The following is a 72,089-nucleotide window of genomic DNA, read 5'->3' on the forward strand; positions in this document are numbered from 1 at the left end:
ACACAACCTCTCTGCTCCCAAAGCCCAGAGGTGCTGCCGAAACCCCCATCCTGAAGGGGGCTGGGCTCGTGCTGCCAGATGTTGAGCGGTGCTGCCATGTGGGGCCCAGCAAAGGTCACAGCACTGGGCATGCAGGTGGCAGCTGCAAAGCCAGAGGCAGTGGCTGTGCCAGAGGGGAATACAGCGGGGGTGGCAGCAAAGGCTGGCCAGGTGCTGGCGTGGGTGCTCAGGGTGGAAGCTGTGGGCAATAAGCCCCCAAAAGCTGCCTGTGTGGTGCTGCCCAAGGCTGGCTGGCCTGGAGCCAAGGTTGGGGCTGTCTTGACATGAGTACAGCCATGTTTGGCTGCTCCATTGACCTACAGCCACCAGCACAAAAAGAAATATAAAAGCTGCTTTCTGCATGGTGGGAACTGGCCCTTCTCCCATGGAGATAGTTGCAATGTGTAAAAATTTCAAGGCCCTTTGGGCGCCACAGCCTGGGACAGACTGGCCACCTGTGCCGGGCCGGAACGATAACCAGGGTAAACAATGCACGTACACAACTGCTGGCCTGGGACGATAGCCAGGGGGCTCAGTGCACGTACGCCACTGATAACCATTTGTGCGTGGGAACACTAGATGCTTGCTCTGTAAACTCTGTAACTGCTTATATAAACTGCTGGAGACTGAGACCTGGTGAGAGTTCTGCCTGTGGAAGGGACGCCTTGCCCAGGACGTGTGATCCTTGCCCAGCCGTGTCGATTGACAGGACTCTCCCGGCAGTGGGGCGTGGATGTTGTGAGTAACTGATTTATTGTGAAGTAATTGATCTGATGTGTTCTCTTTTCGGTCAACCTGGTGTTTCTCTTTCCGGTTGATTTTGTCATTTCCTTTCAGTCGATCTGGTGTTTCCCTTTCCGATCGATCTGATGTTTTTCCCTCTTATTATATGACCTATTCGGATCTGCTGCTATCTCAGCCGATGTGGATGTTTTCCCTTTCCAGTCGAGCTGGTGTTTTTTCCCTCTTATTATTTGACCTATTCGGATCTGTTTGTGGACTATTGCCTTTACTATCCTCTATATAATAAAATATACCTTCAGTCCATTTGTTTGGAGTGGAAAGTTTCTTTTACGTCTCCGATCGAATCCCCAAACCTCTCATAACAGGGCCCAGGCTGGGGCTGGAGCAGCCAGTTTTCCATACCGGGGAGAGCTGTCAAACATGGTGGCTCCTTGCTGCTCACCATTGGGGGTCCCTAATATGGCCTGGACAGTGGCTCCAGGGTTAACGGGAAGTTTCAAAGTTGGGGTGGGGCCGCAGAACCTCAGCTCAGGCAGGCTGGTGGTGACTGTCACTGAGGCCATGCTGTCACTGAGGCGTGCCTGGAGGGCCTGGCTAAATGGGAAGAAGCTCCCGCTGGAGCCACGGGGAACTCCAGGAGGAGAGGCTGGGAAGGTGGAGTGGTGTCCATGGGGGTGACCGCAGTGTCAGAAGCTGGCTGGGGAGCCAGACCTGCAGATGTGCTGGATGAAGGGCTGGAACTGGCTGCAGAAGTGGTTTGCAGGCGGGTGGAGGGAGGGGCACTGGGATCAGTGATGGGAGGGGGCTCTGTGAGGGGGAGACAGAAGAGTCTATGCACATGGGTGGGGGTCTCCATTCTAGGGTGCGGGGAGCTGCAGGGAAGGCAGCGCTGGCATGTGCTGCAGCTGGGACTGAGGCCTTGGGTTGCAGATGGCCTCCTCCCCCTGTACTCAGAGGGGGCCCCCACGTGGGCTTCCACATGGAGGGGGGAGGGACGCTGCAGCAGCTGCAGGGGCGGGCCAGTCAGGAGTTGGGCTTCTGACTGCACAGTCCATGCCTGGTGCAGGGGAGGGAGCAGGGGTGGAGGGGTTTGGGGGCCTAGCAGACAGGTCAGCCCTGCCTGATCCTGGGGAGGAAGCGGGGCTCAGCAAGGTGGTGGGGCTGAGGGCAGTGAGTGTGACGAGGTGCCTGGAAGGGGCTCTGACAGCGAGAAGGGGGGCCTGGTGAACTGTGCTTCCTCCCAGACAAAGGATGCCCAGAGGTGGCCCCTCCAGCAGAGTCCAGGACGGCCCCTGGGCTGGGGAGTCTTGGATCTTCCTGCGTTTCTCCAGGTGTGCGTTCATGCTGGGGGCTGGAGGGACAGCTGGTGGAGGGGCAGTCGCTCATCAGGCAGGGGACAGAACAGGAAGGCTGGGTGGTGCCGCTGTCCCAGATGGCCACAGCCACCCCGCAGTGCACTGTGGATGCGCTGGAGTGCTGCTTCCTTCTCGGAGTCTAGGTCTTCAGCAGTGACTCCAAAACCCAAGTCTGGGGGTGGTGGCAGCCTCAGAGGGTCCCCTCACCTGTGTGGCAATAGGGGAATGCTGTGTTTTCGGGGCCTGGAACTGTCAGATGTGGGTGAGCGGTTCCTCCGGGTATGTGTCTGGCCTGTTGTTGCCTCTGCAGCCTTTCCATGCTGGGTCCTCCTCTGGGGAAGCACTGAAGCTGCAGAGGGAGGTCCGGGGCCCTCCTGGCTGTCTTTCTTTGAGGATCTCTGGGGCAGGTGGAAGTGGGATGCGGCCCGACCCCTCCTCCTGTGCGCTGGCGGGAGCCCTCAGGGGAGCTCTATGCCTCGTGACGGCATTTCGTTTGGGGCAGGAGCTCATACGCGAGGTCTGGGATTTCTTGTCGGGTCCATCTTCTGAGCTCATGGTGTGGACATTTCTCTGCAGAGGCTCAGGCCTGGGCAAGAAGGAAGAGAGGCCTCCATGGACCCCCAGGGGCCTGAAAGTGGGCTGTGCACCCCCAGTGCCATCGGGGCCCATTCCCTGATGGTCCTGCCTCCCTATGACTGCAGGGTCTTCCTCCTGCCTGGCCATCCCTTTCCTGCTCTATCCCAGTGTCCTCAGCATGATCTTCTCTGTGCAGTGTTCTTGGGCACCCCTGGGTGTTGTGGGTGGCATCAGAGTGACTTCCTGCTCCTTGACCACACAGAGAGTGACTTTGCCCACTGTGGATGCTGAGCTGCGGGACATCTTGGAGGTGTGAGCAGACAGCACTGCCTTCCTGTGCTGGCCAGGCCTGCAGATGGAGGTGAGGACCCCCAGAAAGGAGCGCAGGGTCTGCTGGACCATGGCATGTGGTCTGGGAGTTGCTATGACAAGGCGAGGATGACATACTTGTAGGATGGCCTGTGAGTTGACCCAGGGGCATGGACAGCTGGGTGATCCCGACCCCGCCACTCCCCGCCAGCCAAGGGCCGTTGGCGGGGGCTTGGTGAGCGGGTGGCAGTTGGTGGAGCCCTCTTAGCAAGTGCTGCCCCCAGTGGCCAGGGAGGGGGTGAGGGGCAGAGCAGGCCCAGGTAACCGCCCATGGAGCACGCGGGTGAGGTCTGTCCCTCGATAGCGAGCTGGGCTCAGAGCCTCTTCAGCTGCCTACTGGGCCAAAGGCGAAGTGGGCACCGTTTGGCCTGTTGCTAGGATGCAGCTTTGCAATGTATGAGCGAAGAATGGGTGCGTGTGCACGGGGCCCTCGAGGGAGGGGCGCGCAAAAAGATTCTGGACAGAAGGGCGCTTGCGCAGAGGATGCGCGAGGTCCTGGGGAGGGCAAAGGTGCAGGTCCTCGGGGACCCTCAGGTGCTTCCCGATCTCCTGGGATCCAGGAGTTGGAGGTGTTTGCCTTGAGGTTGAAGATCTTATTGGCGGGGCAGCGGCCCCTTTTCCCCCGGCCGGACCCCGAGCTGTCAGGGAACTAACTGTCCAGGACGGGGTTCCTGCCCAGCGGAGGGGGAGCTGCTGGGCAGCACGTTCCTAGGTCAGCAGCCCCTGCACGAGGTGGCAGCTTTGGGGTCAGCACCTGTGTGTCCTCCTGCCATTTCCCCTGGGAACACTGGAGGGGAGAGCCGCTAAGAGCAGAAGTGCCCACGCCACCCACATGCTGCAAGGGTGACCCCTGACATGACGGCCAGGGCAGACTGGGAGGGACATACAATGACCCAACCATCCCACTGCTGAGAAATTAACCAACAGAAACAAAACTAGTATTCTCAAAACACCTGTATGTGAATGTTTTCGCTGCCTTATTCGTATTTCCTAAATACTGTATAGGACTATTGAGATTTTCCCATTTTTCAAGTGTGAGTTTTAATTATTATTTAGTTGAGTTCTGGGAGTAACACTGTGTATATTAATCATTTCACGGTCAAATTAGAGTTAATATTTTACCAGTTAAATAAAATGTAGAAGCCTTACAGCCGTGTAGATTCTTCTACCTTCACTCTGTCATAGTCATCAAGTGGGTCACCTTTGTAGAACTTGAACACCACCCTCTGAGACTGTGGTGTCCTTTTTCACTCAAAAGCCATCCATGTATTAAATCATTTAAGAGGAGAACAATAGGCCACCACATTTACCCAGCGACGGCCACTCCTGCTCTCTTCCTCTGTTCCTGAGGTTCCAGGCTTCTCTCTCGTGTCATTTCTCCTCGGCCCCAAGAACGTCCTCTCACAGAGTATTTTGTAGCCAGTTGTCTGGTGATGAATTCTCCTAGTTCCCTCATCTCCATCAGCCTTTGTTTTGGTTTGGTTTGATTTGGCTTTCCATCCTGAAGGGTGATCTTTGCTCCCTGTCATGTCCTGGGTTGATCTTTTCTTTCAGGACTTTAAAGGTGATAATCCATTCTCTTCTGGCCTCTATGCTTTCTGGGAAGTAATCACAGCCCTTCCAACTGTTGTTCTCTTGTAAATGACATGTCTTTTTCCCTGACTGCTTTCAGGACTTGCCTTCATCGTGGCTTTTTTATGAGACTGATTGTGTGTCAGGCTGAGGCTTTCTGAGCTTAGATCTGTGTTTCATGAATTTGTGAAGTTTTCAACCTTTCTTTTCCTCATATATTTTCTTCTCCACCGACCCCTTCCACCTTCCTTCAGACACTGCTATGGCTCACAAGTTAGAACTTTTGATATTGTTTCACCATCTCTGAGGGTCTCTCAGTTTTTGTTCAACCTTTTTCTCTCTTTCTTCTTCAGATTTGCCGTTTCTATTGATCAGTAAGTTTTCTGATTCTTTCCTCGGTTTCTCCATTCTGTTATTGAGCCTATCCAGTGAATTTTTGATTTTGGATATTGTATGTTTAAGTTCTAAAATTTGCACTTGATTCTTTTTCATAGTTTTTTTTTCTCTTCTGAGAACATGTTTCTTTCCATTAGTCTCAAGAGTTTTTCCGTTCTCCTCACTGAGCATGGTTAAGATAGCTGCCTTGTCTGATCATTCCTTCATCTGGGCTGTTTCAGGGCTGGATCTGTTGATTGTCTTCTCCCTTGAGAAGTGATCAGATTTTCCTAGTTCTTTGTACGTTTTGTTGTGTGATTTTGGGATGGTGTCCTGGACAGTTTGCTTCTTATGCTGTGAGACTCTGGTTCCCGTTAAAATCCTCTGGAGATGGTTCATTGTTCTCTTCCTGTTGGTTGATGAAGTATCAATACAGTGAAGGTCGGGCTGCACGTTGTACTTGCCTTCCGTGGGCAGTTGTTCCAGGCTCAGGGCAGTGTTCATAGCATCGCTGTGCTGTCTGTGCCCACACGGTGACATCCCACTCAGGGGTTAATCTGGGAGGTGAGTGGGGGTTTGTAGGGTAGCTCAGTTCCTCAAGCCTCTGCTCTGCCTCTTTGGGTCTGTTCTGTGCATGTGGCTCAAGGTGAGCCCAGGATTGTGTTGGTTCATCCACAGACTGAAATAGTCCCCTTCTCTAGCTCCCTCCTCGTCAGGATTCTCCCACATTCTCAGGCTTCACGGGCTCCTCTGACGTGTTCCTCAGAGTGTTTTAGCCCCGTGATATCATGCAGTTACACAGGACTCTGTCGACCTGTCATGTGAAACAGCAAGAAGAAAGACAGAAGAAAACAAGGCATTTCCCCCATGCTCTTCAGACACCAGGAGGCTCTTTACCTGCTGCCTTGTCCAGAGACACAGGGAATTTCTCAGGGCTTACTGTGCTTCTGCCATCGCGGAGCCTGTAGGGGGGACTCTGCAACTGAGGAGAAAAAAACAATACAAATGGGGACGACCACGTTCTTCCTTACAGAGTTGAGTATTAGTTTGTAGAGTATTGAGGTCGTTTCAGATTGTCTGTTTCTTTTGATTCAGCCTTGACTGTTTGTATGTTTCCAGGTATTAATTCATTTCTTCTAGGTTATCCAATTTGTTAGCATATAATTGTTCACAGTCCTCTCATATGATCCCATGTATTTCTGGACTATCATTTGTAATGTCTCATCTTTCATTTCTGATTTTATTTCTCTAGTCTTCTCTCTTTTTTCTTGTTTAGTCTAGCTAAAGGATTTTCAATTTTGTTTATCTTTTTGAAAAACCTGCTCTTAGTTTCATGATCTTTTCTATTGTTTTTCTGGTCTCTATTTCATTTATTTCTGCTCTGATCTTTGTCATTTCCTTCCTTCTGCTAACTTTGGGCTTAGTTTGTTCCTTTTCTAGTTTTTTGAGATATAAAGTTAGGCTGTTGATTTGAGATCTTTCTATTTTCCTAATATATACATTTATTGCCATAAATTTCCCTCTCTGAACTATTTTTACGGCATCCCATAGGTTTTGGTATGTTGTGTGGGTTTTTGGTTTTTTTTAGTTATCTTCTTTTATTATTACTGAGATATAATTGACATATAACATTGTATAAGTTTAAGGTGTACAACATGTTGGTTTGATACATTTATATATTGCAATATGATTACCACTATAGCATTAGCTAACATCTCCATCACATCCCATAATTATCATGTCTTCTTTGAGTTGAGAATAATTAAGAACTAGTCTCTTGGGAACTTTGAAGTTTATAATACAGTATGGTCGACTGTAATCACTGCGCTGTGCATCAGCTCTCCAAAATTTATATCTACTAGTTACAAGTTTGTACCCTAAACAACCTCTTCTAATAACGTCTGACTGAGCAATATTTTGACCGTGTGCTGAATAATTACATAATAAGAAAAAATATATCAATGGGTAATGTGAAGGAACAGTCAACTTAAAAAGCAGATTGATCATCTTCCAACTTCTGAAAAGCTTTCACGAGAAGAAGGCATTAAAACTGTTGTGTCTGGAAGAGGTAAAACTAAGGCCAATGTGTGGAAGATAAAGAGAGAGAGAATCCAGATCCAAAAGAAAACTAACAGCTGGAACTGTCCACAGATGGAGGCTCATACAGCCGGTGACCAATGGAGGGAATGCAGTAGAGGAGACTGCAGCATCCAGTGGGGATTGGAACAGATGCTGATAGACTCTTTCCAAATCTGAGAGTCTATGTGTCTCTTATCTTCACAGAGATTTCCAAATATAAATAGAATTTATTTGAATCAGAAACACTAGCTCATGTCTCAGCTCCAAAAAAATACAGGAGAGGAACATAGATGCCCAAGGAGAATCAGCCAGGTACAAGATTTCTCAAAAAGAAGCTCTATAAATTGGCCCAGAAATATAAACCTAACTTCTACCATAGAGAGAAAGAATTTGTCCTTCAATTCTGGGATTTTTTTTTTAACTTCATTCTCATCCTCAGATCAATAGTCCACAATGAATCTATGTCCAAGAATAATCTCACCACAGTAACAGAGTTCATTCTCATGGGCTTTACTGACTACCCCAAATTGGAGATTCCCCTGTTCCTGGTGTTTCTGAGTTTCCATCTAGTCACCCTTCTGGGGAATGTGGGGGTGATCATTCTGATCCAAGTGGATGTCCAACTCCACGCCCCAATGTACTTCTTCCTGAGCCACCACTCCCTGCTAGCTGCCTGCTACCCCTCAGTCATCACCCTCAGAGCCTGGCCACACTGCCAACAGGTAAGACAATCATCTCCTATGGCCAATGTGCTGCCCAGTTCTTTTCCTTCACTATCTGTGCAGGTACTGAATGTTTCAGCTGGCAGTGACTGCCTGTGACTGCTGTGTCACTGTTAGCAACCCACTGCTCCACCCAGTGGCCATGAACCCAGATCTGCTGGAGTTTGGTGGTGGGAGCCCTTGTCTATGGGACATCAGGAGCCACATGCACCTCACTCTCTCCTTCTGTGACGACAGTCAGATCAACAACTTCTTTTCTTAAAATTATTTTATTGAGGTCTTATTGGTTTATAACATTGTGTAAATTTCAGGTGTACATTATTATATTTCAGTTTCTGTATAGACTGCATCGTGTTCACCATCAATAGTCTGGATTTTAATCTATCACCATACATATGTGCCCCTTTACCCCTTTTACCATCCCCCCACTCCCTTCCCCTCTGGTAACCACCAATCTGTTCTCCTTATCTATGTTTATCTTCCACATATGAGTGAAATCATATGGTATTTGTCTTTCTCTGTCTGATTTATTTCGCTTAGCATAATATACTCAAGGTCCATCCATGTTGTTGCAAATGGTACAATTCCATCTTTTTTTATGGCTGAGTAGTATTCCACTGTATACATATACCGCATCTTCTTTATCCATTCATCAGTTGATGGGTACTTGGGTTGCTTCTGCGTCTTGGCTAATGTGGATAATGCTGCAGTGAACATAGGGGTGCATAAATCTTTTTGAATTGTTGATTTCATGTTCTTTGGACAAATACCCAGTATTGGAATAGCTGGATCATATGGTATTTCTATTTTTAATTTTTTGAGAAATCTCTATACTGTTTTCCATAGTGGCTGCACCAGTTTGCATTCCCACCAGCAGTGTATGAGGGTTCTCTTTTCTCCATGTCCTCTCCAACACTTGTTATTTCTTGTCTTGTTAATTATAGCCGTTCAGACAGGTGTGAGGTGATATCTCATTGTAGTTTTGCTTTGCATTTCCTTGATGATTAGTGATGTTGAACATCTTTTCAGGTGCCTGTTGGTCATCGTATATCTTCTTTGGAAAAACGTCTGTTCATATCCTCTGCCCATTTTTTATTGGGTTGTTCTTTTTGCTGTTGTTGAGTTGTATGAGTTCTTTATGTATTTTGGAAATTAACCGCTTATTGGATATATGATCTGCAAATATTTTCTCCCAGTTGGTGGGTTGTCTTTTCATTTTGTTGGTGGTTTCCTTTGCCATACAGAAGCCTTTTAGTCTGATGTAGTCCCATTTGTTTATTTTTTCTTTTGTTTCCCTTACCTGAGTAGACAAGGTATTCAAAAGATACTGCTAAAACTGATGTCAAAGAGTGTACTGCCTATGTTTTCTTCTAGGTGTGTTATGGTTTCGGGTCTTACATTCAAGTCTTTAATTCATTTTGAGTTAATTTTTATGTATGGTGTAAAGGTAATGGTCTACTTTCATTCTTTTGCATGTGGCTGTCCAGTTTTCCCAACACCATTTATTGAAGAGACTTTCTTTTCTCCATTGTGTGTTCTTGGCTCCATTGTCAAAGATTAGCTGTCCATAGATGTGTGGTTTTATTTGTGGGCTCTCAGTTCTGTTCCATTGATCTGTGTGTCTGTTTTTCCTCCAATACCATGCTGTTTTGATTACTATAGCTTTGTAGTATATTTTGAAAGTGTGATACCTCCAGCTGTGTTCTTTTTTCTCAGGGTTGCTTTGGCTATTTGGGATATTTTGTTGTTCCATATAAATTTTAGGATTCTTTATTATGTTTCCATGAAGAATATCATTGGGATTCTGATTGGGATTGCATTGAATCTGTAGATTTCATTGGGTAATATGGACATTTTAACTATGTTTATTCTTCCAATCCATGAGCATGGACTATCTTTCCTTTTCTTTATGTCATCTTTGATTTCTTTCAATAATGTCTTATAGTTTTCAGTGTATAGGTCATTCATCTCCTTGGTTAAATTTATTCCTAGGTACTTTATTCTTTTTGTTGCAATTGTGAATCAGATTGTATTCTTGATTTCTCTTTCTGCTAATTCGTTGTTAGTGTATAGAAATGCAGCTGATTTTTCTATGTTGATTTTGTACTCTGAAACTTTACTGTATTTGTTGATTATTTCTAATAGTTTTTTGGTGTATTCTTTAGAATTTTCTATATATAGAATCATGTCATCCACAAATAGTGACAGTTTTGCTTCTTCCTTTCCAATTTCGTTCCCTTTTATTTCTTTTTCTTGCCTAATTGCTCTGGCTAAAACTTCTAGTATATGTTGAATAAGAGTGGTGAGAGTGGGCATCCTTGTCTTGTTCCTGTTCTCGGAGGAATAGCTTTCAGTTTTTCACCATTGAGTATGATATTGGCTGTGGGTTTGTCATATATCGCCTATATTATGTTGAGGTACTTTCCTTCTATACACATTTTATTGAGAATTTTTATCATAAATGGATGTTGGATTTTTTAAATGCTTTTTCTATATCTATTGAGATGATCTGTGATTTTTATTCTTCATTTTGTTAATGTGGTGTGTATTACGTTGATTGATTTGTGGATGGTGAACCATCCCTGCATCCCTGGAATAAATCCCACTTGATGATGGTGTATGATCATTTTAAAGTATTGTTGTATTCAATTTGCTAATATTTTGTTGAGGATTTTTGCATCTATTTTCATCAGTGATATTGGCCTGTAATTTTCCTTTTTTGTGTTGTCCTTGTCTGGTTTTGTTATCAGGGTAATGTTGACCTTGTAAAATGAATTATGAAATGTCTCATCCTCTTCAATTTTTCAGAAGAGTTTGGGAAGGATAGGTGTTAAATCTTCTTTGACTATTTGGTAGAATTCACCAGAGAAGATGTCTGGTCCTGGACTTTTGTTTTTTGGGAGGTTTTAATTACTGTTTCAATCTCTTTACTTGTGATTGATCTATTCAGATTTTCTATTTCTTCTTGATTCAGTTTTGGGAGGTTGTATGAGTCTAAGAATTTATCTATCTTTTCTAGGTTATCCAATTTGTTAGCACATAGCTTTTCAAAGTATTCTTTTATAATCTTTTGTTTGTCTGTAGTATCCATTGTAATTTCTCCTCTTTCATTTATTTTTTTTTAATAATTTTATTTATTTATTTTTTCCCCCAAAGCCCCAGTAGATAGTTGTATGTCATAGTTGCACATCCTTCTAGTTGCTGTATGTGGGACACGGCCTCAGCATGGCCAGAGAAGCAGTGCGTTGGTGCGCGCCTGGGATCCAAACCCAGGCCGCCAGCAGCAGAGCGTGCGCACTCAACCGCTAAGCCACGGGGCCGGCCCTCCTCTTTCGTTTCTGATTTTGTTTATTTGAGTCTTCTCTCTTTTTTTCTCAGTCTGGCTAAGGGTTTGTCAATTTTATTTATCTTCTCAAAGAACCTGCTCTTAGTTTCATTGATCCTTTCTATTGTTTTTTAGTCTCTATTTCACTTATTTCTACTCTGATTTTAATTACTTCCTTCATTCTACTGACCTTTGGCTTTGTTTGTTCTTCTTTTTCTAGTTCTTTTAGGTGTAGAGTAAGATTGTTTGAGATTTTTCTTGTTTTTTGAGGTAGGCCTGTGTTGCTGTAAACTTCCCTCTTAGTACCACTTTTGCTGCATCCCATAAGTTTTGATATGCTGTGTTTCATTTTCATTTGTTTCAAGATATTTTTTTATTTGACTTTTAATTTCTTCTTTAATCCATTGGTTGTTTAAGAGTATGTTGTTTAACTTCTACATATTCGCAAATTTTCCAGCTTTCCTCTTGTTAGGGATTTCTAGTTTCATACCATTGTGGTCAGAAAAGATATGTAGATATGTGGTATGATTTCAGTCTTCTTAAATTTGCTAAGACTTGTCTTGTTGTCTATCATATAGTCTATCCTGGAGAATATTCCGTGTGTACCTGAGAGGAATATGTATTCTATTCCTTTGAATGAAATGTTCTAGAAATTTCTGTTAGGTCCACTTGGTCTAATGTATGGTTCAAGTGCAGTGTTTCCTTATTGAATTTCTGTCTGGATGATCTATCATTTGCTGAAAGTGGGGTATTGAAGTCCCCTACTATTATTTTATTGTCTATTTCTCACTTCAGATCTGCTAGTATTTGCTAAAGGTATTTAGGTTCTCCAATGTTGAGTGTGTATATATTTACAGTTGTTGTATATTCTTGATAAATTGACCCCTTCATCATTATATAATGACAATCTTTGTCTCTTGTTAGCATTTTTAGCTTATAGTTTATTTTGTCTATCGCTTCTCAGCCTTTTGGCTAAGGTCAAGTGTAGTACGTATTCTTATCGGATTAAAGTCTATTTCATCTGATATAAGCACAGCTACCCCTACTTTCGTTTGGTTTCCAATTACATGGAATATCTTTCTCCATCCCTTCGGTTTGAGCCTGTGTGTGTCCTTAAAGCTGAAGTGAGTGTCTTGTAGGCAGCATATGGTTGTGCCCTGGTTTTTTTACCCGCCATCCACTCTGTACCTTTGCATTGGTAAATTCAATCCTTTTACATTTAGAGTTACTGTGATATGTGAGGACTTACTAATGCCTACTTATTGCAGGCACACTTTGTTTTATTGCACTTCACTTTATTGTGCTTCACTGATATTGTGTTTTTTACAAGACCCTCCACCAGGAAAAAGATTCCAACTCACTAAAGGCTCAGATGATGGTTAGCATTTTTCAGTAATAAAGTATTTTTTAATTAAGGTATGTATATATTTTTTTAGACATAATGCTATTGTACACTTACTAGACTACAGTATAGTGTAAATATAACTTTTATATGCACTGAGAAACCAAAAAATTTGGGTGACTCACTTTATTGTGATATTCGTTTTATTGCGGTGGTATGGAACCAAACCTAGAATATTTCCAAGGTATGCCTGTAATTGTTTTCTGGTTGTTTTGTATTTCCATTCTTTCTTTTTCCCTCTGTTTCTGCCTACCTCTGTAAATTGGTGATTTTCTGTGGTGGTATGGGCTATTTCCTTTTGCTGTTTTGTGTATCTATTCTAGGTTTTTGCTTTGTGGTTACCATGAGGCTTACAGAAGACATCTCCTGGATGGGCAGAATGAATAAAACACAAGATCCAACTCCATGCTGTCTACAAGAGACTCACTTGAGATCCAAATACACAAACAGGTGAAAATGAAAGGATGGAAAGAGATATTCCATGCAAATAGTAACCAAAAGAGAGCAGGAGTAGCTATATAATATCAGGCAAAATAGACTTTAAATCAAAAATAGATCAATGACTTAAATATGAGGTAAACTATACAAATCTCTGAAGAAAAAAGGGGATAAATCTTCATGATCTGCCTTTGACTATGAATTCATAAATATGATACCAAAGCACAAGCAACAAAAGGAAAAGTAAGTAGGACTTTATCAAAATTAAAATCAAAGAGCACCATCAAGAAAGGTATAATACAACCTACAGAATGGAAGAGACTATTTGTAAATCATAGCTCTGATAAGGTCCATTATCCATAATATATAAAGAGCATTGGCCACTCAACAATAAAATGTCAAATAACCAAATTTTAAAAATGAAAAAAGGATTTGCATAGATACTGCTCCAAAGAAGAGACACAAATTGCCAATAAGCACATGAAAACATGTTCAAAATCATTTGTCATTAGGGAAATGCAAATCAGAACCACAGTAAGATATCACATCACACCACCTTGTATGGATATAAGGTTTTTTTAAAAAAGAAAATAGGTGTTGGCAATGATGTGGAGAAATTGAAATCTTCGTACATTTGCTGGTACAAATATAACAAGAGGATAATTTGGCAGTTCCTCAAAAAGTTAAACACAGAGTTACCGTATGGCCCTGAAATTCTACTTCTAGGTATATGCACAGGAGAAATTAAAAAACATATGTTCACACAAAAACTTGTACATGACTATTTATAGCAGCACTTTTCATAATAGCCCAGAAGTGGAAACAACCCAACTGTCCATCAATGGATGAATGGAAAAACAAAATGTGTTATATCCATACAACGGATGTGATTTAGCCATAAAAAGGGGGAAGTACCAATGCATGTTACAACATGGAGGAACCTTGAATACATTTCTTACTGAGAAAAAAGCAGACAGAAAAGGCAACACATCATCTGGTTCTATGTGTATGAAATGTCCAAAACCGGTAAATCCAGAGAGACAGAAAGAGCCAGAGCTCGGGGAGAGGGGTGGAGAGAATGAGATTGACTGAAAATAGGAATGGGGTTTCTTTTTGGGTGATGAAAATGTACTGGAATTAGATAGAGATGATGATTGGAAACCTGAAGTTACTAATAACCACGATTACACACAGTGAGCTCAAAATTAGAGGGGCGGCACCCTTGGAAGGTGGTGCATTGAGCCAGAGAGCTGGGAGGATCCAAGGAGGCCCTTTGGGATTTGCTGTGGAAGTGCGGGGCCAGGGCAAAGAGCTGAGAGAAGCTTCTCAGAACCATTTGGACTTTCACAGTGAAAACCACTGCTCCCCAGAGTGTAGCGCCCAAAGTAATTCACTGAGTGCTGCCTTTGTTTAGGGGGCTTGTGTATATTTGTGTTTCATTTTACATAAAAATGTTTTCAAAATAAATCTAACGGGAGATAAATCTTCTTTAATGTAAACCCTCCAGCTTTCAGTATAAAACCCATCTCTAAACGCAGGCTGACTCTCCACAATCCCCCCACATGGTCGCTGCACTAATGCGCTGACATGGGAGAGGAGGAGCAGGGAGGTGGCCCTTGCTCCTTGGCTTCGTGTCTCCTTTAAGCTCCCAGACACGGTGAAGTCCAGGTCCTCTGAGGCCCAGGCTGACACCTGCACGTCACGGTCTTCACTGTGTCAAACCAGAATGTGCAACACACACACAGGTGCTGGAATCCCTGGGGAGGGGCAGAGATGGAGGGAGGAGGGCTCCCTGGGGGGATGTGTGGGACCCAGAAGGCTCCTTGGCCTTGGAAGTGACCTTGGGGCCTGAGATCCCAGGGGTCAGATCTACAGGGCACCGGGGCCTGTTCATTGTTCTTGCTGAGAGTGTTGTCCGTTAGCAGAGAGTGTCTGTAAATGTCCCACAGGAGCGATGGCACCTGGGCATTTGGCCGGGCAGCCTTCAAGTGAGTGGTCCCCTGGACAGTGAGGGTGATGCAGAGGAGAGGGGCGGCTCTGGGCTTCCAGGAGGAAAAGGCCGAGTCCCACTCCCTGGACCCTGTGAGGAGCAGGAGGTCTGAGGGCCAGGGTGGGCATGGGGACCCTGCCCCTCCACCCACACCCACTATGACCCATCATGAGACCTGCACAGTGAACATGGACAGACCTGGAGCTCCTCCCTTTTCCTCTAAGAATCCCTTTTCTTTCTAACACCCCAGCCAAACTTGCCTGTGATTTTCAACTTGAAAAAAATCATCACGCTGTTATAATAAAAGTATAAATTTTATAGCTTTATTATATTCCAACATGAGAAGCTTACAGAAGACGCTTCTTTTCAGAGTGTAATAAAACCAGATATATGTTCATTATTTAATTATCATATTGGAATAATAAGGACATAGTAACTTGTAACCTTGCCCCTTTAACTCACGCTAAGTTAGCATTGCATTGAATTTCCTTCTGTTTTTGTGTTGTGTTCGATTTTTACATGTATATGAAAAGTCTCTAGAAGCTCAGCCTGAGAGATGGTGCCCTGAGGGGACCCAGGCCCTCCACAGGCTTCACAGAGGCTGAGGGGCCCACAGGGGTTGGGCAGCTCCCAGCTGAGTTAGGATCCTGCAGGGTCCCCTGCTTGAGGCTGTGACTACTAAGGGCGCGCAGGGATGCAGAGCTGGCCCGGGTGAGCTGTCCTGCCACGTGGGCACTTGAGGTGCCTGTGTCATCTTCACTCTTTTCCCAGGAGGCGTGAGGTGGGGGAGGTCAGGCCCACCCCCAGTGTCTCAGCACACCTAGTGGTTAACTGGTGGTGCTCCCTGTCGACTTCAGGAGGTTGGGGGGCAGGGCTGGGGCCTGCAGAGTGAGATGAGGACAACTCCAGCACGCTCTTCACACAGGACACAGTGGGAACAGCGCCCCCTGGAGTGGTGCACGCGGTGGCCCTGCGGCCCTCCCCTGCAAACTAGAGCAGCTGCTGGAGGACGTAGCCCAGCAACCTGGGGGCTCCTGTGGATTGGGTACCGGTCCCTGGGAAGATGTGCTCAGGGCATCCTTCACTTGCCTGCCCGGATTTTTACCATGCTCTTGTCTCCACTTGTGTGGTCACATGCGGTAGCAGCCACCCTGGTTTCGATGCTGGTTTTCCTGAAGTGCCAACGAGGAAGTGAGGGAAGCGGTGGAGCACACGTGTGCTTTCTGTCTTGCCCTTGTCATCCTAACCCTCCACATTCACATTCCCCCTTCCTGTTCTTCTTCACCCCACAGTGCTCCCTCTGCTCCTTCACTTGAATCCAGGACTGGAGGGTTTCTTGACAGCTGGAGGAAGAGAACAATCGTGCATGTCCAGAGCCCCCAGGGCAGGAAAGCACCCGTGTGGGGGTGCCCTGGGCAGAGCCAGACTGCACAGCCAGCAGGGTGGGCCCAGGTCCTCTGACTCCCTCCCCAGTTCCCTGTCTGGGCCATTCAGGTTGCTCAACACAGTTCAATGGTGCAGACTGGGGTCAGAGCCCAGGCGACACTAACAAAGTGGGTGAGGAGAGCTGCAGAGAGATTTATAGACCTTGAGGATCCAAAGACCTCAAGTGTCTGGATGAGGCCAGGTCCTTCAGGATGAGAACCATGAAAAGAGGGAAAGAGGAGATGGGGAGGAGCTACAAAGAGGAGTTTATGAATAAGAAAGAGAGAAAATGAAAAAGAGGTGAACGAGGAGATAAATTACATGTACATCGCTGCTCTCTCTGTCGGAGTCTTCAAAATCCACGCAGTAGTCTTCGAGTGCACAAGGGCAGCAGCGATGCTGGGGTGGCCATGGGAGAGGAGAGGACAGGGGAGAGTCAGAGCCGAGGTGAGGACTCCGGGCCCTGCTGCTCCTGGCAGGATAACCCCTGACCTCAGGACCCTTCTGTCCTCGTTTCTACATGCCTCCCCCGGCCTCCACTCTTTTGCCTGCGATGAGGGATCAGGTCTCTGATCTCCACTGCACTTTTCCAGCCCTCAGATGCTCTGAATGTGACCAGGGATGAGTGCCTGTGTCACCCTGTTCCTCCAAGAATGCAGTCACTGTCACCATGACTCTCTGTGCATGACGTTGCCTTCCCCCCTGCTCCTCTCCCTCACTGCCTCCCTTCCTCTTCCCTCCTAATTACTGTCCATTCCCTTTCTCCTGGTCAGCCTCCACCAACCACACTGTTCTCCAGTACGGGGACATGGGAGGAAAGATAAAGATAAATTACCAGCCACTCCAGTCAATCGACTGATCCCTCCGCGTGTCGGGAGGAACTGTTATTGACCTGGGCTGGCTCTGGACCCTGTGGGAGAGAGTGACAACCAACGCCACACACCCAGTGTCTGTTCTGTGCCTGAGATGATCTTCCTTGGGACACATTTTAACCTTAAATCAACCCCATAAGTTCCCTGAACCATTAGAGAGGGTGAACCCAAGACTAGAGGTAAAGTAACTTGTCCAATTTCCCTTAGTCTGAACATGAGGTGACAGGGATTCTGCAGCAGGTGTGGTCACATAAATACACGCTACCTGCCACGGTTTGCAGTGAGTCCTGGAAGGACCGGGAGGGAGGGCCCTGGGCCGGCCTGAGGACCAGTCACGGGGTGGGGCATGGCTGGGCTGTGGGGAGCAGGGGCAGCACTGTCTGGCTGGAGCGGTGGGTTCTGAGAGGAGCAGGGACCCCCAGGCCCCTCTGCCCAGAGGCTCTGTCCCAGGTCTGGTCAATCCCAGGAGACCAGGTCAGTGGGGCTGTGAGCCAGTGTATGAAGCCAGCCCCAGCCCCTCCCACCGTCCTCTAGGGTTCCTGCCGGCCACGGAGGGTGTCGAGGGAGCTGGACACGGGCCTCTCTCACAGGGAGGCAAGTGCGGGTTTTATTCCTAGTCCAGGGTTTGGGATTTGGGTGAGGAGTGGAGGCTGGGAATGTGCCCCAGGATGTGCTTCCCTTCATTTCTGCAGAAGATCCAGGAACATGTGCAGAAAACCCAGAGGAAAAATTCTTTACCTCATTTAGCCCTGGGAAGGCCCTTTACAGCAGGAGTAACCTGAGGACAGAACATGGAGGTGCCACTACCAGAGCCGAGAGGGCAGAGGGAGGGGGTGACTTCTCACCACCTGACACCCACGGAGAGCTCCACCTCCAGGTTCAAGTGCGTGTGAGAGAGCTGTGTTCCAGCAGACAGCCTGCATCGTGAGTCCAACCAAAACCCATCCCGGTAACTCGTGCTCAGTTCCCGAGAGGTGCTAACTGGTCAGACCAAAGGCCTGATGTTTGGTGGAAGCAAAGGCAGCAAGAACTGGTCTTCTGGAAATGATTATCTTCAATAAGAAAGCAAGACGATTACAAACACAGAAATAATCAAAGCACATAGTCATGATACCTCTTACTATTAAGTTGTTAAAATATGGAAAAAACAAAACAAGCCTCCATATTTCCTTTTCTTTCTGACTACATACCCCTTCCTCAGTCCACAGCAGCAGGTGTAAGCCGACTGCTCCGGGAACCCCCTCCCACTGGATCCAACCTGAGTGATGGTCCTACCTGGAGAGTCTTCATCCTCGGCTCGACTCATATCTTCTGCTGACAATCCAATCTTTAGAGACACAAACATGAACAAGAAAGTTATTAGAGAGAGGGGCTGACCCTTCCTCCTACTCCAGTTGAGGCCACGCTGGCTCACACAGCATCACCCTGCTCTTTGCTCTGGGTCTCAGACCTTCCCTGGGCTCCGTGGGGTCAGAGCTCTTCACTGAGACATTGATCGCAGTTGTAAACCTCTGAACGAGAGAGAGGATCCTCCTTTAACTCCTCACTTCCCCATTTCCACCGGATCATCATAGCTCTAGCCTCCAATGTGATAAACCTGAAATTCCACTTGTAATGGACACACTTTGGGTTAGATGAGTTCAGTGAACACACCCTGGGCCAGACTCAGAGCTGCTGCCCAAGAGAGCAGTCTGTCAGGATGAAAATGTTCTGTTTTGGAAACAGGGCACTTATTGGGCACTTGAAATGTGGCTGTGTGGGGTCCCCAGGCAGGCATGATACCCAGGGGGCATGATTCTCAAGCAGGCATGATACTCGAGTAGGCACATTAGCAGGCGGTGGCTGAACGCATGACCGCAGCAGACTCCTGGGCAGTCTTGGGCTCTACAGGCACAGCAAGAGGCAGAGGCCAGGAGAGCCATGCCCAGGGCACGTCCGAGGATCTGTGAGAGTGTGTGTGCATCCCACCTACTGCCTCTCACTGATCACCGGGCCCATCCCCAAACCTAAAGAGCCCTTGAAGATTGTCTGGTTCAACCCCCTCACCCTACAGGAAAGCAAGTGAGGTCCAGAGAGGTGAGGGGCAGCACCCAAGGCCACACTGCTGGGCAGTGGGGACCAGGGACAGGGTCACCCGGCTCCTACAATCATGCCAAGCTTCTTCTGTCTGCCGTGGATGGAGGAGGTCAGGGGCACTTGGAAGAAGCCAGTGGGAACCCCCAGGGCCAGCACCTGTCCCAACTCCCTCTGAGGCAACTGAGGCGGGAAGGAGGTTCTTGAACAGAGGTGGATGGTCACCCTCTTGTTGGACTGTCATCCTCCATCCTGCAGGACCCACTGGGGCGGGAGCTGATGGCAGCTGAGCAGACAGAGGTGCTGAGGTGACACCCGTTTGATGTGCATCCTGCCCACCGGCCAGGAAGAAAAGCCGCCCTTGTCCAGACCTGCTCGGAGGGTCTCAACACTTGGCTGTGGACCTGCCATGGACAGAACTGTGCCCCATCACATTCATGAGTGGGAGCCCTAACCCCCAATGTGACTCTATCTGGAGATAAGGTCTTTAACTAAGGCTAAATGAGGTCATAAGTGTGGGGCCCTAATTCAATAGGATTGTGGCCCTATAAGAAGAAGAAGGGGGGCCAGCCCGGTGGCGCAAGTGGTTAAGTGCGCGCGCTCTGCTTTGGCGGCCCAGGGTTCGCAGGTTCGGATCCCGGGCGCGCACCGACGCACCACTTGTCAAGCCATGCTGTGGTGGTATCCCATATAAAGTGGAGGAAGATCAGCACAGATGTTAGCCCAGGGCCAATCTTCCTCAGCAAAAAGAGGAGGATTGGCATGGATGTTAGCTCAGGGCCGATCTTCCTCACAAAAAAAAAAAAAAGAAGAAGAAGAGGAAGAGGGAGAGCTCTCTTTCTGCACCATGTGAGGACACAGCGAGAGGGTGGCCATCTGGAAGCCAGGAAGAGAATCCTTACCGGGAACTGACAGTTCTGGCACTGTGATCTTGGGCTTCCAGCCTCCAGAACTGTGAGAAATAAACGTGTCTTGTTGAAGCCCCCCAGTGTATGGGATTTGTTATAGCAGCCCTAGCTGGCTAAGAAATGACCTAACCCAAGGGAACAATCGCCCGGGCTCTGGAAGGTTCCAGCACTAAGCCCAGTCCTGGCAGGATGTGGATCCACGTGCAGATTCTCTGCCCCTGTTTCTGGGAGAGGGGGAGTTGACGGGAGCTCCTCAGTGGAGAGCTGTTTATAATACAGCTAAAGGGCCTGACCCAAGACCACAAAGTTAGTCAGAAAGAGTCAACCTGGCAGCGGGCCAGACCTCAAAAGAGGAACGAGTCGTGTTGCCTTGTGACAGCCTGGCCCTGGAAGTCTGGTGAACAGCAGGGCATCGGAGGAACCTGGGGTTTCTGGGAGGGGATGGGGTTGAGGCAGAGGGCAGGTGTTTGATGGGGACTGTGCCCTTCAGCCAGGGGAACAGAGCTGAACCACAGCGCTCTGGGATCTGAAAAATCGCTAGGGAGGAGATGAGAGCCCCAGGGCACCCTGGCTGGTCTCTGGGGAGTTGGGCATCAGACCCTCTCCTGGCACCCCCTCTGGGATCTGTGGATCCCTGAGCTCTGGAAAGCGCAGCCTAGCGAGCTGGGGGCAGGCAGGGTTAGCCCTGGCTGCTCTGGGCACGGATTGGGGTGCAGGGTCAGCACCAGGGCAGCGGTGCTGAATGTTTGGGCCGATCTCTGTAGACCCTGCAGTGGGTGGGGCCTCCCCTGCCTCCCTCTCCAAGGAGCTAGCTGATCACGAAGAGTCTGGATGCAGCAGAGCGGGGAGAGGCTCAGGGAATGGCCTTGGGGGCCGCACTGACCGTTAGTGGGGAGAGGCGAGTGACCACCTGTCGGGGGCGACAACAGGCGGCCCTGGAGGGCAGTGCCCGGTGGCAGCCGGTCATTGGGGGCGCACTCACCGAGGAGCAGCAGCACGTTCCAGGGGCGCGCCCGGCAGAGCCCCAGGGCCAACAGCAGCGCCCAGCAGGTCGGCTCAAGGCGGCATCTGGCTGTGGTCCTGATCCCGGACTTGCTCCCCCAAGTCAGGTTCGCGCCAGGCCCCGCCCCTCGGTCATGTGCGCGCAGGCCCCGCCCCTGTCCGCCCGGCCCCGCCCCTCGCTCCCCCTCCCTCTGCGGCTCCTGAAGACCCGGCTGTGGCGCCTTCGGAGACCGCAAACTGTGGCGCCGGGCGTTCGTGGAGGTTGGCGGGCAGCGGGAAAGGCGAGCTGCTGAGGACCGGGCTGTGTCGCCGGTGAGAGGAGACCCGACCGACGCAGGGGGCGGCCCGGGGACCCCTGATCCCCACCCACCGCGTCCCGACCCGGGTCCCCGCCGCCCTCGGCCTTGCTGGGGCACACCCCCTCCAGCGCTGCAGTCCTCAGTGGAGGGATCCCCTCATCGTGCGCGCTTGGAATGCCTCCGGGCCCTCGGGGCCTCCAGTCCCCCACCCACACCCTGCAGCCAGACCAGAGACCCCCGCGGACCCTGCTTCTCTCTGCACTGCTCTCCGTTGAATTCCCTGGGGAGGAAAAAAAAAAAAAGCAAATAAATTCTGGGTAGAGAAACCTTGATTCCAATCTAATTAGAGTTTAGGCTTCTCATTGAGAACTTGTTTATCATGTTCTTCCGCGCCAGCGGTGATGGAGGGAGAGAAGGCACCTAGGGTTTGGGCAGGTGGGATTCAGGGAGAGCAGTGAGCAGGGGACAGGGGAGGGGGGGACATTCCACCTTTTGTTGAAGTCCCCTCTGCACAGGTTGTTGGCTTCCTCTCTCAGACCTGCAAGGGTGGGCGTGATTTAAGGAATCTGGTTCAGACTCCCTGGGGGAGACGGATTGTGCCTCTCCTGATGCCCCTGGACCCACACTCTACTGCTAGGTTCTCTGAAGCCTGGACCCTGAGTGCTAGTCTGTATTGCCCCCACGCCCACCCCAGGCATGTCCTCTTCCGTGAAGGCCCTGGGTCGGCTGCTGCTCCCCTGCGGCCATACAGAGGAGGCTGCCCATCCTGGCTTGACTGCCGGACCTCTCTGTGCAGGGTCTGAAGATGGTTGGGCTCAAGATCATTTCCCAGGCGCTGGCCTATGCTGAGGTGGCCTGACTTCCACCCCAGGTGAGATGTCTGTCCCTGCTGCCAGCCATGTCCCCTCCTCACCGCCTAACCCTACTCCAGACCTGACTGCCCTCCCAGAAGTAGAGCAGAAATGCACAGTATCCCCTCCAGACAAGTGGGGCACCCAAGGCTCCAGCCCCATGGAGCCCCAAAAGCCTTGGTTTATGATATAGAGCTGTGACTGCCTTTGACAGACACACGCCCCTGTAACTGCCCTTGTCACACACAGGCACCCATTAGTTCTGGATTGCCTGATGGGGCAGTGGGGTGACTCACCACATCCTTAAGAACCTTTTCTCAGACACAGACTCACAGATGAGCACATAGGTCTGTCTGCTCCCACACGTAGCACCCTAGGCCTCAGCTGGGTTTGGGTAGAAAAGAGGTCGCCTGATCACTGCAGGTCCACCCTATGGATAGTAGAGGGTGAGCATTTCCCCTGCCTGTGTGTGCTGGTGTGCCCAGAGTACATGCCGGACACACAGACCCCTGTGCTCCCACGTCTACACCGGGACACCATGGGCATACCGCGTGCCTCCTGGGTGCTCATCGCTCTGTGTCCCCCACAGTACGACCTCCACTCTGCCTTCATGGGGTGATTCACGTAGTTCTTCCTAGACATCTCCCGGGATGTGACTCTGGGCCCCACGGCGATCATGTCTCTCCTGGTCTCCTACACCTTCCATGTGCCTGCCTCTGCTGTGCTGCTGGCCTTCCTGTGGAGCTGCATCCAGTTAGCCATGGGGTTCCTGCACTTGGGTGAGCCTCCTGGGTCTTCTTTCCTTAGTAGGGAGGGCCTGTGGTTCTGCTCTTCCTGGGGTCCTGAGGCACCTGCCTTCTGGGGAAGTCTCTGCCCTCAGCATTTCCGTCTTTGCATTCCAAGGCCTATCCCTTGGAATGTGTGGGGGTAGGAGTGAGGGAGGGGCTGCCATCAGCCCTGGGCCCTACCCTATTCTGCTTAGAGGCCAGGACACTTGGAGAAGTGCCCAGGGCCTCAGACCCCAGCCTCCCTTTCCTGCTCTCCATACCAGTCCAAACAGGGTATGTCCCCCACTAGTCCTTAGCCCCAATCCCACCCACACCACCTCTCCCAGGCCATGGCTTCCAGTGTCCTCTGGGACCAGGCAGAGCTGGGATCAACTCGGTGTTCCCTCTTGGCCAGCCAGGATTCCTGTGGACTTCATCTCCTGTCCGGTCATTAAAAGTTTCACCTCTCCTGCCACCGTCACCGTGGGCTTCAGGCAGCTCAAGGTAGGCTCGCTCACTAGTTGGCACTGGGGCACCTGCTGGGTGGCAGGACCAAGGCCGGGTCCTGAGATGTGCAGCCAGTCGACGCCTTGCTGTTCCAGAGCTTGAAGCACATGGTGCTCGCGTGGGTGCCCATGAATAAAATGACCCCTCAGGGAGATATTGGGGGAGGATCAGATTCTATATCAGGTCATTTGGGGGACGGGTAATGACAGCCCCGCTCTTAGCAGAGTTTTCCCTCTAGTGAGCTTGGTTCCCTCACAGAGTGGTTCTGTTCCACTGCCTCTACTGCACATTCAACCAGCAGCCTTCACAGGTCACGAGCTTCCTGCCAAAATTTCAACAAATAAGTGATTCCTCACCCCCTACCCCCGCTCATTTAGCTAGATGATTTCATTTTTTTCCAATTTCTGTTTAATATTTTTCAAATACCATGCTTCTTTATTTGAATATTTGGATATCTATAAGAAGTACTAGAATCAATGATCACCGGTTATCTGAGGATGTCATTTATTCTCCTTTCCCTGGGTTTGAAGTTCCTGGGGGGCAGGAGCTGTTTTGCTCCCGACCGTGGCCCCCCAGCATGTGCTTGGTATAAAGTAGGTCCACGCTCAGGTGGGTGTGCAGAATGGAACCCAGCTGCATTGTATAGATGAAGCCATGGCCCCCCCGGGGGCAGACATAGGGCCACGCCCCTGCCGCATGACCTGGTGTCCCCACCTGGGCCTCTCCAAGGCCTGGTTCCCACGGCCAGGCTCTGCTGCAGGCTGGCCCGGGACAGCCTTCCCTGTGGAGGCCAGTGAGCAGATAGGGGACAGGAGGAGACGTGTGTGTGAGAATCGAGTAGCTGACACTTCTCCCCTCGTGCTCTGTGCCGGGACTGGATCCAACACTGTCCCTGTGTTCAGTTCTCACCACGCCTCGGAGGTGGGTTTGCATCATCTCCATTTAGAGAGGAGAAAACCCCTAAGAAAGGTGTGGGTGAATGCGATTTCTGTATTCTGTACACACACACGTCAGGGGAAGCTTGGCAAATGCTGTTTTGTGGGATGATCTGTCCTTTATTCTGGAAAGCACATCCTTCCTTTTTAGTGACATGAATGTTCCTTGATACCATCACAATGTGCACAGAAGGTAACTCCTTTATGGGTTAGTACTTGGCGACCCTAGACCCCCAAGTCATTAAACCCTTGAGTAGCTCATGACACCCATCTGAGAGCCCCTAGGCTGGGGTGGGGTGGGGTCCTCCTGACCTGCATAGGACAGAATTGGAGGAGTCGGAGGTTGGAGGTGTCACCTGGCTAGGCGGCTGGGACTTCTGTGGCTCTAGCACCTCAGCACCTTGGCCCTGGTGAGCGGCGTGTGCCTAGGGGAATGTATTGTGGTTGGTGATGGTCGTGTGAACTGAAGGGGGACAAAGATGGGCATCAAGAACAGGTCCACACCTTTTTTACAAATCTGGAATGTCTTTGTATTTGTTTTTGATCACTCGTGGAAGGTACATTAAAGCCTGATGGATTTCAATAGACACATACCCTGAAATATCATGGCAAAAGTATTGAATTTTACATGATCCTTTGTGACATTGCTTGCAGGTTGCTCTGATCCGCATTTATGTCTGTTATCTTATACAGAGTTTAGGATTAGATTCAGGGTCAACAAATAGCCTTTTAAAAACACTGTTGGATTCTTTTCAGTTTTATCCTTAAGGCATCTGTCACTTCTGGAATCCATTCCAACCACGAGGAGAGTCACTCCAATGCCTCTGAAATGGAATCTTCAGAAGTTCTTAGTTTTTTGGGGGTTTTTTTTGTGTGTGAGGAAGATCAGCCCTGAGCTAACATCTGATGACAATCCTCCTCTTTTTTGCTGAGGAAGACTGGCCCTGGGCTAACATCCGTGCCCATCTTCCTCTACTTCATATGGGATGCCACCACAGCATGGCTTGACAAGCGGTGCGTCGGTGTGCGCCTGGGATCCGAACCTGTGAACGCCAGGCCGCCAAAGCAGAGCACGCACACTTACCCGCTGCGCCACTGGGCCGGCCCCGAGAAGTTCTTAGTTTTAAAACTGGGACTCTGGAAGATTCAATTCTTCGCGATTTTAAAATATGTATTTCTTAATATTTTGGTTTTACACAAACTGGTGCTTTTGAAAGAGATATTGTGAACTGGGCTGTTTGACTTGTGACGTCATCTTTGGGGGTGAGGCAATAGTAAGTGTGGGTCCTCTTTCGTTTTCAGGGTGCAGATCCATGTGACCCAAACTCTTACACTTCTTCTCCATTTGATGACTTCCCTGTGTTCCCCTCCCCCGAGTGATGATGATTCTTTCCTGACACTTGTCAATATGCTTTTTTAAACTTTAGGTACCTTTTTTTTAAATTAAAACATGGAAATCTTCATGAATATTTCAGGATGTCCTAGTACCTGGAACATTAACTAATAGAATTCCTCTGGGTTTTCATTGCCCCAGTTCAGATCACAAGATTCTATACTCCCTTCTGGGGGTTACTTTCTATTTTGATGATACAGTCTATTTTGATAGTCTTTTAATCATTGTAACAGCTTTATTGAGATATAGTTCATATATAATACAAGTCACACTTTAAGGTGTGCAATTCAGTGTGTTTGATATAGTCATAGAATTGTGCAACATCACCATGATTGATTCTGGAAGCTTTCCATCATCCCTCTACAAGAAATACCTTCCTCATTAGGAGACTGTCCGTTTACTCCTAACCCCTGAGGCCCAGGTATACACAAATTCGCTTTCTATTTCTATGGATTTGACTATTTTGAACATTTCATATCAATGGAGTCATCCCAGGTGACTGGGATGCCCAGTCCTTCTGTGTCTGGCTTCCTTCACGCAGCATCATGCTTTCAAGGTCCTTCCATGCTGTAGCGTGTATTAGTCCTTCATTTCCTTTTGATTGCTGAATAATATTCCATTGTATGGCTGTAGCACGATTTATGTATCCATTCTTCAGTTGATGGACATTTGGATTGTTTCTATTTTTGGCTATTGTGAATATTGCCACTATGAACATTCAGGTACAAGTTTTTGTGTGGACGTGTGCTGTCATTTCTTTTATGTGTATACCTAGGAGTGGAATTGCTGGGTCATATGGTAAGTCTGTGTTTCACTGTTTGAATACCTGGAAGACGGTTTTCCAAAGTGACTGCACCATTTCACATTCCTACCAGCAGTGTATGTGGGTTCCGGTTTCTCCACATCCTCATCAGCACTAGTCATCTGTTTTTTTTATTATAGCCATCCTATGGGGGTGAAATGATACCTCATTGTGGTTTTGATTTGTATTTCTCTGTTGGCTAATGATGTTGGACATCTTTTTATGTGCTTAATGACCATTTGTGTATATCTTCTTTGGAGAAATGTCTGTTCAGCTCATTGGCCTATTTTTTAATTGGGTTATTTGTCTGGGTTATAACTGAGTTGTAATAGCTCTTGGTATATTCTAGATATGTTACTCATCAGATATGTGAGTTGCAAATTTTTCTCTATATTGTGGGTTGTCTTTTCACTTTCCTTTCCTTTTTTTTTTTTTTTTTGGTGAGGAAGATTAGCCCTGAGCTAACATCTGTTGCCAATCCTCCTCTTTTTGCTGAGGAAGATTAGCCCAGGGCTAACATCCATGCCCATCTTCCTCTACTTTATATGTGGGACGCCTGCCACAGCATGGCCTGATAAGTGGCACATAGGTCCACGCCAGGGATCCAAACCTGTGAACCCAGGGCTGCCAAAGAGGAGTGCGTGAACTTAACCACTACGCCACCAGGCCGGCCCCTCTTTTCACTTTCTTATTGGTATCCTTTGAATCTTGAAAGTTTTACATTTTATTCATAATGAAATCCTACTAGTTGGAAATTATTTAGACATTAAATCATATCCTCATCAATATTTTGGTTATAGAAATTAAAAGCCAAATGTGAAAGGGTTAGGGAAAGATTTGAATTAGTTCATTTCAAGATTTGCTTTAGATTCAAAAGAACTCATCATGGGACATGTCATTCCCCTGTTCACATATTTCTTTTTCTTTTTTTTGGTGAGGAAGATGAGCTCACATCTGTTGCCAATTCTCCTGTTTTTACTTGAGGAAAATTGTCCCTGAGCTAACATCCATGCCAATCTTCCTCTATTTTGTACGTGGGATACTGCCTCAGCATGACTTGATGAGAGGTGCACAGGTCCATACCCAGGATCTAAACCCGCGAACCCCAGGCCGCTGAAGCGGAGCGTGCTAGCTTAACCACTATGCCACTGGGCTGGCCCCCAAATATTTCTTTTTTATCCTTTTAATGTCTATGGGATTAGTAATCATAGCCCCTCTCTCACTTCTGATATTAGTAATTTGTGTTTTTCTCTTTTTTTCTTAGTTAGCCTGGCTATAGGTTTATCCACATTTTGATCTTCTCAAAGAACTAGTTTTGATTTTGTTGATTTCTCTACTGACTTCCCATTTTCAGTGTCATTAATTCCTGCTGTAATTTTTATTATTTCCTTTCTTCTGTTTGCTTTCAGCTTACATTGTGCTTCTTTTTCTAGCTGGGATTATTATTTCAGATCTTTTTTTTTTCTTATCTATGCATTCAGTACTATAAATTTCCCTCTAAGTACTGCTTCCACTGCATTCCACACGTTTTGATAAGTTGTATATTCATTTTAACTTAGTGGAAAATATTTGAAATTCCTCTTGAGACTTTTTTTGGATCCATGTGTTGTTTAAGCTCCAAATATTTTGGGATTTTCCAGCTATCTTTCTGTTTTTGTTTTCTACTTCAAAGTCCTTTTTGGTCTGAGAACATACTTTGTATGATTTCTATTGTTTTAAGTTTGTTGATGTGTGGGTTTTTGTTTTTTTTTTAAACCCGGAACGTGGTCTATCTGGTGAATGTGGCATGTCAGCCTGAGAAGACTATATTCTGCTTTTGTTGGAGGCAGTAGTTTATAAATGTTAATTAGGTCCAGTTGATTGACGATACTGTTAGTTCATCCTTACTGATTTTCTGCCTGCTGCATCTATCAGTTCCTGAAAGAGCAGTGTTCAGAGCTATAATAGTGGATTTGTCTATTTCCATGGCTATTACCTATGACAGTGGATTTGTCTAGTTCTTGCAGTTTTATCAGTTTTTGTCTCAAACATTTTGATGTTCTGTTGTTAGGTGCATGTATGTTAAGGACTGTTATGTCTTCTTGGAGATTTGACCCCTTTAACAGTATGGAATGCCTCTCTTTATTCCTGAGAATTTTCTTTGTTCTGAAGTCGGCTTTGTCTGAAATGAACAAGGCTACTCTAACTTTCTGTGGATTCATGTTAGCCTGGCTCATCTTGTTCTATCCCTTCACTTCTACCCTATCTGTGTCTTTATAATTAAAGTGGGTGTCTTTTAGACAACATAGAGTTGGTCTTATTTTTGTAATTCATTCTGATGGTCTCTGTCTCTTAACTGCTGTATCTGGACCATTCCTATTTAAAGTGATTATTGATACAATTGGATTAATATCCTCCATATTTGTAACTGTTTTCTACCCATTGCCCTTGTTGGTTCTTTTTTTGTCTTTCACTCTTTTAAATTATTTTTTATCTTCTTTCCTTTTCATTGAGCATTTTTTCTTCCATTTGATTGGATTTTTTTGATTCCATTTTTTCTTCTAGCATATCAATTACACTTCTTTTTAAAAATTTTTAATTGTTTCCCTGAGTTCACAATACAAATTTACAACTAACCTCAGTTCGCTTTGAAATAACACCGTTTCTTCATGGTTAGTGCAGGTCCCTCATAACAGTCTTCCCAGTTCCTGTCTTCCATCCCTTATGAAATGGGGCTCACGCACTTCACTTATCCATAAACTGTTATCACCAAATGTATTTTTGTAATTATGATCTTGTACAAAATGAATCTGTTACATCAGTTAAGAATAAGAAATAAAAACTCTACACTATTTTATTTTACCTTCTTTTATTCCTTCTCTACGCTCTTCCTCTCTTTATGCAGACCCAGGTTTCTGACCTACATCATTTTCCTCCTCTGAAGAACTCCTTTTAACATTTCTTGCCAAGCAGGTCTACTGGAGACAAATTCAGTGTTTATTCATCTTAGAAAGTTTTTATCTTTTTCACTTTTGAGGGAGAAATTTGATGGAAACAGAATTCTAGGTTGGTGAGGTTGTTTCTTTCAACACTTTAAATATTTCACTCCATTCTTTTCTTGCTTGCGTGAAGAAAAATCTAATATAATTCTTATACTAGTTCCTCTACAGGTAAGATTTTTTTTTCCTTCTTCCTTCTTTCAAGGTTTTCTCTTTGTCTTTGATTTTCTGAAGTTTGGATATTATAAGGAAAGGTGTTGATCAGTTGGTATTTACCCTGCTTTGGGTTCTCTGAGACTCCTGGATCTGTGTTTTTTGTTTTTAAATAAGTTTTTTTTTTTAATTTTATTTATTTATTTTTTCCCCCAAAGCCCCAGTAGATAGTTGTACATCATAGTTGCACATCCTTCTTGTTGCAAGGATCTGTGGTTTGATGTATGTAAAATAAAAGTTTTCAGCCATTATTACTTCAAATATTTCTTCTGCTGCTTCCTTCCTCCCTCCCTTCCTCCCTCCCTCCCTTCCTTCCTTCCTTCCTTCCTTCCTTCCTTCCTTTCCTCCTTACCTTGTATCCCTTTACCCTGATGTTATACCTGTTGTAATTGTCCCACAGTTCCTGGACACTCTTTTATATGTTCTTCAGTCTTTTTTAGCTTGTTTTTTAGTTTGAGAAGTTTCTATTGACATTTCTTCAAGCTCACCGATTGTTCAGTCAGTCAAGTCTAGTCATGACCTTATCAGAAGCATTCTCCATTTCTGTTACAGTGTTTTTATTTCTGCCATTTCCTTTTGATTCCTTCTTAGCATTTCCATCTGTCCGCTTACACGGCCCATCAGTTCTTGCATGTTGTACACTTATTCCATTGGCACCCTTAGCATATTCATTATACCTATTTAAAATTCCCAGTCTAATAATTCCAGAATCTGTGTCATATCCTAGTCTGGTTCTGCTGCCTCCTCTCTCTTCAGACAGAGGTTTTTTGCCTTTTAGTACGCTTTGTAATTTTTGATTGAAGCTGGACATGATGTACTGAGTATAAACAACTGAGGTAAATAGGCCTTTAATGTGAGTCTTTGATGTTCTAGGAATGAGGTCATGTTTACTGTTTGCCGCTACCACAGGTGTCAGAAGCGCCAATTCCTCTGGGCTCCTTTGTTCTTTGCAGGTTTTTTTTTGTGTATTTTGTCTCCCCTGTTCTCTTTGGGTTTCTCTTGGTATTTCTCCTTCAGTCAGATCTGAGACTTGACGTCCTTTCAGTTGAAATCCCATTTTGATTCAGGAGCCCTATTAATGCAGTGGGAAGGTGTAGGGAAAGGAGGAGGGTTCTGTAGTTCTATGATTAGATCTCAGTCTTTTAGTGAGCCTGTGTCCCTGGAACTTGGCATTTACAAGTTCCTCTCAGATTTTTTCCCCATTAGGTGAGAGAATGCTCGAGGGAGCTGGAGTCGGGCATTTCTCCTCCTCCACATGGAGACCTAGAGGGACTAGATTTGGGCATTTCCTTTCCCCAGGCCAGTGATGTTCTGGTAGAAGCGAAGGTGGTTGCTCTGGTAAAACAGTTTCCCTTGAGGGAAGGCTTTCTTAAGAAGAGCAGCCTGTGCGGGTGTTTCAAAATGCTTGCTTTTCTTCTCCCCTGCCAGAAGCGTGAGGGCCTTTTCTTTGATCTTTAACTTCAGAATGTGGTGGGGATACTGGAGGGAAGACTCATGAAAATGTGGAGGCCCCCATAACACTGGGCCCCCCAGGAATTTTTAACTCTTGGGATTGTCCACGCAGAGCCTCCAGAAATTCATCAACTACAGTTAAATTTTGCTGCCCAGATCCTGCCTCCAGCAGAGGCCTCTGCTCCTTTAAGCTGCAATTCTCTGTGTTCACCCGTCTCTCCAATCTCTGGGGTGATAGTTTGCCCTGTGGCCTCAATTCTCTGAGGGATTTAAGAAGAATTGTTGGTTTTCAGTTTGTTCGACTTCTCTCTTCTTGTGACAACAGGAATGATGATCTCTAAGAGGTATACATATTGGGCCACAACTTGGAAGTCTTTTAATGATTTATAATTAAAATGAACTAATTTTAGCTTGTTTCCTCTGCAAATAGTTCCCTTTCATCCCTATTTTTGGAAAAGAGATGTATTCAGGGAGTCCTTCTGCTTTTTAAAAGAAGGATGTCACAAATTGCTCAGGGATGTGTCTCATCCTAAAATTAAAGCTCTCCTTGTTTGCCGGGGCCCAGAAGCTTTGATGCCAGGCCCACACTCTCTAGGTGACATGTGTGTGTAGGTGATTTGCCTAGGACTTTAAAAGCAAAAAACCCAAAAAAGAAATTGCAACATAGGAAAGACTAACCGTGCAGAGTGTGGGCTCCTGGTGTCCACCAGGATGATCCAGCCGCTCCAGTTCAGAGACGGTGGGGAAGCAGCAGTTCCAACCAGCAAGGTTGAGTCTCCTGTTGATCCTCCCCTGCATCCCTTTGATCCTGGGCTGCATTGTTTCAGCTCAGCACACACCTTTAATATTCAGGGGTCAGTCCTTGTAGCCACCAAGTTGTGCTCCTCTCCACACCCGTTAGCTGGGCCTCAGGAACCTGTAAACAGTTAGTCTGGCCTCCCGTGTCACCACGCACACTGTCAGTGCTTCTGCACACTTGATCTCAGAGCACGGACACAGGAGACTGTGCACAGGAACAGGAACAAGGCTGTAGTGTGAGTTATGGAGAGACACAGGGTTCTGGGAGGAGGACGGGGAGAGGGAAATGGACAACTGGAGGCAGCAGGGGGCTCTCCCGCTGCCCCGGGGCTGGAGGGAAACCAGCCTCTGTCTCCCGTCCTGAGGATTCTGCCCACTGGGATGGACAAGAGCCTCAGACCGCCCGTCTTTGGGGGAAACAGCAGGGCAGGGGTGGGGATGGATGCTGTGTCTCTGGTGCCCCGTGTGCTCTAGGATCACCGAGGTCGGGGATGGACTTGGTTTCCCATCTCAACAGGCACGTGTGGTCCAGCCTGGGGGGAAGGTGGACACTGGCTACTCGAGGAAGCAGTTCACTCAGGCAGCATTCGCCTCTGAGACCCCAGGGGAGTGGACCCCGATCTGCAGGAAAACGACTTGGTTGATGGCTCGAAGGTTTTCTGTCCAACCAAGCCCTGGACGGGATGGGGCAGCACTGATGACTAGGCTGCTCCTCGCTGTGCCCCCCGTAGAGGCAGGGCTGCTAAGATTAGAGACTGGGACAGACACGCCCCTAAAGGCAGCCTTGCTGGCAGTGGTGCTGGGCCCTCAGTGGGAAATGAGGGGGCTCTGCCTGGGTGGGCCACTGGGGATGTGACTTAAGGAAGGGGCAGTAGAGCCTCCAAACCCAGGGTTCTTCCTAGTGATGGTTCCCATGGTCACCGTGGGGGCACTCTGGCGAGGGGGCCGCAGGTGTTCAGACCCAAGCTACCCCCATAGTGGTGTGTGGTGCTCGGGGCCCCACTTGTCTGTGCTGTAATGCTGAGAGCTCCAAAGGAACAGCTCAGATCTGACACAGCCTCTCTGCTCCCAAAGCCCAGAGGTGCTGCCGAAATCCCCAACCTGAAGGAGGCTGGGCTCCTGCTGCCAAGTGTTGAGCGGTGCTGCCATGTGGGGCCCAGCAAAGGTCACAGCGCTGGGCATGCAGGTGGCAGCGGCAAAGCCAGAGGCAGTGGCTGTGCCAGAGGGGAATACAGCGGGGGTGGCAGCAAAGGCTGGCCAGGTGCTGGCGTGGGTGCTCAGGGTGGAAGCTGTGGGCAATAAACCCCAAAAGCTGCCTGTGTGGTGCTGCCCAAGGCTGGCTGGCCTGGAGCAGAGGTTGGGGCCCAGGCTGGGCTGGAGCAGCCAGTGTTCCATCCTGGAGACAGTGTGAAAGGTGGTGGCTCCATGCTGCTGCCCATCAGGGGCCCCAGATATGGGCTGGGCAGGGGCTCCAGGGTTAATGGGAAGATTCAGAGATGGCGTGGGGCTGCAGAACCTCAGCTCAGGCAGGCTGGTGGTGACTGTGGCTGAGGCCGTGCTGTCACTGGGGAGCATCTGAAGGGCCTGGGAAGATGGGAAGAAGCTCCCACTGGAGCCACGGGGAACCCCAGGACGAGAGGCTGGGAAGGTGGAGTGGTGTCCATAGGGGTGACCGCAGTGTCAGAAGCTGGCTGGGGAGCCAGGCCTGCAGATGTGCTGGATGAAGGGCTGGAACTGTGATTGGCAGGCCGGTGGAGGGAGGGGCACTGGGACCAGTGGTGGGAGGGGGCTCTGTGAGGGGGAGACAGAAGGGTCTATGCACGTGGGTGAGGGGTCTCCATTCTAGGGTGCGGGGAGCTGCAGGGAAGAAAGGCAGAGCTGGCATCTGCTGCAGCTGGGACTGAGGCCTCAGGTTTCAAATGGCCTCCTCTCCCCCCATTCAGAGGGGTCCGCTAGATGGGCTTCCACATGGAGGGGGGAGGGACGCTGCAGCAGCTGCAGGGGCGGGCCAGTCAGGAGTTGGGCTTCTGACTGCACAGTCCATGCCTGGTGCAGGGGAGGGAGCAGGGGTGGAGGGGTTTGGGGGCCTAGCAGACAGGTCAGCCCTGCCTGATCCTGGGGAGGAAGCGGGGCTCAGCAAGGTGGTGGGGCTGAGGGCAGTGAGTGTGACGAGGTGCCTGGAAGGGGCTCTGACAGCGAGAAGGGGGGCCTGGTGAACTGTGCTTCCTCCCAGACAAAGGATGCCCAGAGGTGGCCCCTCCAGCAGAGTCCAGGACGGCCCCTGGGCTGGGGAGTCCTGGATCTTCCTGCGTTTCTCCAGGTGTGCGTTCATGCTGGGGGCTGGAGGGACAGCTGGTGGAGGGGCAGTCGCTCATCAGGCAGGGGACAGAACAGGAAGGCTGGGTGGTGCCGCTGTCCCAGATGGCCACAGCCACCCCGCAGTGCACTGTGGATGCGCTGGAGCGCTGCTTCCTTCTCGGAGTCTAGGTCTTCAGCAGTGGCTCAAAAAGCCACGTCAGGGAGTGGTGACAGCCTCAGAGGGTCCCCTCGCCTGTGTGGCAGCAGGGCAATGCTGTGTTTTTGGGGCCTGGAACTGTCAGATGTGGGTGAGCAGTTCCTCCGGGTTTGTGTCTGGCCTGTTGTTGCCTCTGCAGCCTTTCCATGTTGAGTCTTCCTTTGGGAAATTCTCAAAGCTGCAGAAGGAGACCCAGGGCCCTCCTCACTCAGTTTTTTGGAGGACCTCTGGGGCAGCCGGTTGAGGGATGCGCCAGACTCCTCCTCCTCTGCATTGGTGAGAACCCTCGGGGGGACCTCTATGAGCTTGGGGCAGGAGCTTATACACGGGGTTTGGGATTTCTCGTTGGATCCGTCTTCTGAGCTCGTGATGTGGACATTTCTCCAGAGAGGCCCAGGCCTGGGCATGAAGGAAGAGAGGACTCCAAGGACCCCCAGGGGCCTGAAAGCTGGCTGTGCACTCCCAGTGCCATCGGGGCCCCTTCCCTGATGGTCCTGCCTCTCTGTGACTGCGGGGTCTTTGTCCTGCTTGGCTATCTCTTTCCTGCTCTCTTACAGGGTCCTCAGCATATCTTCTCTGTGCAGAGTTCTTGGGCACCCCTGGGCATTGTGAGTGGCATCAGGGTGACCCCCGCCCCTGGACCACACAGAAAGTGACTTTGCTCACCACAGACACTGAGCTACGGGACATCTCAGAGGTGTGAGCAGACAGCACTCCCCTCCTCTGACGGCTGAGCCTGCAGATGGAGGTGAGGACCCCCAGAGAGGAGCGCAGGGTCTGCTGGACCATGGCATATGGTCTGGGAGTTACTATGCCAAAAGCGAGGATGCAAAGTCGCTGGATACTTGTAGGATGGCAAGCGAGCTGACCCAGGGGCATGGACAGCTGGGTGGCTCCAGCCAGCCAAGGGAAGTCGACGGGCGTGGTGAGCGGGTTGCAGTTGGTGGAGCCTTCTTAGCAGGTGCTGCCCCCAGTGGCCAGGGAGGGGGTGAGGGGCAGAGCCGGCCCAGGTAACCGCCCATAGATCACGTGGGTGAGGTGTGTTTCTTGATAGAGAGCTGGGCTCAGAGCTTCTTCAGCTGCCTACTCTGCCAAAGGCGAAGTGGGCACCGTTTGGCCTGTTGCTAGGATGCAGCTTTGGAATGTGTGAACCAAGAATGGGCGCGCGTGCACGGGTCCGCGAGGGAGGGGCGCGCGTGCACGGGCCTGTGAGGAAGGGGCGCGCGTGCATGAGGCCTCGAGGAAGACGCGCATCGCGTGGGGCCGCGAGGAAGGGGGGCGCGCAAAGTTTCTGGACCGAAGGGCGGGTGCGCGGAGGACGCGGGCGCTCCTGGGACAAGCGAAGGTGCTCATCCGCGCTCTCAGGTGCTTCCCGATCTCCTGGGGTCTGAGGAGATCTCCTCAATCTTTAAGGATATCTTTGCTGCATCACCTTCAGGGTGATGATATTGGCAGCGCAGCGGCCCCTTCTGCCCCGGCCGGACCCCGAGCTGTCAGGGAGCTAACTGTCCAGGACGGGGTTCCCGCCCAGCGGAGGGGGAGCTGCTGGGGAGCACGTTCCTGGCTCAGCAGCCCCTGCAAGAGGTGGCAGCTTTGGGGTCAGCACCTGTGTGTCCTCCTGCCCTTTCCCCTGGGAACACTGGAGGGGAGAGCCGCTAAGAGCAGAAGTGCCCACGCCACCCACATCCTGCAGGGGTGACCCCTGAAGAGGCAGCCAGGGCAGACTGGGAGGGACATACCAGTGACCACCTGCTGAGAAATTAACCAACAGAAATAAAACTTACGTTCTCAAAAAACCTGTATGTCAGTGTTTTTGCTGCCTTGTTCACATTTCCTAAATGCTGTATAGAACTATTGAGGTTTTCCAATGGTCCATGGGTGAGTTTTAATTGTTTTTTAGTTATGTTCTGGGAATAACACTGTGTATTAATGGTTTCATGGTCTAATTAGAGTTAATATTTGCCAAGTCAAGTGACCAAGATGACCTTAAGGTTCCCCTCAGCTTGACTCAACTTTCCTCCTCGCTCTAGGCCCCTCCCTCCCTTTGCTAAAAGCATTTACTTTAGACAATTTGTCATTTTAAATTTTTCTCTGCCTCTTTGAGATGTGAATACTTAAAAAGCTTTTGGCCAGTTCTACAACCCAGGAATGTCTTTCTCCAGGAGCTGGGAGCCATCCCTTTGAGATGGAATCATCTAGGAAGATGGCACCCCATCTCCCTGTCTCTGTGGGGGGCAGGAGCTTAACCCTGATGGGTACTGAGTAGCCAGCACAGATGTCCTCGTCACAGAGGGGACCACTGCTACCTCAGGAATGACTCTGTGTGCTACCCCCCCCCCCCCCCCCCCCCCGAGATCAGCCTCCCCTCAGCACTGACAGGCCCTCCTGCCTTCTGCTTCAGTGAAGTTGAGCCCAGACTGAGTCCTGGCCTTTCTCCCTTATGGCAGCAGTGTGGGATGACAAGGCCTTGCCTGTTTAACTGGGTTGGGTGCAAATTTTGCTTTGATGAAAGTAAAATATAGACCCCTTCCAGCGATATAGGTTCTTCTACCCTCCGCTCCTTATGTTAGAGCTGTCGTATGGATCACGTCAACATGAACTGAACCCACCCTCTGAGATGGTGGTAGAATTTGTTCCTTCAAAAGTCATGCATATCTTAAAAACTTTCAGAGGAGAAAATCGGCTGTCTCCTTTATCCTGATCTCCCCCCTTCTGTGGCTCTTCCTTTGTTCCTGAAGTCCCAGGCTTCCCCCATGTCCTTTCACTGCGGCCTGAAGAAGCTCCTTTCCCATCATTTGATATCTAGTTCCCCAGTGATGAACTCTTCTAGTTTCCTTTCATCCTCATCAGCCTTGGTTTTGTTTTCATTTTTGTTTTGCCTCAATCTTTAAGATTATCTTTGCTGCATATAGTATCCTGGGCTGATAGTTTTTTTCTTTCAGTTTTTTAAAGATGTTATTCCAATCTCTTCTGGCCTCTGTTTTCTGATGAGAAATCACAGGCCTCAGAATTGATATTCTTTAATATATAACATCTCATTTTTCTCTGACTGCTTTCAAGATTTTTCTTCATCTTTCATTCTTAGCAGCTTGATCATGATGTGTCAGGTGGAGAGTTTCCTGAGTTTCTTAAATGTGTGTTTCACAAATTTGTAAAGTTTTTAACCATTTTCCCCTCCTGTGTTTTCTTTTGCACCAACTTCCTTCCTCCAGAAACTCCAGTGGCATGGACCTTAGAACTTTTGATATGTCCTTCACATCTCTGAGGCCCTGTGAGCTTTTGTTCAATATTTCTTCTCTGTGTTCTTCATACTGTCCCATTTCTATTGCTCTATCTTGAAGTTCACTGACTCTTTCCTCTGTTTTCTCCATTCTGTCTTTGAGCCCATCCAGTGAATTTTGATTTTGGATATTGATGTTAAGTTCGAAAATTTCATTTGCTGCTTTTGCATGCTTTTTTATTTCTTTGTCAAGAACTTGTTTCTTTCCTTGAATTTCAGGATATTTGCCCTTGCTACACGGAACATGGTTATAATAGCTGCTTCATTTGATGATTCCTTCATATAAGTTATTTCAGGATAGACCTGTTGATTGTCTTTTCCCTTGAGAAGCAGTCAGATTTTCTTATTCTTTATATGTTATACTGTGTAATTTTGGATGGCGTCCTGGACAGTTTACTCGTTACGTTGTGAGACTCTGGTTTCTATTAAAATCCTCTGCAGAGTGTTCATTTTTCTTTTTCTGTTGTTTTTTTTTTTTGAGCAATCAACACAATGAAGGTCAGACTGCATGTTCTGTGATGTCAAGGCTTATGAAACACCCACAGGGATGCAAAGCTGGACCAGGTAAGCTGCTGTGGTGGCAGGAGGAGGCCCCTACTATTCCTCTGTCCTCTGCACCTTTTTCCCAAGAGGCCTGAAGAGGAAGAGGTCAAGGTCATCACTCCCTGTCTCCCCACGCCCATGATAAGGGACACTAGCCTTAAACCTCCAATGGGGACTTGCTCCCTGTTGATCTTAAGGGGGTTGGCATAAGGAAGCTGCAGACGGGCCATCTAGAAGCAGGGCGTCCCATGTGATGGTTAAGGGTGCATATCTCTGGCTCTATCTGCTGGTCCTAAGTTGCAAGTGGGGACAAAAATTAAGGAAACTCTCAGTTACAAATCAAGTCCTGGCCATTTTGGGCCAATTGTTACAAGGGTTATTGTTTACGTTCCTGGGCTGGTTGCTCGAGATAGCAGTCTAGCTTCCCACAAGGCTGACTTATGGATAGTGGGCTGGAAACAGTAGATAATGGGTTGTTTTCCTGGGCTAGTTGCTGCAGAGTCTGGGTCCGAGTCCTATTTTTACATATGGTCTGGCCACTGTCCATTTGTATCTTCTATCTCAGGCCCCCACTTTGGGCATTATCTTACTTGTGAGAGGTTGGCCAATTCAGAGAAAACCAGAGGCTCCAAACTTCACTGCTGGACACTGTCTAGTCATCTTCATAGTCAACTGTGTTGGAAGATCTTGACTGTCTTCTTGACCAGCAAAAAGCTGGCTATTCACTGAATAATTAATAAAAACTATCACTATATTTTCACCAGTACAATTCTGTGAGAGTGAATGGGTTGGGTGAAAAATATATAATTGGTGCTTTTCTAAATGGAGTATTTTAAATAATCCCTAAATTGTAGGATTAAATGTGTGTTCTGGCTCATAAATTGACCCTCACCATACACATTACTTTGATCTGTTCATGAAAACTAGCAATAAAAAGGGAAGTGACCAGCTTCCAAATACATGGAACAAGTGAAAATTTTAGAACAAAAAGGAGAGAGCTGCCGTGTTTAAAATAAGTAGATACCCTTCATGGTGTGAAATGCCACGGTACCAATGTCCATCATTGCTGATTCACTGCAAATTTCCGGAAGTAACAAATCAAATAGCACATTAATGAAGCAGAAAAATGGCATTAATATAATTAGTGTCATAGTTTCTCCAGGGAGTACGCAGTTGAGGAGGTGGTTGAGTAAGTATGGGAGAAAACAGGTAATAGTACACTGGAGTGTTAAAAATGGAGAATTTTGGCCCCAACTTGATAGAAAACTTTTAAAATATATAGATAGATATGTATAAAATACAAAACAACTAGAAAACCAGTTCACACCTCTGAATGTCAAATTGGAGGAGAAAATGAAAAAGAATTAGAAAATATGGGAAAAAAAATTTAACCATCCAATTAGAGAAACAACATTTGAAAGCCTATTTTGAAGAGTAACTCAGATCCCCATTTGTGGAGAACAGTCGAAATGAGGCAGAGGACTTCTCTTCCTACTGTCACCTAAGTGGCCATAGTAAATGAAGACTAAATAGTAAATGTAGGTAAAGCCGTTAGAAAAATGCCTGTCACTGTGTCAATGCTGCATAAATGTTCTATTAAAATCTGGAATGATATGCAGAAATTTGAGAGTTTCTACTTTCAGAGACAGACCCTAGAAGTCTGCAGAACAGGGAAAGAAATTCAGATTCATTGTACATTCTTTCATATCTTTGAATAGTCTACATTATCCTTGTTGCTATTATTATAAAAAAAAAACCTTTTTGAATAACTATATCCCCAAAATAATGGCATAAAACAACCACTTTATTTTGCTTGTGGTCACGGGGGTAGGAATTCAGACAGGGCACAGTGCTAATGTTGGAAAATGAAAGGTTTCAAATATCCGTATCCAGGAAAATACCCACTAGGTCAAATCTGGGGTCCATGAAGAAAGCAGTGCTAGGCCTAGTGCTGGTAAAGGAGTGCTTTCCTTTTCTCAAATTCACAGTCCAGAATCCAAATTTTCCAGGCAGTTGGAACTTCCTTTGTTGGTGAACAGATTCTTTGCAAATGCTCACATCCCATTCTTCCCATGTTCCCACATCTACTTCCCAGGATGGCGGCCAGGGGTCAACCATGGGAAACTCATGAAGCAAAATGAGTAGCTGAACCTCTCAGCACACCCTTTCTGATCTATTTGAAGTGAATGCCAACTTCAGATACCCCCTCAGGTTATCAGAAACCATGAGATTGTCATTGGATGTACCTACATCTCAGGTCATAGCCACTGGAGAGAGAAATAATTTAGCAAATGGACAGAATCCATGGCCCAACCGTAGAAGAGGCCCACATATCCCTTTTGCATTTAAGTTGATTTATTTCTGCTCTTTCCATAGTCAATAAAACCTTTCTGAAGAAATCTTGCCTGAACTCCCAACTTAAGACTCAATTAATGACCCACATTAACACAGATCCTGCCTCCTGGTAGCTAAGTAGTTAATCAGTAAAAATTTTTGAATGAGGAAAATAAGCAATACAAGACCTATGGGGCAGTATAATTTTTGAAGTACTTAACTTTTTCTCCTCTGTACTGCTGATATCCTTTCCCAAAACATTACAATTTTTTTTTCACAAATCTAAGAAAAATGACAAGACTATGTTACATGACTTGTGAGGAAATCAAGAATAGAGTAGGTGCTTTCCTTTTGTAAAAGAGATTCAACCTGAGGCTTGGTCACAGTTGGGAGACCTTGGACTAGGGAAGCAATTAAGAGCGCAGAGGGTGAGGAAGATTGGGTAGGAAAAGCTTTATGAGTTGGATCCCTCCTCCAAATAATGGGTGTCTCCGAGGAAACCAATCTGTACTGGTGGCCAACCCTGCCAGGTGGCACACTTATGCCTAGAGGAGGACTCAGCCATCAGTCTTTATCAGAGATCACCAGATGACTCTACTCTGCACTCAGGACTGAGGGGCGTAGACATGTAAAATGCCATAATTCAGATAATTCTTACCTTTAGTGGAGAACCAACTGTGATGTCAATTATCTCTGAGTCCTTAGTGAGGAAGGGGGCGGGGGGACAGGCTCTTACCTTGGAATTTCAGCATCCTTGGGTTCATCTAGAGAACAGCTCTCAACTGAGCCTCCAGATCCTTGGTCTTGGAAGCTAACTTACCCCATTGCCAACTGAGCCTGATGCCATTCTTCCAAGAGACCATAGAGTATAGAGGACCTCTCCATGGGGGTCCTTCTGCAGTATGTTGATGCAGTGCAGACAGCAGATGTGTCCATGTTTCAAGTACATGGGTGTGTGGTGTTTTCTAACACCAACCACAACCAGTTCTCCAACCAGGTGTCCGACAATTCAATTCTGACACCTACTACTATAACAGCTAGATCTGAAGTTAGCATGAGGAAAGCCATCTTAGGGAAAGGAAGCAATATTGTAACTATATATGACCCTGACTCACTAGTCTCTGTGAAGTACATTCTGGCCTGCACGTAGCCTAGATGATTAAGCACCTCTTGCTTTTACAAAACACATGATCTGCTAGTTCTGTGACTCTTGCTTATGTATATCTCCCAGCTGTGATAAGGCGATAACTTTGTTCTCTGAGCTCCCCAGGAACATGACGACCTCCAGAAAGAAAAATTCTGCATTGGTATCCATCACAAATGACAAAAGAAAGAGATAATGTGGCGCCTTGAAGTTTGTCACACCAGATGGTTGACATCCCTAAACCCTCTACTTCCCTTCCCATTTCCCCTATATAACTGCCTCAAAATTCTGTATGATTTTAAGATGGTTCTTTAGGACACTAGTCTGCCATCTTCTGATTATGCTAGGTAATCATATAAATTTTCCTTTCTCAACCACCGGCTTGTTTGCAATTGATTGGCACTGGATTGTGGTGAGCAGAACAAGCCCCTTTTCCCTCGGTTACACTACCTAGAGTTAGTGTTTGACTACACAGATTTAAGGGCTCAGTCCCACAAGACTGCCCTCACCTCAGATGCCAGTCACCAATGGGGTGTTCAATCTACCCGCACTCTGCCTGGTCCACCACAAATTTAGGGGTTCCCATGACCCCCTCCTCAGGTTTGCTAACTCACTAGAATAACTCACAGAACTCAGGAAGTCACTTTACTTACATCTACCAGTTTATTATAAAGGATATAACTCAGGAAAAGTCAAATGGAAGAGACACATAGGGCAAGGTAGGTAGGGGGTGGTGGAGAGCTCCCACTCCTTCTCCAGGCAAATCACCTTCCCAGAACATCACTGAGGTCACCAACCTGGAAGCTCCTCCAATCTGTTCATTGTTCCAGAGTTTTTATAACCCAATCTTCAGTCTCCTCCCATCACAGAAGGCTAGTGAAGTGAAGCTGAAAGTTCTAATCCTTGAATCACACCTTGGGTCTTTCTGGTGACCAGCCTCATCCTGGTGCTATCTAAGGGCCCTGCCCTAAGTCACCTCATTAGCCTCAAGTCAGGTGTGATCCAAAGGAGTTGTTTATGAATAACGAAAGACACTCCTATCACTCAGGAAATTCCAAAGGTTTTAGGAGCTCTGTGCCTGGAACCAGGGACAAAGAACGAATGCGTTTTCATAATGTATGACAAATGGTTTCTCAAGAAAGGCTAGGCAGACAGGACATCTGCCTGCTTCTTCAAAGTGCTCAGCCATGGTGGCTTCCTGGAGGGAGAGCAGCTGAACAGGTTAATGGGATTGTCTGTGATTTAAATGTTACTGTTTCCTGAAAGCCTTTCATCCTTAACGTGGAGATAGTTAATGTGTCCTAATTAAATGTCATTTCTAGTGCTAAGCAATGAGCACACACAATAAAGGGCACATGGTTCAATGCTAGAGAGATTTGAAATGTGAGTTGGAACAAATGTCTAGAATCATCATTGGGCTTTGAGCTGAGGTGGAAGAAGGATCCAAACTTACCAGGGTCTCTAGCTCTGCCTGCAGGTCCTGCCTAGCTGGGACATTAACCCAGAGTAGGATTGAGAGTTTAAGGAATCAAGGGGGCACAATTTTCCATCTTCTAGCTCAGCACTGGTGAAAAAAATTATAATGCAAGCCATATATGTAATTTTGAGTTTTCTAATAAACACATCAGAAAAAAGAAAAATGAAAATGCTGAAGTAAATGTAAATAATGAATTTTAATTGAATATATCCAAAATGTTAGAATTTCCACGTGTGACACATGAAATGTGGCCACATTTCAAGGACTTGGTAGCCACATGAAGCTAGTTGCTACCATATTGGGCAGCAGAGACACAGATCATTCCATCACAAAAACTTATATTGGATAGTGCTGCTCAGGATATCCCAGGCTACACTTTGACATGTAAATATAATGAAATAATCCACTTCTTCAGGCTGGGTATTGAAAATCACATCTATGCCCGTATTCCCAAACACAAAGTCAATATGTGACAGAATTACATATATATTGCCAGGCATAGAGTTGATACTCAGTAATGGTTTAATTATCAATGTCTAAATTCTCCATCTTGCTATCTCCTAGCCACCCTCCTTAGAATATGAGAAAACTTTTTTTAAATAAGTTTATTTAGGGCTCACTTCTCCTCCCCTTGAATCCTGGCCTCCAGGTGTTTACACAGTGAGTTCATTTATGGTGTTGAGGCTTTCATTGAAGTTCTTTCCTCTCGCCTTATTCACACTCTGGCAGGCCTTTTCAATCCAATATTATTTTTATTTAATTAAGGTACACAATAGAATAGCATACCCCAAAAGAATACTTCCTTGTTCTCTGGAGCACATTATATTGGCTTCCAGTGGTTCTCAACTAGGGAGGGTTTTGGCCCCCAGGGGACATTTGGCAATGTCTGGAGACATTTCAGGCTGTCAGCACTGGGGAAGGTGCTACTGGCATTTGGTGGGTAGAGGCCAGGGGTGCTGCTAAACATTCTACAAGGCACCCTACAGCTTCTTACAAGAATTATCTTGCCCAAAATGTCAATAGTGTCAAGGCTGAGCAACCCTGTCTTAAATCATGTCCATTAGGTCTGTTTAGGAAAAATGAGGATTCCTCCTGGTCTCTTTTAACCAAATATTAAAGGGTGGATATTTATCCATATGGAGTTAGTCATAGACTCTATTTCTGCAAAAGAAATAAACATATTTTTATATTTAGGTCAAAAAAGTAATGAAACCTTTTGAGAAGTGTTCTCTTAAAACTAATTCTGTGAACACAATCATTTCTCCCAAAATATTTTTCTCTGTGATTGCAAAGATCTATTTTCAAAAGTTTGTGAAACAAACTAGAAAGTGTCCTGAGACCACCTGAAAGTGGACAATAACCTTTCCTTTTGAAAATTTTTGCTTGAGAGTATAATAGAAAGAAGACATTTAATGTTGCAATAAATTATATCCTGTATGTTTTATCAAAGACTGAAATTCATATTCACATAAAAATTATTACTGATCTGCTGTCTCACAATTTTTTGCCGTTGTTAATCCTCATAGAGTGTATGCATTTTGAATCTGTTGGTGGCTGACAGAAGTGTGAACCCCAAGCATTTATAGTCTATTGGGAAGATGTACCTCAGAGTCCAATGTAACCACAATTTCTCAGTGTTGCTATTTATGTGTTTTGTATGTGCCTTCTCTTGCTCATCTCAAGTTTGAAAATGAACAAGAATGATGAGAATTGTGGTCTTTACTTCTGAGATAGGAAATCCCAAATACTTTATATTGTTGACGCAAATAATCCATAACCAATCTATAGATTAGAAAGATAAGGGGATGTGTATCTGAGCCAAGCTGAGGGCTAGCCTGGAAGTGCAGTCTCCACCAGGGAAGAAAGCACTCCGGAGAAGCATGGTTTATAGCGTGGTTATATACTGTTTCAGAACAAAGAACATACATCAAGCATGACAGGAATACAATTTTTTTTCTCCAAGTCACAGGGAGATGTTTTGCTGCAGTTTAGCATGTACACAGCAGGTTAACTTGACCTTGGTTTTCTGGGAAGAAAAGCTTATCTTCAAAGAAGTACGGGCTTGGCATCAGAGAAAGGGAGACATTCATCCCTGTCTTTAAAGAGCGCATTCTTTGCTTTGGGAGAATGTCTGAAGCAGATACACAATGCATGTTCCATGGGCCATAAGTCAGGATGCTCTGGAAAAAACAAGTTTTAGGCTGAATCAGGGTTAAACCAGAATGGGTTCCTCATATACCTCAGTAAGTGAAAACTTCTTATTATTCTTATTGTTTTCATCAATATATAATCTTAACATTTTCCCTTCTCAATGTTGTACCACAACTCAGATAAATGTTCTTTGTTTTATTGTTTGTATGATGTACAAATTTGTTCCCTACAAATGTATTATTGTTTTAGATGACACCTAGAGAAGCAGGAAAGTGTAGGGAAGATGAAAATCAGGAGAAAATATAAAGGAAATCAGATTGATTTCAAATTATTAAATTGTATATCAATCCAATAGTAATTAGTTGTTGTCTGCGTTTTGCTGGGTACTGTTTGTATTTCATGTCCAAAATCAAGGCCACAGACCCAGCTCTCTAATAAGCTTGTCTCATTAAAGAAAATTTAAGACCACACCAATCCCCATAAAAATAGTTACAGATTCTCTTAGAAATGTTTATAAATTGTCCTGGGAGAGAAACATAAAGAAATGCTTGTCTTGGGACGAAAGGAAATGTTCGCACAGGAAGGAACAATTGATCTGGGCTTTGGGTGTAGTGGAGTTTCGCTTGTCATTCAGGGGTTAATGTTTCCAGGAAGAATGAAGTCTGAACATTTACCTATGAATTTAAAAAGCTATAGCTTTTAATACTCTTGTGAGGAGAGGGCAGTCAGGGTATCCCTAGTTGTCAAGATACAGAAATGTTTGCTAAACTGAACAGTCGCAGGAGCAGCTGGTCCTTACCTCCTGGTGGCCATTTCAGAAGCAGAATGGAGGCAGTAAGCCTGGATCAGAACAGGGAGGAGGAAAGTCATTTCGTATCCTTTGACATAGCGCCACCTAGTGGGCAGTTGTGAGATGGCCAGGAGCACTTTTATTTCTTCGGTAATCAAACATTGTTAAATATGTCTGCAACAGTCACTCAAAAACTAAAACCCATCTGGGTTTTTTATACTTGAAGAATAAAGGCCAAAATTCACTGAGACAAAACAACAGAAGTCCCTCATATTTCACTAAGGGTTCAGTAATAAGGATGTTTAAAACATGTACAATTTATGAACTTGTTTTATGACCTTCCCATATTCTGAATCTCAAAAATATTTAAGCTTCATGATTTTTGACACACCTACATTGTTATATTTCACTGAGCAGTAAAACATGATGGCAATAAGAGATTACTTCTTTCTAGTCATTGACTGGCAACAAAATCAAAGGGAAGAATCTGTCTCCTAGGATGGGCATAGAGCACGGCCAACTCCCATCTCGCCTTCCCTGGGTACCACATGATTCCTTAGCCAATAGGTTGTGTGTCCATCAACCTGGACCCACATATTCTAAATAGTTGAGCCAAAATGAGTGAGAATTTGTATCAGGTATTAGTGAAGGGTGAATATTAATAAAGCTGAAGGTCTTAGGTCTTAAGAAGGTATCACAGTCAAATTAAAATGAGAGTTTTCCCTACCATCGTGTAGTTTACAAATGAGACATGAATTTTTACAAATATATATGGAGTAATATTAATGAAATTAAATGTACATGTCTGTGTCTAAAAGCCAAGAAAAAATTCTTTTTCTTTCTATAATTTCTATAATTATTGGCCACAGGCAATGTTCTTGAGATTTATGAATACTCAAATACATTGCTGAAAATGCAATTTGTATTAGAAAAACTCAATCTTCCCCCTCCTGTGTTTCTCTCCTGTGTGTCTCCTTTATTCCTTACACAGGACACTTCACTGCTGACACTTCTAGTCAACAAATGTGTGGCGGTTTTTCCCCACAACAAGCAATTCTCTGACACCAGCTGGATGTCCTACGATTTAACTCAATTCTGACGCTGTCTACCTGGAGACAGCGTCAGATCCCACAGGTTAAGAGCTCTGCCCCACGACACTGCCTCCATTTCCCCTGACTTCACATGCCAGTCACAAGTAGTAGGTCCGCATGTTACCCACAACTTCTGTCTGATTTGGCTACAAACTGGAGGTTCCCAAGACCCCCTCCTCAGGTTTGATTAATTTTCACCACCATTAAATCATGGAGTTTTTCCCTAATGTTTCCCTGCACCTCAGCTTATCAAGTTCACAGTGACCCCATAGGTGCTGTTGACACTGAGTGCTGCTGTCTAAAGGCTAGTACTGGGGCCAGCCTGGTGGCACAGCGGTTAAGTGCGCACGCTCCGCTGTGGCGGCCCAAGAGTTTGCAGGTTCGGATCCCGGTGCGCACTGACGCACTGCTTGTCAAGACATGCTGTGGCAGCGTCCCATATAAAGTAGAGGAAGATGGGCACGGATGTTAGCCCAGGGCTAATCTCCCTCACCAAAAAATAAATAAATAAAGGCTAGTACTGTTCTCAAGTTCAGTGTTATCATCATTCATTCTCCCTCTAACTTTCCACTCTTGGCTTCCACATTGCTGCACCCTCCTGTAATTTTCTTACTGCACAATTTTCTTATGGTCAATTGAAAGATAAGACTTTTTGTCATTTACTGATGCGCATTTCTCAAGTTATGACCTTACCCCACAGATAGAGTGAACTCAAAGTTTTCCTTCAGGTCCGCAGATATTCTTTAGAGTTTCAGAATGTTAAGAACTTTCAAATGCAAAAATTGTAACAATCAGATCTTATTTAAGAAGAGATTTGAGATTCCCGTTTCCAGCAACATTGAGGAACCTATATTTCACAGCCACATAGGAATACCGGAGACGCATAATGTTCTGTTAAATTATTTAAAGACCCACTTTCAGTCAAGTCAGGGAGATACCAGGACCCAGGGGCTGAATGTGGAGTGTTAACTCTGCCAGTGGGGCCGGCATGACCCTGAGCAGAGCCTGGGGGTCAGAGCAGATTGGCTCCACACTTCGGTCTTGGGTTCCATGGCACACATTCCGGGACAGGAGGTGGGAATTTGGCCCCTGCTAAGTGAGATGTTAAGACACAGGGTCCATCCAACATAGGAGACTCTTAAAAGTCCAGAACTGCCCATGACAGTGGGCCGGGAAAGATTCACCACTGTCCCAGGGGAAGGTGGGCAAGCTGCTCTCTGTGCAAAGCTCCGACTGGGGACAATATTGTGAGTAACTCCAGGATGAAAAGGCCAAGTCCCACCCCCTGGGCCCGGTGAGGAGCAGGAGGTCTGAGGACAAGGGTGGGCGTGGGGACCCTGCCCCTCCACCCACACTTAATAGGACCCGTCATGAGACCTGCACAGTGAAAATGGATGGAGACCTGGAGCTCCTCCCTTTTGCCCCCAAGAATCCTTTTTCTTTCTAACACCCCAGCCAAACGTTGCCTATGCCTTTCAATTAAAAGAAATCATTATACTTTAATAATAAAATCATAAATGTTATGGCTTTAGTATATTCCAGCAAGAAAAGGTCACCGAAGACACTGCTTTTTAACATATAATACAAGTTATATTTGTTTTATTTATTAACAAAATTGGGAAATAAAAGAAATGTAAGTAACATAATCCTCACTCCTTAATATATCCCAAGTTAGCATTGCATTGAATTTACTTCAAATTTTTGTGTTTTGATTTTTATGTGTATATGAATAGTCTCTAGAACCTCAGCCTGAGAGCCGGTGCCATGAGGGGACCCAGGCCCTCTGCAGGCTCCACAGAGGCTGAGGGGTCCCCAGAGGTTGGGCAGCTCCCAGTTGGGTTTGGATCCTGCAGGGTCCCCTACTGATGGGGGATAACCGCCCGCAGGGATGCAGAGCTGGGCCAGGTGAGCTGCCCTGCCACATGAGATGGAGCCCGGTGCATCTGTCCTCCTTGCCCTTTTCCCACGAGGCCTGAATTGGGGGAGGCTGAGCCCACCCCACACTGTCTCAGCACATGGATTAGCTGAGATGCTCCCTGTTCACCTTGAGAGGGTCGGGAGCGCAGGATTGCATCCTCCAGGACTAGGATGTTGAACACTCCAGGGACACTTTTCACAGAGAACACAATGTGGCCTGCACCTCCTGGAGTCAGGCACATGGTGGCCCTACAGGCATCTACAGCCCTCTCCTCCAGATTAAGGAGCCAGTGGGGGGCTCAGCTTAGCAAACGTAGGGCCTTCTATGGACTGGGTCTCCATTCCCTGAGATGTGTTGTCAGGACAGCCTTCTCTTGCCAGCACCGATTTTAGCCATCATGTCGCTCCCCTGCATGGTCATGCGCAATAGTGGCCACCCCGGTGCTCTCCTCGGGTGTTTTGGTTTTCCTGAAGTGCACTCATTTGCCGTCTGCTCTCTCCCCTCTCTACACTCACATGTCCTCTTCTCGTGCTTTTTCCTCTCCTTTTACTTTCTTGATTCATTCTCTTGAATCCAAGAAAGAGGATTTCTGGAGTCAGATTCCTGCTAGAATAATCTTTTTTAAAAAAAAATTGTACAATCTTGATACTGTTAAGGCAGAAAACAATCATGCAAGTACAGAGCCCCCCAGGGCAGGAAAGCTCCCGTGTGGGGGTGCCCAGGGCAGAGCCAGACTTCCCGGGGCCCCCAGCAAGGTGGGCCCAGCTCTTCTGACTCCCAGCCCAGTTCCCTGCCAGGGCCTTTCAGGGTTGCTCAACACAGTTCAACAGTGCAGACCGGGGGTCAGGACTCAGGGCGATGCTAAGAAAGTGGGTGAGGAGGGCTGCAGAGAGATTTATAGACATTGAAGATCCAAGGACCTCAAGTGCCCGGATAAGACCAGGTCCTTCAGGATGAGAATCATAAAAAGAGGGAATGACAAAGAGCTACAAAGAGGAGCTTACAGATAGGAAATAAATAGAATAAAAAAGAGGCAGAAGTAGGAAATAAATTACATGCAGATGGCTGGTCTCTGTATCCTAATCTTCAGAATCTGTGAAACAGGCTTCTGCATGCACGAGGGCAGTGACGGTGGTGGAATGGCCTTGGGAAGAGAAAGGATAGACTCAAGAGGAGGTGAGAACTCGGGCCCCGCTGCTCCTGGGATTATGGAGCCCGACCCCAGAACTCAATTCTGTCCTCATCTCTACGGTCCTCTCCCAGGGCCTCGATCGCTTCAGCTCTGCCCCTTTCCAACCCTCAAATTCTGTATCGGTGACTGGGAAGAAATGCCTGTGTCTTCCTCCAAGAAGGCGTCGCTGTCTCCATGACTTCCTGTTCACGACATTTCCTCCCTCCCACACCACTACCCTGACTCTCTCTCTCCGGCTTCCCACCCATTTCCTTTCTCCTTGTCAACCTCCACCATCGTGTTTTTTTCCGCTATGGGAACACTGGTGGAAAGATCAAGGATATACTGCCACCCTACCTAATCAATCAATTGATCAATTAAGCAATCCATCCAAACCCGCGCAGCACCTGTCAAGGTCCTGTGGTTGTGATGGGCCCTGTGGGAGAGAATTACAACAAACTCCACATACAAGTGACTGTCCTGCTCCTGCAGGTACTTGGGGGACATTTGAGCTTCACAACAACCCGATCAACTCCACCAAACTTCCCTAGCCCATGAGAGAGGATGAACCCAAGACTAGAGGTAAAGTAACTTGTCCAATTTCCCTTAGTCTCAACATGAGGTGACAGGGATTTTGCAGCAGGTGTGGTCACATAAATACACGCTACCTGCCAGGGTTTGCAGTGAGTCCTGGAAGGACCGGGAGGGAGGGCCCTGGGCCGGCCTGAGGACCGGTCACAGGGTGGGGCATGGCTGGGCTGTGGGGAGCAGGGGCAGCACTGTCTGGCTGGAGCGGTGGGTTCTGAGAGGAGCAGGGACCCCCAGGCCCCGCTGCCAGCAGAGGCTCTGTCCCGGGTCTGGTCAATCCCAGGAGACCAGGTCAGCGGGGCTGTGAGAGCCCGTGTGTGAAGCCAGCCTCAACCCCTCCCACCATCCTCTAGGGTTCCTGCCGGCCATGGAGGGTGTCGAGGGAGCTGGACACGGGCCTCTCTCACAGGGAGGCAAGTGCGGGTTTTATTCCTAGTCCAGGGTTTGGGATTTGGGTGAGGAGTGGGGGCTAGAAATGTGCTCCAGGATGTGCTTCCCCCTCACTTCTCCAGAAGGATCTGGGGGCATGTGCAGAAAACCCAGAGGAAAATTTCTTTACATCATTTAGCCCTGGGAGGGCCCTTTACAGCAGGAGTAACCTGAGGACAGAACATGGAGGTGCCGCTACCAGAGCCGAGAGGGCAGAGGGAGGGGGTGACTTCTCACCACCTGACACCCATGGAGAGCTCCGTCTCCAGGTTCAAGTGCATGTGAGAGAGCTGTGTTCCAGCAGACAGCCTGCATCGTGAGTCCAACCAAAACCCATCCTGGTAACTCTTGTGCTCAGTTCCCGAGAGGTGCTAACTGGTCAGACCAAAGGCCTGATGTTTGGTGCAGGCAGAAGCAGAAAAGAGCAGGTCGGGTGGGAAAGATAAACTTTAAATAGCAAAGCAAGAAAGGAGAATTGCAAACAGGACACCCAAAGCCAATAGACGTGATAGCTCTTATTCTTATGTCATTAAAATATGAAAAGAACACATATTTCCTTTTCTTTCTGACTACATACCCCTTCCTCAGTCCACAGCAGCAGGTGTAAGCCGACTGCTCCGGGAACCCCCTCCCATTGGATCCAACCTGAGTGATGGTCCTACCTGGAGAGTCTTCATCCTCGCTGCTCGACTCATATCTTCTGCTGACAATCCAATCTTTAGAGACACAAACATGAACAAGAAAGTTATTAGAGAGGGAGGCTGACCTTTCCTCCTACTCCAGTTGAGGCCACGCTGGCTCACACAGCATCACCCTGCTCTTTGCTCTGGGTCTCAGACCTTCCCTGGGCTCCGTGGGGTCAGAGCTCTTCACTGAGACATTGATCACAGTTGCAAACCTCCAAATGAGAGAGAGGATCCTCCTTTAACTCCTCACTTCCCCATTTCCACCAGATCATCATAGCTCTAGCCTCCAATGCGATAAACCTGAAATTCCACTTGTAATGGACACACTTTGGGTTAGATGAGTTCAGTGAACACACCCTGGGCCAGATGCAGAGCAGCTGCCCAAGAGAATGTTCGTGAGGACGGAAATGAGTTCTTTTTGTGTTGTACACGTGTAGCTATTGGGTATCTGAATTGTGGCTAGTGTGATGAGGGATTGAAAGTTTAATTTAATCTATTTTAATTCATTTAAATATGAACAGACACATCTGGCTAGTGGCGACCACACTGGATAGCACAGCTCTGAGAATCCAAAGATGAGGAAGACATAACCTCCCTTCCCCTGGTTGTTCCTGCAGAGTTCTTTGCTGGCCTGATCCGATCATTCGCTTGTAGGTACTGCCTGGGCACATGCACAGGGACCAGGCACTACATGAGGCCCTGGGGACACTCAAACTGTAAGGTCAGACATAAATAAAGACAGTGATGGCTGCTTTTCATTGATCACAATCAGTCAAACTACCTTGAAAGGAATATAAAGACCTGGACAGAGGAGAGATTTATTATTAATTAAGGTTGTTACTGACCCAATAGCGGTGATCCTGAAACACAGCATTGCCCATTTAGAACCCTGTGAACATCTTCCTAGTTGGTGATGGGATTTCCACTCCCCCACCACAAGTTTATTGAGGTATACTTGGCATACAATGATCTGCACACATTTAAAGTGTACAATTTGATAAATTTTGAAATATATATAGTCACATGGAACAATGGTGATGGGATCTTTCATTTAGAAGTTGACACTGGGGGCCGGCCCGGTGGCGCAAGCGGTTAAGTGCGCGCGCTCTGCTGCGGCGGCCCGGGGTTCGCTGGTTCGGATCCCGGGCGCGCACCGACGCACTGCTTGGTAAGCCATGCTGTGGCGGCGTCCCATATAAAGTGGAGGAAGATGGGCACCGATGTTAGCCCAGGGCCGTCTTCCTCAGCAAAAAAAAAGAGGAGGATTGGCGGATGTTAGCTCAGGGCTGATCTCCTCAGAAAAAAAAAAAGAAGAAGTTGACACTGGCAGTCGTATTGTTGGAAGGGACATCAGTCTAGGGAAAGACACACACACACGCACACTCAGAATCACACCACATAGATTCACACCAAGAACAGCCCACTGCTACGCACCAAAATCCTCACCACCTGAAGGAAACAAAACTGCTTGTTGAAAAATGGTCATAGCTCTTTACCTGAAAAATCAGCTTTTTTCACCACATCCTCAGCCCTCACTCCCAGAAGGAACCCTGAATCGGGTGGCTCTGCAGATGAAAGCCAGTGAGCAAGCCCCACCTTTCTCATCATCTAGATTTTCCCTCAGCACGAGTGATTCCAGAGAACGTACCGTTTTCACTTACTCCTGAGGCCACCTGCAATTACAGAAAAGAAAACACTGAGGACCAGATCCTGCCGTGTATTGTTTGCACGGGTCTTTTGTCCTGTTGGTGACTTTAGAAAAACAGATGGGAAACTGTCCAGCCAAAGGCCCCAAAAGACAGTGTAGAGGACACTGGTGAAAAAGTCATGAGCTTTTCCTGGACCACGTATCTCTCAAGTCCATGTTGGTTACCAATTATGAAACTTTTAATCCAATGAGAGAAAATTTCTGCTGAGGAAAGGCCCCTACACACAGTCTATAACCTGATGCCACCATTCGCGAATGGCCTCTTGAACCAGGTGTGATTGGTGAGAGACTCGATACTCCCCCAACAAGGAAATCATAAATACCATCTCTAATGCACATGCTCGAACTTTCATGCATGAATTCAATTGAATTAAAAAATAAAGAAAGAGGCCAACAGGCACATGAAAAGATGTTCAGCATCACTAATTATTAGGGAAATGCAAATCAAAACTATAATGAGATATCACCTCACGCCTGTTAGAATGGCTATTATTAAAAAGACAAGAAATAACAAGTGTTGGAGAGGATGTAGAGAAAAGAGAACCCTTGTACACTGCTAGTGAGAATGCAAATTGGTGCAGCCACTATGGAAAACAGTATGAAGATTCCTCAAAAAATTAAAAATAGAAATACTATATGATCCAGCTATTCCACTATTGTGTATTTATCCAAAGAAGATGAAATCAATAATTCAAAAAGATTTATGCACCCCTATGTTCATTGCAGCATTATTCACAATAGCCAAGATGTGGAAGCAACCCAAGTGCCCATCAATTGATGAATGGATAAAGAAGATGTGGTATATACATACAATGGAATACTACTAAGCCACAAAAAAGACAAAATCGTGCCATTTGCAACAACATGGATGGACCATAGGGTATTATGCTAAGTGAAATAAATCAGACAGAGAAAGACAAATACTGTATGATTTCACTCATGTGTGGAAGATAACACACAAACACATGGATAAGAACAGATTGGTGGTTACCAGAGGAGAAAAGGGTGGGGAGGAGGGTGAAAGGGATAAAGGGGCACACGAGTATGGTGACAGATAAAAATTAGACTATTGGTGGTGAACACGACGCAGTCTATACAGAAACTGAAATATACTAATGTACACCTGAAATTTACACAATGTTATAAGCCAATATGGCCTCAATAAAATAAAAAGTCAATGAAGATATTTCACTGTGAAAAATAAAAAGAAAGAAAGAAAGAAACCAAGAAAGCAACGTTTCTATCTCAGACAAAGACAGACAATCTTACTTTGGCATTAGATGGGATCTCTTCCTCTGCTCTATCCCTGGGAAGCTCCTCCGCCAGGCCCTCAGGGGAAGCTAGGAGGACACAGAGTCACTGTCAGTCATGGGTGACACTGCTCAGGAATTGATGTGGACGTGGGGCAACAGTGTAAGGCAGCAATTGGTTACCAAGCAAAGACTGAGCTATTACGGCCCACCCTCCTCGGTGGACAAAGGAAGGCAAAGGAGGGGAGGAAATGAGAAGCAGACTCCAGGCCAACAACAAAACCGTATATTGAGTTCTTATTAGTCACTGTCCTAGGATATGAAGCTCATAGAATCTGACATTTGTAGGGCTTGTGGTGATAATATTATCAAATACACTAAAATATCTCCCTGATTCTTATCTGCTTTGGGCCATAGGCTGAGGACTGAGTCCAGCACTGACACATGGTGACCTACATTGTCCGACTTGGGGCCTCACACCTCTCAGAATCTGTGCGCTGAACAGGGGCACGTGGGCTCTCCATGTGTGCTTCACACTAATCACTATGCTGAAGTCGGCTGTGAGATGCACCTATAGCCGCCCTGGGTTATGTGACCATGGAGGCCACCTTACAATGATGGGCGGTGTTTGGGACCTCTGTAGACTCCAGCACTTCCAGGCGTGTACAGGGATGCTGGAGCTCCCTTGCTCCGTGACTAATGATCCCGTGGCTAAGTGGTGAGTGCAGTCAGTAGTCCAGAGCATCAGCCACACGCCTGAGTTCACGTTTTAATCCTTCCACGTAGGAGCTCCTGAGCTTGGGTCATTCACCTCTGCACCTCAGTTTCTCTCTCTGAGGAGTGGAAATAGTAAACCAATGTCCAGGCACAGCTGTGGTGAAGGTTGAATGAGGTAATGTATGTAAAGTGTGCAGTGGTGATGGGATTTTCTTTGAGGAAGGTGACACCGGCCATTGTGATGTGTAAGTAGAATGTATCTACTGGGGAAACAGATGTTCTTACCCGTAAACGTTACCCACACATTCACAATTGCACCACAGACTCCCACATAGACACTCCTAAATCCCCATGCACACAGACCCACACTACCTAAGGGGAACACAGCTGATCCCAGGGACTGTAAAATGTGGCCATAGTTGTTTACCTAGAAAATAGGTCCCTTATACCACATCCCCAATCCTCATTCCCAGTAGGAAGCTGGAAGAAGGGTGACTTTCCAGACTAAAACCAGCCAGAAAGCCCACCTTTCTTTTCTTCTAGATTTTTCCTCAGCAAGTGAGTGATTCTAAAACACGTACCATTTTCACTGGTTCTTGAGGCCACCTGCAATTACAGAAAAGAAAACACTCTGAACATCAGATCACACCATATCCTGCTTACACAAGACTTTTGTTCTCTTGGCGAGTCTAAAAAACCAAATGGAAGTCAGTAGTTGGCGCAAGGGAACCCAAAAGCAAGAATAGAGCAAGTGTACTCATGCTAGAAGTCCCCAGAATTTCCTGGAGTATGTAAGTCCATTTTGATTGGCAATTACAACATTCTTTTCCAAGGAGGAGATATTGCTGCTGAGGGAAGTGCTCGCTGCCCTGCAGTTTGTAGTTGATGCCGCCATTTTTGAATGCCCTCTTGAATCAGGTATCAGTTGGTAAGAGACACAATTGACACTCTCCCCCACCATGGAAATAGTATATACCATCTATAACATACATTGTCAGATTTTCATACATGAATTTAATTGAACATGAAATAAACCAACAAAGCAACGTATCATCTCAGACAAAGACAGGCAACTTATGTTGGCACTACACGGGGCCTCTTCCTCTGCTGTGTCATGAGGAAGCTCCTCCAATAGGCCGTCAGAGGGATCTAGGAGGACCAGAGTAACTGTCAGTCTTTGGTGGTGAGGCTCAGGAATTACTCAGGGAGGTTTGGTTGACTTGGGCAAGGAGCTAGAGTTATGGAGGTGGTTAGTTAAAAGCATGAACTGAGCAGCTATTAGGCCATCCACCTTGGTGGAAGAAGGATGGCAATGGAAAGGAGCAGAAAAGAAGTGAGAAACAGAGTCCTTGGTTTTGCAGATAAAGGCAACCTAAATCAATGTGAGAGGTTCAATCTGTAAGCGGTACTAAACTACACACTATGATTCAATGACAGAGTCCCATCACTCTTCCTTCCCATTTTGCAGTCCAGTTAAACTGTCACTAACTTCTTGACACCTTCTAAGACGTTTTCAGTCTCCATGGACACACATACGCTGCTGTTGCATTTATCATCTGTTGTATAGGATTTTGCAGTTGATGAAAAGTAAACTTTTAGGGGCTGGCCTGGTGGCATAGTGGTTAAGTTCATGCGCTCTGCTTTCGTGGCCTGGGGTTTTCAGGTTCAAATCCCAGGTGCAGACCTATGCACTGCTTATCAAGCCATGCTGTGGCAGGCATCCCACATATAAAGTAGAGGAAGATGGGCACAGATGTTAGCCCCGAGCCAATCTTCCTCAGCAAAAAGAGGAGGATTTGGCAACGGATGTTAGCTCAGGGCTAATCTTCCTCACCAAAAAAAAAAAAATGTAAACTTTTATTGGGGGGATAGATTCTATTTCAGGCGAAGTGTTCTATTATATTTATTCATTAATCCTTTGTCCTAAATATGATCAATTATAGAAGTTTTGAAAATACCAATATCATTGGTATTTAAAATGATCATTTATTTTAAATAATCATTTAAAAATAATCATTATTAATATATGGTATCTTTGCTTCCAGTCTCCTATTCTGTACCATGTGTGTGTATTCACTGATTGGTGGCTGCCAGGCTCACACTACCAGACAAATGTGAGACAGTTCATTAACAAGTTCATCCTCCACACATGACCCCATGGCAGGCAGCCATACCAGCATTCCTAGAGCAGCTTGTGGGAGCCACGATGGGCACTAAGAACTTGCCCTCTAAATATTGGGGATATGTGTTCTGATTGCAGATTACTGCTTTCTATAATAGAGGTGTAGACATAAAGGCAAGCCACCATTGTTTCAACCCCCACCAGCTGAGTGGCTTCCAGGGTATTTAAAGGGAAAGCACCTTTTTTTCTCCCTCATTTTTTCCTTTCCCCCTTTTGGGGAGCCAGATATTTAAAGATTAGGATATTCAAAAGTAACTGCATATATGGGGGAATTTAGAAAGTCACTGCATGTGACCAGGGAAAGACATAGCCTTAGAAAAGTCCTGAGAAAACCTTAAGCTTATACCACAGGGTGATCCCAGCTCAGAGAGACCCTATAGCAATAAAAAAAAAAAATCAGTTGCATTTCTGTATGCTAATAATGAACTAACAGAAAGAGAGCTCAAAAAAATAATACGATTTACAATTGCATCAAAAAGAATAAAATATCTAGGACCTATACAATGAAAACCACAAGACATTATTGAAAGAAATCGATGATGACATAAAGAAATGGAAAGACATCCCATGCACATGGATTGGAAGAATAAACATAGTTAAAATGTCTGTATTACCTAAAACAATCTACAGATTCAATGCAATCCCAATCAGAATCCCAATGACATTCTTCACAGAAATAGAAAAAAACAATACTAAAATTCATATGGGGCAACAAAAGACCCCAAATAGTTAAAGCAATCCTAAGAAAAAAGAACAAAGCTGGAGGCATCACAATCCCTGACTTCAAAACATACTACAAAGCAATAGTAATCAAAACAGTGTGGTACTGGTACAAAAACAGATACACAGATCAATGGAACAGAATTGAAAGCCCAGAAATAAAACCACACATATACAGACAGCTAATTTTCGACAAAGGAGCTAAGAACATACAATGGAGAAAGGAAAGTCTCTTCAATAAATGGTGTTGGGAAAACTGGACAGCCACATGCAAAAGAATGAAAGTGGACCATCTGCTATTGCCATCCACAAAAATTAACTCAAAATGGATCAAAGACCTGAAGGTGAAACCTGAAACTATAAAACTCATAGAAGAAAATATAGGCAACACACAATATGACATTGGTCATAAAGGAATCTTTTTGGATGCTATGCCTACTCAGACTAGGGAAACTAAAGAAAAAATAAGCAAGTGGGACTTTATCAGATTAAAGAGCTTCTACAAGAAAAATGAAACCAGGATCAAAATGAATAGACAACCCACCAGCTGGGAGAAAATATTTACAAAACGTATATCTGACAAGGGGTTAATCTCCATAATATATAAAGAACTCACACAACTGAACAACAAAAAAACAAACAATCCAATAAAAAAATGGGCAGAGGAAATGAACAGACACTTCTCCAAAGAAGATATACAGATGGCCAATAGGCACATGAAAAGATGTTCAACATCACTAATCATCAGGGAAATGCAAATCAAAACAACACTAAGATATCACCTCACGCCCATTAGAATGGCTATAATCACCAAGACAAAAAACAACAAATGTTGGAGAGGATGTGGAGAAACAGGAACCTTCATACACAGCTGGTGGGAATGCAAACTGGTGCAGCATCTATGGAAAACAGTATGGAGATTCCTCAAAGAATTAAAAATGGAAATACCCTATGATTGAGCTATCCCACTACTGGGAATCTATCCAACAAACCTGAAATCAACAACCCAAAGAGGCTTATGCACCCCTATGTTCATTGCAGCATTATTCACTATAGCCAAGAAGAAGCAACCCAAGTGTCCGTCAGCTGATGGTTGGATCAAGAAGATGTGGTATAGTGGCTGACCCCGTGGCTTAGTGGTTAAGTGTGCACGCGCCGCTACTGGCAGCCCAGGTTCGGATCCCAAGTGCGCACCGACGCACCGCTTCTCTGGCCATGCTGAGGCCGCGTCTCACATACAGCAACTAGAAGGATGTGCAACTATGACTTACAACTATCTACTGGGGCTTTGGGGGAAAAAAAAGGAGGATTGGCAATAGACGTTAGCTCAGAGCCGGTCTTCCTCAGCAAAAAGAGGAGGATTAGCATGGACGTTAGCTCAGGGCTGATCTTCCTCACACGCACACAAAAAGAAGATGTGGTATATATACACAATGGAATACTACTCAGCCATAAAAAAGACAAAATCGTCCCATTTGCAACAACATGGATGGACCTGGAGGGTATTATGTTAAGTGAAATAAACCAGAAAGAGAAAGACAAACAGCATATGATCTCATCTTATATGTGGAATATAAACCAACACATGGACAGAGAAAACTGTATTGTGGTTACCAGGGGCAATGAGAGTAGGGGGTGGGCACAAGGGGTGAAGGGAGACATGTATATGGTGAGCGACAAACAAAAATGTACAACCAAAATTTCACAATGTTATAAACTATTGACATCAATAAAAAAATTAATTAATTTTAAAAAACCAATAAACCCTATGGAAGGGAGAGAATCAGATTTCCATAGACACCACATTATAAGATTCAAATGTCCAGTGTTCAACAAAAAAAATTACAAGGCATAAAAAGAAACAAGAAAGTATGGCCCATTCAAAGGAAAAAATGATGACAAAAACCATCCCTGAGGAGGACAGTATGGCAGACCTACTACACAAAGACTTCAAAACCACTGTCTTAGAGATGTTGAAAGAGCTGAAGGGAGACATGGGACAAAGTCAGGAAAATGATGTATGAATAAAATGAGATTATCAATAAAGAGCTAGAAAACATAACAAGGAATCAAAAACAAAATGTAGAGCTAAAAGTACAATAACTTAAATGAAAAATTCACTGGAGGAATTCAAACGTAGACTTCAACAGGCTGAAGAAAGAATCACTGAAATTGAAGAAAGGATAATTGAAATTATCAGATCTGAAAAACAGAAAAAAGATTGAAGAAAGGCAAACAGAGCCTGAGGGAACTACAGGATACCATCAAGCAGACCAATATACGTATTTTTCAAGTCCCAGAAGAAAAGAGAGATAAAAGAGTAGAAAGAATACTTGAGGAAATGATGGTCAAAAACTTCCCAAATTTGTTTGCATGATTATGAATCTACAAATCCAAGAGTTTTAACAAACTCCAAATAGGATGAATTCAAAGAGACTTGTCCGGTTCAAGATGGTGACGGAGGAGGATCCTGAACTCATCACCACCCATGGACACACTGAATTTATAGCTACATACAGAACAATTTTCTCTGAAAGAAAGACAAAAACTAGCTGAGCAATTTCCACACATCAGGCGAATCAGAAAAAACCCACATTGACACAGGTAGGAGAGGCTAAGACACAATCTTGCTGTAAACCCCACCCTCAGTGTGGCGAACTGTGGTCGGGAACTCACAATCCTGAGCTTCTCCCTGAGGAGCAAAGGGCTTGAACTCCACATCTGGCACCCCAACTTTTCAGGCCTGTGCCTGACAGAAGAGCCCCCAAACATCTAGCTTTGAAAACCAACAAGGGTTGCATCCACGAGACCCATGAGGCCATAGCAAACTGAGAAACAGTTCTTAAAGGGCTCACGCAGACTCACCTGGTTATATCCTAGGGCACAGCACCGAGGCAGCCAACTGAAATGTGTCTAGTCTTCCTATGAAAGAGGCCTATTTGTTTATCTTAAAGCTTTGACCTGAAGGGCAGGCATCTAGTTTAACACACATCTAGGGACCTGCTGTAATCCTCTCCAGAGACCTCAAGGGCGGTGGCATAGACACTGTCTTCGTGTTCTTCCTCTGCCTCACTCCAGGTCACTAGTATCTCTCAGGAAGGAGTTTGTGCACATGTCTGGCACCCTGGCTTTTGTGGCTGCTGCCCAGAGGACACATCCTTTGAAAGCCTGGCTCTGTGGCCATGGGGCTGTGTTCACAGGATCAATAGGACAGTAGCAAGCAAAGAAACAATTCTTTTTTTTATGTCACTTTTTTTATTGTGAAATTTTTGTTATACATTATTGTTTATCAGTCACCATATAAGTGCATCCCTCCACCCCTTGTGCCCACCCCCACCCCCCTAGCCTCCAAACAGTTCTATCTGTGCATGTGTTGGTTTATCTTCCGCAGGTGAGTGAAATCATGCACTGTTTGTCTTTCTCTTTCTGGCTTATTTCACTTAACATAATACCCTCCAGGTCCATCCATGTTGTTGCAAATGGGACGATTTTGTCTTTTTTTATGGCTGAGTAGTATTCCATGGTATATATATACCACATCTTCTTTATCCAATCATCAGTCGAGGGACACTTGGGTTGCTTCCATGTCTTGGCTATAGTGACTAATGCTGCGATGAATATAGGGCTGCATAAGCCTCTTTGGATTGTTGATTTCAGGTTCGTTGGGTAGATACCCAGTAGTGGGATAGCTGGATCATAAGGTATTTCTATTTTTACTTTTTTGAGGAATCTCCATACTGTTTTCCATAGAGGCTGCACCAGTTTGCCTTCCCATCAGCAGCAGATTAGGGTTCTCATTTCTCCACAGCCTCTCCAGCATTTGTTGCTTTTTGTCTTGGTGATTATAGTCATTCTAACAGGTGGAAGCTGATATCTTAGTGTGGTTTTGATTTGCATTTCCCTGATGATTACTAATGTTGAGCATCTTTTCATGTGCCTGTTGGCCATCTGTATATCTTCTTTGGAGAAGTGTCTGTTCATTTCCTCTGCCCATTTTTTGATTCTGTTGTTCTTTTTTTTTTTTTATTCAGTTGTGTGAGTTCTTTATATATTATGGAGATTAATCCCTTGTCAGATATATGGTTTGCAAATATTGTTTCCCAGCTGGTGGGTTCCCTATTCATTTTGATCCTGGTTTCATTTGCCTTGTAGAAGCTCTTTAATCTGATGAAGTCCCACTTGTTTCTTTTTTCTTTTGTTTCCCTTGTCTGAGTAGACATGGAATTCAAAAAGATCCCTTTATGGCCAATGATGAGTAGTGTACTACCTATATTTTCTTCTATGAGTTTTACAGTTTCAGGTCTCACCTTCAGGTCTTTGATCCATTTTGAGTTAATTTTTGTGTATGGTGAAAGAAGATGGTCTACTTTCATTCTTTTGCAAATGGTTGTCCAGTTTTCCCAACACCATTTATTGAAGAGACTTTCCTTTCTCCATTGTATATCCTTAGCTCCTTTGTCAAAGATTAGCTGCCCATAGATATGAGATTTTATTTCAGGACTTTCAATTCTGTTCCATTGATCTGTGTATCTGTTTTTGTACCAGTACCACGCTGTTTTAATTACTATCGCTTTGTAGTATGTTTTGAGGTCAGGGATTGTGATGCCTCTAGCCTTGTTCTTCTTTTTCAGGATTGCTTTAGCTATACGGGGTCCTTTGTTGCCCCATATGAATTTTAGTATTCTTTGCTCTATTTCTGTGAATAATGTCCTTGGGATTCTGATTGGGATTGCATTGAATCTGTAGATTGCTTTAGGTAGTATGGACATTTTAACTATGTTTATTCTTCCAATCCAAGTGCATGGAATATTTTTCCATTTCTTTATGTCATCATTGATTTCACTCAATAATGTCTTATAGTTTTCATTGTATAGGTCTTTCACTTCCTTGGTTAAATTTACTCCTAGATATTTTATTCTTTTTGTTGCAATTGTAAATGGGATTGTCTTCTTGAGTTCTCTTTCTGTTAGTTCGTTGTTAGTATATAGAAATGCAACTGATTTCTGTAAGTTGATTTTGTACCCTGCCACTTGGATGTAGTTGTTAATTATTTCTAATAGTTTTCCAATGGATTCTTTAGGGTTTTCTATATATAAGATCATGTCATCTGCAAACAGCAAGAGTTTCACTTCTTCGTTGCCTATTTGGATTCCTTTTATTCCTTTTTCTTGCCTAATTGCTTTGGCCAGAACCTCCAGTACTGTGTTGAATAAGAGTGGTGAGTGGGCACCCTTGTCTTGTCTCTGTTTTCAGACAGATGGCTTTCAGTTTTTCCCCATTGAATATGATGTTGGCTGTGGGTTTGTCATATATGGCCTTTATTATGTTAAGGTACTTTCCTTCTATACCCATTTTGTTGAGAGTTTTTATCATAAATGGATGTGTTGGATCTTGTCAAAAGCCTTCTCTGCATCTATTGAGATGATCATATGGTTTTTATTCCTCATTTTGTTAATGTGGTGTATCACATTGATTTGTGGATGTTGAACCATCCCTGTGTCCCTGGTATAAATCCCACTTGATCATGGTGTATGATCTTTTTAATGTATTGCTGTATTCAGTTTGCCAATATTTTGTTGAGGATTTTTGCATCTATGTTCATCAGGGATATTGGTCTGTAGTTTTCCTTCTTAGTATTGTCTTTGCCTGGCTTTGGTATCAGGGTGATGTTGGCCTCGTAGAATGTGTTGGGAAGTGTTCCATCTTCCTCTATTTTTTGGAATAGTTTGAGAAGGATAGGTATTAAGTCTTCTTTGAATGTTTGGTAAAATTCTCCAGAGAAGCCATCTGGTCCTGGACTTTTATTTTTGGGGAGGTTTTTTATTACTGTTTCAATCTCTTTACTTGTGATTGGTCTACTCAGGTTCTCTATTTCTTCTTGATTCAGTTTTGGGAGGTTGTATGAGTCTAGGAATTTATCTGTTTCTTCTAGATTGTCCAATTTGTTGGCATATAGTTTTTCATAGTATTCTCTTATAATCTTTTGTATTTCTGTGGTATCTGTTGTAATTTCTCCTTTTTCGTATCTAATTTTATTTATTTTGAGCCTTCTGTCTTTTTTTCTTGGTGAGTCTGCAAAGAAACAATTCTTTTTTGGGGGGCGGGGGGGAGGAGATCAGCCCTGTGCTAACATCCGCCAATCCTCCTCTTTTTTTTTTTTTTTTTTTGCTGAGGAAGACTGGCCCTGGGCTAACATCCATGCCCATCTTCCTCCACTTTATATGGGATGCTGCCACAGCATGGCTTGCCAAGCAGTGCATCGGTGTGCGCCCGGGATCTGAACTGGTGAGCCCCGGACCACTGCAGCAGACCATGCGCACTTAACCGCTTGTGCCACTGGGCTGGCCCCTGCAAAGAAACAATTCTTACCTGGCTATCACCCCAGGGCTCAGTGCAAAGGAAGCAGACAGAAATGCCCATCTCCTAGTCTTCCCCTGGAAGAGGTCTAGTTGCATACTTTAAAAGCTGCTGCCTGAGGGTCTGGCTTCCAATCAGCCTTCCAATCAGCCTGAACGTAGGTGCCGACTGAGACCCTCAATTTTGGACACTGACAGGTCTTGGTACACCCTCAACTACTGGGAGCCACTAAGAAAAAAGTGGGCTGCTTGGATAATCACAAAGATTTGAGAGACAACAAAGAGCTAGGGCAGAGTTGAACAATAAGTTTCATCTCCTACATGAGGCCACTCCTTCGAGACTGGGAGAGGTGGCTGTTTTTATCTAATGTATAGAAACCAACACAGAGAGAAGGAAAATGAAGATACAGAGGAATATGTTCCAAATGAAAGAACAAGATAAAACTTCAGAAAAGACCTTAATGAAATGAAGATAAGTGAGATCACATCAAGAAGTCAAGATGGGGGCCAGCCCAGTGGCATAGTGGTTAAGCTGGTGTGCTCTGCTTTGGCAGCCCAGGGTTTGTGGGTTCAGATCCTGGGTGTGGACCTACACACTGCTTATCAGGCCATGCTGTGGTGTCATCCCGTGTACAAAGTGGAGGAAGATTGGCACAGGTGTTATCTCAGGGACAATCTTCCTCACCAAAACAAAACAAAAAAAAATCAGGAGAACAATTCATGAATAAAGTGAGAATTTCTATAAAGATAGAAAATATAAGAAAGTGCCATTAGAAATCACAGAGCTGAAAAATACAATAACTGAACTGAAAAATAAAATAGATGGGTTCAACAGCAGACTAGATGAAGCAGAAGAAAAGATCCATGAACTCTAAGACAGGGTAGTGGAACCCATCCAATCAGAGCAGCAAAAAGAAAAAAAGAATGGAAAAGAGTGAAGATAGCTTAAGGAACTTATGGGACAACATCAGGCAGACCAGTATTTGCATTATAGGGGTCTCAGAGGAGAAGAGAGAAAGAAAGGGGCAGAAAACTTATTTGAAGAAATAATGGCTGAAAACTTTGCTGATCTGGGGAAGGAAACAGACATCCAGATGCAGGAAGCCCAGAGAGGTCCAAAAGGGATGAACCCAAAGAAATCCACAGCAAGACACATTATAATTAAAGTGTCAAAAGTTAAAGATAAGAAGAGAATCTTAAAAGCAGCAAGAGAAAAACAACTTGTTGCATACAAGGGAACCCCCATAAGACTATTAGATTTTTCAGCAGAAACTTTGCAGGCCAGAAGGGAGTGGCATGATATATTCAAAGTGTTGGAGAAGGGCCGGCCCCATGGCTTAGCGGTTAAGTGTGCGCGCTCTGCTGCTGGCGGCCTGGCTTTGGATCCTGGGCGCGTACCGACTCACTGCTTCTCCGGCCATAGTGAGGCCGCGTCCCACATACAGCAACTAGAAGAACGTGCAGCTATGACATACAACTATCTACAGGGGCTTTGGGGGAAAAAAATAAATAAATAAAATCAAAGTGTTGGGGAAAAAAAAACTACCAACCAAGAATAGTCTACCCAGCAAAGTTTTCCTTCAGAAATGAAGAAGAGATAAAGAGTTTTCCAGACAAGCAAAAGCTAAAGGAGTTCATCACCACTAGACTAACTTTATAAGAAATGTTAAAGGGACTTCCTTAAGCTGAAATGAAAGAGTGTTAGTATTAGCTTAAAAAATATAATTGATAGCTCAGTGAGGAGAGAACATGAAGTCATATGATATGCTCAATTAATACAAGAGAAGGCAATAAAAGAGGGGAAGATAGAAAAGAAATATAGATCAATTGTAATAAGTAGAAAACAGAAGCACACATGGTAGATATTAATCCAACAATATAGATAATAATTTAAATGTGAGTAGTCTTAATATACAATTAATAGACAGAGACTGGCAAAGTTGATAAAAAGAAAAACAAGAACCAATTATATGTTGTCTATAAGAAACCTACTTTAAATATAAAGACAGAAATAGGTTAAAAGTAAAGAAATGGAGAAAAGTATACCATGCTAATATTTACGAGAAGAAAGCTGGATTCACTATATTAATCTCAGACAAAGCAGATTTCAGAACAAGGAAAATTATCAAGGATAAATAAGGGCATTACATAATACTACAGGGGTTAGTTCTCCAAGAAAATGTAATAATATTTAACATGTATGCACCTAACAACAAAGCATCAAAATACAAGAGGCAAAAACAGATTACAAGGACAGATAGATGAACCCACTATTATAGTTGGAGATTTCAACGCTACTCTATTAGTAATTGACAGAACCAGCAGCAGAAGATCAGTAAGGAAATAGTTGAACTGAACAGCGGCATTGACCAAATGGATCTAATTGACATTTATTGAATACCTCATCGAACAACAGCTTATTTTATATTCTTCTTAATGTCATGTGGAACATTCATCAAGATATTGGTGACACTGTGGACCATAAAACACACCTCAACAAAGTTAAAAGAATAGACTTCATACAAAACATATTCTCAGACTACTATGGAATTAAGCTAGAGATCACAACAACAATATTGTAGGAGAATCCCAAAATACTTGTAGATTAAATAATACCCTTTTAAGTAATACAAGGGTCAAAAAGGGAGTCTCAAGAGAAATTTATAAAGTATTTTGAACCAAATGAAATGGAAATATAATTTGTCAATTGTGTGGGAAATCTGTCCTTAGAGGGAAATTCATAGCATTGAATTCAGCATATTAGAAAGTAAGAAAGATATAAAATCAATAATTTAAGCTTCCACCTTAGAAAACTAGACAAAGAAGAGTAATGTAATATAAAGTAAGCGGGAGAAAAGAAATAATAAAAATTATTACAGAAATCACTAAAATTGAAAACAAAAAATCAAAAGAGAAAATCAAGGAAATCAAAGCTGGTTCTTTGTAAGGAATAATAAAGTGATGAACCTCTAGCCAAGCTAACATGAAAAAAAGAGAAAAAGAGAGAAGACATAAATTACTAACATCAGAAATGAAAGAGCGGTCATCACTACTGATTCCATGGACACTAAAAGGTGAATAGAGGACTATTTTGAACAATTCTATACCCACAAATTTGATAACTTAGATGACTTTAACCATTCCTTGAAAGACACAAGCTACCAGAATGCACACTAGGAGATAGATAATCTGACTAGGACTATATCTACTAAAGAAATTGAATCAGTTATTACTAATCTCCCCAAAAAAGAAAGCACTGGGCCCAAATAGTTTCACTGGTGAATTCCACCAAATTCTTACAAAGCAAAACGTAGTTTTACCATACCAGCAATCATGCTCCTGGGTATTTATCCGGTTGAGTTGAAAAATTGTGTTCATACAAAAACCTCCCCCAGCAATTTTACAGCAGCTTTATTGATAGTTGCCAAAAACTGGAAGCAGCCAAGATGTCCTTCAATGGATGAATAGGACTAAAAAAATTTTGTAAACTTTGGTACAACCACACAATGGATTAATATCCAGTGATTATTTTTTTTTTTAAAAAAAGAGCTATCAAGCCATGAAAAATCTTTAAATATATAGCTAAGAGAAAGAAGTCAGTCTGAAAAAGGTACGTGCTCTGTGATTCCAAATATATCACATTCTGGAAAAGGCAAAAATATAGAGACAGTAAAAAGATCAGTGGTTGCCAGCCATTCCAGGGAAAGGGGAGAGGGATTAATAGGTGAGGTACAAGTATTGTTAGGGCAGTGACACTGTTTTATATGACACTGTAATGGTGAATACAAGACATTATATATTTATCAAAAACCATAGAAATGTATAACACACAGAGTGAACCTTAATGTAAACTATGGACTTTAGTCATTAATAATATATCAGTATTGGTTCATTAGTAGTAACAAAAGTACCACACTAATGTAAAATGTTAATAATAGGGGATACTGGGTGGGCGGGAGAGGAGAGGAGGGAGTACATGAGAACTATTTATCTCCTCTATTTTTATGTTAATCTGAAACTGTTTTAAATACTAAAGTCTATTAATTAAAAAATAATCTTGGGCCGGCCCTGTGGCTTGGCAGTTAAGTGCGCGCACTCCGCTGCTGGCGTCCCGGGTTCGGATCCCGGGCGCGCACCGACGCACCCCTTCTCCGGCCAAGCTGAGGCCGCGGCCCACGTGCAGCAACTGGAAGGACGTGCAGCCATGACATACAACAATCTACTGGGGCTTTGGAGGGAAAAAATAAATAAATAAAATCTTTAAAAAATAATCTGGGGCCAGCCCCAGTGGCCCAGTGGTTAAGTTTGGCATGCTCTGCTTCGGTGGCCCACGTTTGGTTCCCTGGTGCACACATATACCACTTGTCTATCAGTGGCCGTGCTGTGACAGCAGCTCACATACAAAATAGAGAAAGACTGGCACAGATGTTAGCTCAGGGTGAATCTTCCTCAGTAAAACATAATCATCATTATCATCATCTGGCAATCTTGTTTCAGGGAGAGAACTATTTCCGCTCAGCAATCAGCTAATACCCAAATGTTAGCTTGAGACATTGTTTATTATTAAATGTAAACCAAAGCTGAGTTGTATATGCATCTTTACTTCTATGGTCATAGCACTACTGATTGACTTAGTAAATTAAAATTTTCACACATGGAAAAAAAAGGAATATGGCTCGGCATTTTTAGAGTTTTCTCTTACCTGTGGTACACCGAATAAATTTCAATCATTATTCTTGAAATCTACTTAATGATTTAATTTCCAAAGTACCTTCAATTGACTTGTTTGTAGGGTGCACCTTTGGGTGTGGCAGGATGTCCATTTTTCTGACCCACTGCTGGGGGCGAGATGAATATCTTTGTAAATGAGGAACAAATTTTCTTTTTGTATCCATCATGTAAGATCCTGGGAAATGCATTCACAATAAAGAGAGCTGTTGACATGTTGCTGGTGGAAGACCCTAGGGAAATTAGTAACAATTTATTCACAGTTCAAACTTTTGATCCCATTATTGACCAGCTGCCTAGTGGAGCCACCTGAATCCAAGTTGGGCTTCAGGAAGATCTTGCAGTTTGTGGTGCACTTAAAACATCCAACAGGCAGATTGCATGGGCAAATACCTTTTGTTAGATGAGACAATATAGGAAGGCAGCACAGTATACTGACCAAGAGCATGGGGCTGGTGCCTGATGACCTGGGTTCAAATCCCACTGGAAGCCATATGAACCTGGGAAGGTTATATAACCCCTCTGTGCCTGAGTTCTCTGCACTGCCCTATGAAAACTTTAATAGAAGCTACTTTTTAGTATTATGGTATGAGGACTCTATAAGTTTTCAATCATTAAATGTCTAGAAGAATAAGCTAGAAACTGGGTAGGGTTGAAACCAAAGTCCCCTCCAGAGAGGGGACTTTGGATGGCTATAGGACAGGGGAGGAGGGAAGGTTACTTTTCATCCTTTACATGGGAAGGATGGTTTACAGCTCATGGAGAATATCTGTTATCATCTCGTGTGATCCCCGCTTTAGCCCTGTGAGGTGGGCAGAGCAGGGGCTGTAACTCACATTATGTAGTTCACGGCACTGAAATCTAGAGATTTTAAGAGACTTTTCCAGAGTCACAATACTGATGCATGATGGATCTGGGACAGGAATGTAGTTGGTTCTGGGACGACAGAGATCTCTGAACACCTGAGACCTCCAGATCATGCCCTGTACACGAACCAAGAGCTCCCCTCAGTCTCTTTCTCAAAATATCCTGCCCCAAGATTTCTGCAGGAGACAGTTGCTGCCCAGGAAGAGGTACCTGAGACAAGAGAAGGCCCCAAACACTGACCCAGCCCCTGCCTCTATGTTTCAATCCCTGACCCAAAATACAATCAAGTTTCTTCAAAAGGAAGCCCCTCTGAAGGACCAGGAGCAGTCCAACTGTGGCCGTCCTCCCCCACCATCTTCACACCAACGGCTGTCTCACATTGAGCCTTCCCGACGACCAGTTGACTACCCTGAGTGACCAGTGGTCTGCGTGACAGCCAAGCTGGCTCAGAACTCAGGACATTCCAAACCAACTGTCACATGGTGGCTCTGCCAAGAATTAACTTCCCTCCAGCTGACCAACCCTGGATGAGCAGTTAATGTGAATTAATTGGGAAAGTGGCCATCTGGGCTGGTGCTTTGGTGGTTTAATGAATTAAGTCTGTGACCCTCAATGTCTCATTGACTATTGATCTGAGCAACGGTCTGAGCAGCCTGGACTAAGGCCTGACTGAGAGTGGGCAGTGGCTGCACTGGCTCTGAGTGTGCCCCTTTCTGCTCATTCCTTCCTCACCCAAATCCAGTCTCTACTCAGCAAACCCCCCACCCATTCCTAGATCCTGCAGTGGCAGGGGACAGAGTCCCATCTCCTCTTCGAGGGACCCCTCCACGCCCACAGCCTGGAGACCCCATCCCAGGACTCTCACTGAGGATCAACAGACCCTCCTTCCCTCAGTTGCCAAACATTCACTCCACCAGCCCAATGGCCCTGTCCCTTCTCACCACTCTCCTCGGCAGCACCCACACACCCAGTGATCCTGTCCACATCAACCCATGGAATTCCCGCCATGAAATCCCGGTTTCTTTCCTTTCTAAATCTCTGGGTTTAGACTGCTAATGTTTGGTTTCAGATTTTGACATCTACATTCAGGAAAATTGACCTGTAATTTTCCTTTCCTGTAATGTCTATGCTGGAGTGGTATCAAGATTCTCTTGATCTGAATGACTGTTATTAAAAAGACAAG

At 45.5% G+C, this 72,089-nt stretch overlaps 1 long non-coding RNA gene and 1 pseudogene across 5 annotated transcripts; both read left to right on the plus strand.

Annotated features, from left to right (window-relative positions):
- The first annotated feature begins 12,108 nt into the window (after nt 1-12,108).
- Nucleotides 12,109-12,288, plus strand: LOC131398691 (U2 spliceosomal RNA; annotated as a pseudogene).
- A 9,242-nt stretch (nt 12,289-21,530) lies between these two features.
- Nucleotides 21,531-52,028, plus strand: LOC131398262 (uncharacterized). 5 transcript variants are annotated; one of them, XR_009216850.1, is made up of 8 exons: nt 21,546-21,578; nt 22,260-22,436; nt 23,006-23,195; nt 23,531-23,687; nt 38,538-38,620; nt 50,609-50,680; nt 51,168-51,257; nt 51,832-52,028. It is a non-coding gene; the product is annotated as an uncharacterized LOC131398262 (long non-coding RNA). The 5 variants fall into 5 exon arrangements; XR_009216848.1 differs by lacking the exons at nt 50,609-50,680; nt 51,168-51,257; nt 51,832-52,028 and adding an exon at nt 39,165-39,620 and having other exon boundaries at nt 21,531-21,578; nt 22,280-22,436; XR_009216847.1 differs by lacking the exons at nt 50,609-50,680; nt 51,168-51,257; nt 51,832-52,028 and adding an exon at nt 39,165-39,620.
- Nucleotides 52,029-72,089: the final 20,061 nt, after the last annotated feature.

This window comes from Diceros bicornis, chromosome 35, assembly GCF_020826845.1.
Source record: "Diceros bicornis minor isolate mBicDic1 chromosome 35, mDicBic1.mat.cur, whole genome shotgun sequence".
In the NCBI taxonomy this organism is placed as follows: domain Eukaryota; kingdom Metazoa; phylum Chordata; class Mammalia; order Perissodactyla; family Rhinocerotidae; genus Diceros; species Diceros bicornis.